Source organism: Lissotriton helveticus, chromosome 1_1, assembly GCF_964261635.1.
Source record: "Lissotriton helveticus chromosome 1_1, aLisHel1.1, whole genome shotgun sequence".
NCBI lineage: Eukaryota > Metazoa > Chordata > Amphibia > Caudata > Salamandridae > Lissotriton > Lissotriton helveticus.
Genome location: NC_136057.1, coordinates 952,439,422 through 952,511,510, shown reverse-complemented (window position 1 = coordinate 952,511,510; position 72,089 = coordinate 952,439,422).

Here is a 72,089-nt window from a genome sequence, read left to right as displayed (position 1 = left end):
ACTTTGGGTGGCTCCCACTTTGATGTTCTTCCTGACTTGTACCCTGTCACCAACCTCCCACTTGGGATCCTTCACCCCATGCTTAGAGTCATACCACAGCTTGTACCTGTCTTGGTGGAGTTGGACCTTCTCTGCCCTTGCTTCCTGGTCCACTACTCTGGGCTCACCCCCACTCAGCCAACTGGGATTAAACTTGGTGCAGGGTTCACGACCACGCAGTGCCACAAAGGGTGAGATGCCTGTGACATTATTAGGAGAGGTGTGGTAAGGCCACAGGCAGTTTCTAAAGGGACTCTTCTACATCATGCCCATTGGTTGCTGCTAATTGGATGTGTTCCTTGATGATTCTGTTTGCTCGCTCAACCAGCCCGTTGGCTTTTGGGCAGTATAAAGCGGTGGTTTCATGTTTAATGTCTAAACCTTTGAGGAATGTACGCATTTCTTCGGAGCAAAACTGCACCCCATTATCTGTGACTTAAGTCACTGGAATGCCTTCCTCAACAAATACTCCATTCAAGAACTCTACCACTGTCCTCGTGGTGACAGAATGGACAAACTTTTGTTTGATCCAATGGGCCGTGTAATCAACTAAAAAAAGCATGAATCTCCTCCTTTCTCCTAATTCTTGCATTGGCCCGATAATGTCCAGGGCCAGCTTGCTCCATGGTTTAATTGGCACTTTTACTGGAGACAACGGTGCTTTCTGTACTGTCTTTGACTTGTCGCTTTTTGCGCACGCTCCACAATCCTTGACAGCTAGTTCGGCCATAGCATCCATCCTGGGGAACCAGTAACTGGATCTGACTCTAGCTTTGGTAAGGCTGCGCCCTAGGTGGCCTTCATGTGCCAAGTCTATGACCTTCTTCCTGAGGCCCTTGGGTGGAACCACTCTCTGATTACGATAGATTCTTCCGTTAATGAGGCTTAGTTCGTTCCTCACTTCCCAATACTCCTCTACGTTAGCTTCAAGATCGCTCTTCTTGGTCGGCCATCCTTTCTCCATGTATTCCTTCAGGACTTTTATTTCCTTGTCTTCCTTAGTCTCCACTTCCCACTCCTCTTCTGTGATAGCAGGCGTCTCCGTCATTAGTGCTGGACTGTCGAGTGCTTCTTCCTTTTCCCCCACTTCCGGTAACGGTGACCTTGAAAGGAAATCTGCGATTTTATTCTCCTTCCCTGGCACATATTCCACATTGAAATTATAGTGCTCCAGGCCCAAAATCCATCTGCTAATGCGAGGTGTACAATTTTCTAGTCACAGAAAAAATGAAGGTGAGGGGTTTGTGATCGGTCCGGATGGAGAACCTTAAACCCCATAAGAAAAACTTGAAATGTCTAACAGCCCAGAAACAGGCCAGGGCCTCCCTTTCAATTACGGAGTAGTTCTTTTCTGGGTTAGTGAGACTCCGGGAAGCAAACGCGATGATTTTCTCCTCTTTACCATCCTTTTGTATAAGGGTAGCACCCAGGCCCTTGTTGGAAGCATCTGTGGCTAGGATGATTTTCTTTGAGGCATCAAACGTTCCTAATGCTGGGGAGGTCAATATTTCCTCTTTCAATGACTTTACCACAGCATCATGATCTTTGTTCCATAGGAAATCCTTGTTCTTCTTCATTAACTCCCTCATGGGCTCACATTTGGCAGAAAAATTGTCCACGTACTTTGACATGTACTCTAAGAACCCTAAGATGGATTTTAGTTCTTCCTTGTTCTTGGGGCTGGGAGCTTCCTTCACCGCTTGGATTAAACTGCCGTTCGGCCTGAATCCACCTTCTGTAATTTTGTGGCCTAAATACTCAACTTCCTTCACTTTTATTTTACATTTTTCCTTCTTCACGGTCAGGCCTGCCTCCATGAGTCTGCTGAACACCTGTCTCACGACTCCGTCATGTTCTTCCTCGGTTTGGCCATATACTAGGATGTCGTCTTGGAAACACATGGTGTTCCTCACCCCTTCCAATATCTTCTGCATCGCCTTCTGGAAAATAGCTGCTGCCGACGCCAGGCCAAACGGCATCCGTTTGAACATGTATGCCCCTACTGGGGTGATGAACCTGATATCTTGGCCGCCCTCCCCCTGACTATCACATCCTTCATGCCGACCGCCTCGGTGATCGGCCCGGGGGTGGGGTGGCAGCCATCATATCCAAACGTCTGAACTCCGTCTCTTCCTATTCCCTCCCCATCCCTAAGGTGGACAATCTACTTATCAGTGTGCAAACTGATACCGGCACCCTTACCCTTCTACTCTTGTACCGGCCTCCCCATTCCATGCCATCTTTCTCCACCACCCTGAGTGAACAGCTGTCTAACCTTTTAACATTGCACTCCAGTTTCGCCCTCCTCAGCGACCTAAACTATTGGTTCAACGACGCCAATGCCGGCTCCCATGCCACAGAGCTCTTCGAGACTCTCAATAGCCTGAATCTCACCCAACAGGTTACCCAACCCACCCACAACAAGGGCCATATCCTGGACCAGATCTGGACCTGTAATCTGGCCTTATCCACACCAGAAGTCTCCCCATGCGTCTGGTCCGATCATAACCTAGTCGACACCACCATCACTGTCGCCGATCAGATTCCCGCTCCCTTGATGGCTGGCGGTTCTTCACGGAAATGGAACACATACGATTCTCAGGGCTTTCTCACTGCCCTAACCGACACCCGTCCAGCCTTCCTCCCGTCTAATGACATCGACGGCATGGAACATGATCTTGGTTCCTGGCTTGAATCGGCCAGCGACCTCTTTGCTCCCCTGGTCAAATTCCCTAGCACTAGGCACGGCAACTCCCATAGGTGGTTTTCTGGTGATCTTAAGCTTCTGAAATTAAAAACTCGGCAGTCAGAACGCACCTGGAGACGCGACTACTCCGACCTAGCCCGACAGTCCTACCTGGCTCTGCGTAAAGAATACAAAGCTGCCATCAGTCTAGCCAAAATGGAACACTTCTCTAACAGGATCTCGTTGGCAGCCGACAATTCCAAGGAGGTGTTCAGAGTCATGGACGAACTCACTACAGATGACAGGACTCTCCCAGCCCAGACCCCCACTCAAGAGGCTTGTGACACCCTCAACTCGTTCTTCTTAGACAAAATTACAAAAATTAAAAACTCTATCGCCCCCTCTCCCCAGTCACCCCCACCGGTCTCTTGCTCTAACAATTCCTCAACTTTCTCTTCCTTCCCGCTCCTACTTCTTTAGCAGAACTAGCAATCCGGGTAAAATCTGGTTCCCCGAACGATTGCTGCCCGCCATCTGTCCTGCGGAGTATATGTCTGTTCTTACCAGACTGTATCCTACCTTTACTCAACCGGGCACTCAGCAGCGGCATCGTTCCAACTTCCTTCAAGGAGGCTATTTTAGTGCCCCTCCTCAAAAAACCTGGCGCCGACCCCGCGGAGCCTTCAAATTACCGTCCCATTTCCCTCCTCCCGTACTTCTCAAAATTGATGGAGGTCCACGTCACTCAGTGCCTGTCAAATTTCATTGAATCATCCCATCATCTCGAGCCTAATCAAGCCGGCTTCAGACCTGCCCACTCTACTGAGCATGTCATCCTGGCAGTTCTGGACACACTCAGGAGCAACGCGGACGCGGGATCCCCCCAAGCCCTCGTCCTCCTGGATCTATCAGCCGCGTTCGACACGGTGGACCATAACATCCTTTTCCACCGTGTCGAGCAGGCTGGCATCCAGGGCACCGCTCTTGACTGGGTCAAGTCCTTCCTTACTGGAAGAGCACAGGCGGTCCGCCTGGGGTCCTACACTGCCACTAAAACACCCACGCACTGTGGAGTCCCCCAGGGCTCCTCTCTTTCGCCGCTCTTATTCAACCTATACCTCCGGCCCCTGATCCAATCTCTTCAAAAATGGGACATTGTCGTCTACAATTACGCTGACGACTTACAGATCATCCTCCCGCTCGACTCACCTCACGCCATCAATACCTTCCACGCAGTTATGACCCACATCCAATGTTGGATGAACCAGAACCAATTGAAACTTAACCCCGGGAAAACTGAGCTCCTCCTCCCGGGACTCAGTCTCGCTCACTGGGGCCCGCAGTTCTGGCCTTCGGAGCTAGGCCCCCCCCCCCAATCCCGGTGAAAACTGTAAAGAGTCTGGGAGTGATCATCGATGCTGAACTTTCTCTCAGAACACAGGTGGGAGCGGTAATATCCTCCAGGTGGGAGCGGTAATATCCTCCGGAAGATCCACAAAGTCCGCCACCTACTTCCCCCCACTGCACTTACCCAAGTTGTAATCTCACTCGTGCTCTCCCGCCTGGATTTTTCTAACTCGATCTACCATGGCCTTCCATCATCCCTGACTCACCGCCTCCAAGTTGTCCAGAACCAAGCGGCCCGCCTAATCCATAACACCCCCAGATGGCAATCCGCCAAACCCCTGCTCCACAGCCTTCATTGGCTCCCAATAGCCCAAAGGGCAGCCTTCAAGGTGGCATGTCTCACCTTCAAAACCCTTCACTGCTCTGGCCCTGCGTTTGTAACATCTCTTATCCACCCCTACTGTCCTCAGCGTGACCTCCGCTCGGCCCACCGTCACCTGCTTGCCACCCCCAAAATCAAAACTAAGAAACTCGGCGGTCGCCGCTTCTCCTATCTAGCTTCTGCACTCTGAAACCCCCTCCCTGTCTCCATCTAATCCTCATCCTCTCTTTTGAACTTCAGAAAATTACTTAAAACTCACCTCTTCCCTCCCCTCTGCTAGATCCCCGCTACTTTGTTTCCCCCTCACTCACTCTGTCTCCCAGCGCCAGGAAGCCTCGGCGTCATTGCGCTTTACAAATGGCACCTAAGATAAGATAAGATGAACGCCGTGAGGGGCCTAGATTCCGGATGGAGTTCGATTTGGTGATATGCCATGGACAGGTCGATTACACTGAAATACTTAGCTGGACCCATGGTACACAGCATTTCGTTAATTATGGGCAAAGGATATCTTTCCACCCATATATTGTCATTCAGGCTGCGCAAATCCACACAGAGACGAATACCCTCTCCATTGGCCTTGGCCGCGATAACAATCGGAGCCAACCACTCTGTGCAGGTTACAGGTTGTATTATATCTAACTCACAAAGTTTGCGCAATTCTTCTTCTAGGGGTGCCTTCAACTTGAGGGGTACAGGGCGTAGTTTGTGTACAACTGGTTTTGCGTTATACTTCAGCTTAATTCTGTGTTGGAACATGTGCAGGCAACCTAGCTCATCTCTGAATAGTTGCCCAAACTCCTCACAAATGTTTCCACATCTCTGGTACTTATCAGTGAGCAAAACCTGTTCCGTACTGTTTGGATCTAGGATGATACCAACTCTTTTTGGTGAACCCAACCCAGCAAATTGGATCCTGATTCCACTACATACACTGGACCAAAAGTTTCTCTATCCTTAAAGCGTAGTTGAACATTTTTCATGCCTACCAAAGGTATTCTCCCCTTGTTATACCCTGTGGGAGAAATGTCAGGCATTTTTAATTGTTTCACATTGCAATTTTCCATGGACACAAAATCATCTCTGTTAAGTAACGTGTAAGGAGAACAAGAATCAGCATACATTTCTACACATTGGCCATTGAGGAAAACATCACATTTGGGATAAATAGCATTTACAGTTCCTTCTATGTCTTTTACCTGCAAAATTATTTTCTCATATCTTTGTCCTATGCACTTAACTTCCCTGGCTGTACTATTCTCTGTACTCTTACTCTCACTTCTAGTATGTTGTTCACCATCCCTGCATACTCTCGCGAAATGCCCTCTCCTATTACATCTTTTGCACGTGACAAACCTGGCAGGGCACTGGTAAAAGGTTGCAAAATGATTATTGCTCCCACACCTGTAGCACTTAGGTCCCTTCTCTTTTGTTTCTCCTCTGACGCTGTAATTATCTTTTGACCTTATCTAACATACTTCAATGCCCTCCTCTTCATCTTTTACAGAAGCCACTTCCTCCCCATTGGTTTTCATCTCCTTAATGCATCTAGCTGTGTGTTCTCCAGACTTGGCTATTTCGATGGCTTCTTTTAAGCCTGGGTTTTTGGCTAGCAACTTTTCCTGGATGCGTGGGTTATTTGTACATCTTACAAGTTGATCCCTTATAAGGGAATCTGTTAGACTACCGAACTCACATAGCTGTGTTAAACCCCACAATGCAGTAATGAAATTCTGTAAAGACTCCTGTTTCCCCTGACTTCTTTTGAAAAACGTATGGCGTTCCAACACCACGTTTACCTTGTCCCCAAAATGTTTCTCTAATTTTTCCGTGGTCTGCTCATACTCGTCCACCCCTGTTTCATCTTGTCCTTCCTGATCTAACATTGGTAGAGACTCATATACCTTGCGCCCTTGCCTGCCCAAATTGTGCAATAAAATGTGTTTTTTCCTTTCAGGCTTATATTTTTCTCCACCAACAGCTATTAAATAAGACTCAAAAAGTTTCACCCACTCCTTCCAACTGATTTCAGGTTCACCTATCTCATTCAGGAAGGGTGGGGGTTGGCTCATGCTTGCTGCTGCCATAGCTGAACCTTACACAGTTAACATCTAAAGTATAGAGTTATAAGATCTTCAGGGGAGAGAAAGAGAAAAAACCACTATACAAACTTACACTTTACATGCAATATTTCTATCTTCCAAAATTACTCCCAAAATATAGTCACCGTCTGGAAGTATATTATAAATGTAAACTGCCTAGTTTCCACATATTCTGTGTGTGGTGTCCTACCTACCACACGAACTAGGGGCAGTCAAATGAATCAGCAAGATAATAGGAAGGAAAACCCCACAAAACTACGAATTGGGAAGCAGACAGAAATAGTTGGTGGCAAAGAGTTAACTTTTCCTAAGTAATACCGGCTCTTAGCTACCGGTGCGCCGGGGAACGTCCCAGCTATCCAGTTACCAGGAAGTCCTGATGAGCTGACAGGACTTCCAGACTACGCAGTTCTCTTGCTCCCAATGTCTCTGGAAAACAGTCGCACTCGGCGCAGAGCACCTACAAAACGGCAGGCTGCTGGAGGCTGAAACGTCCTCTGTCAGGTTCCGATGATGAATGCCTCAACGCTGCACCTCACACGCACTTTGGACATCCAGCACTCGTTGGAAAACAGTCGCACTAGGCACAGAGCACCTTCAAAGCGGCAGGCTGCTGGAGGCTGAAACGACCTATGTCAGGTTCCAAAGATGGATGCCTCAACGCTGCTCCTCACACGCACTTTGGACATCCAGCACTCGGGACTACAGAAACAGCGCGGCGACTTCAGAGGAAACCCAAGCCTAGGCGACTCTACAGGCGAACACCACGCTTCCGGGCAGTCACAAAGCTCAACACGGAGACAGGTAGGATTTATTATTCCTGTTTTCTTTTACTTAATATTCCGTTCCTTTCCTCATGTAATACGGATTTATAACACGTTCGCCCAATTCCTTCCACGCTGCAAGCCTGAATTGGACAGTCACAAGGCTAATTTTCTCGGCTACCCGAACCTCAATCTTCCTTAGAATAGGCACGTTAAAGCAGGGACAGAAGGTAGCTGAAAAATACCCAACAGTCACTCGGAATGCAGGTTCTCACCTCCTCATCTTGTACTCTAGACAGCAACAGCGATAGCCGAGTTCCTTTAATAAGCACAATGGTTGCTACTTCTTAATTTCCATAAATTGCTGACCTCTTCCTTTTCATTTCTTATCTTCCATTTCCTTCCTCACACAAGTTTTCCTCTTCCTCTTGTGTGATTGTGTGGAGAGAGCACACAAAGGGGAGATGATTAACTCCTGCCCCCTGCGCAGTCCTGTCGCCAGTGTTAAAAGATTGTAAATCTCCTGAGACCAGATAAGGTGTAAACAGGTCTGTTTATTAATCATCCACTCTCCTCACTGGAGAGTGTCCCAACATTCCATGGCAAGCTCCAGGGCCGGTCACACCAACAGGGTCAAAGGGGAAGGGGTGGATGGAACATACATTAGAGGAATAAATTACAACAGATATGTTATGTACTTTGATGATATGCATATATCGAATAAAGTAATTCAACAACAAAAGTTATGTAATATGTGACATCAAAAGCAGTGGATTGCGGGTGCACAAAATATAGTTAGTACAACTAACTATATAGGAGCAATTTCAATGGTTTTGTATGAGTGAAATGTCCAGCTAACTATAACACCCCTAAAACTTATAGTTTTTTGAGTGAACTTTAAAGGTTTTTTAAATGCTAATTCCTAACTATATAAGGCCTGAAACCTGTGGTTTTTTCAGTGAATTTCAAAGGTTTTTTAAATGCTAATTCCTAACTATATAAGGCATGAAACCTATGGTTTTTTTCAGTGAATTTGCAAGGTTTTTTAAATGCTAATTCCTAACTATATAAGGCCTGAAACCTATGTTTTTTCAATGAATTTCAAATGTTTTTTTAATGCTAATTCATAATTATATAAGACCTGAAAGCCCACCAGGAATCTCCAGTATGCGCCAGGGGACTGCATTGCAGAGAGGTGTAATGAAGCCACGCCCCTTTTTACACCTCTCTGCAACGCAGCCCCCGTGCATGTTTGAAGAGGGGGAACTAATTCCCCTTGCATACTGGGGGCCCCTGGGGGCCAACTAGCCCATCCTTGAACCTCCAGTATGCGCCAGGGGGCTGCATTGCAGAGGTGTAATGAGGCTATGCCCCTTGTTACACCTCTCTGCAACGCAGCCCTCTGGCACGTTTGCAGAGGGGGAACTAATTCCCCTTGCATACTGGGGGTCCCTTGGGGCCAACTAGCCCACCAGGAGCCTCCAGTATGCGCCAGGGGGCTGCATTGCAGAGACATGTAATGAGGCCACACCCTTTTTTACACCTCTCTGCAACGCAGCCCCCGTGCATGTTTGAAGAGGGGGAACTAATTCCCCTTGCATACTGGGGGTCCCTGGGGGCCAACTAGCCCACCTGGTACCTCCAGTATGCGCCGGGGGCTGCATTGCACAGAGGTGTAATGAGGCTATGTCTCTTTTTACACCTCTCTGCAACGCAGGCCATTGGCGCATTTGCAGAGGGGGGACTAATTCCCCTTGCATACTGGGGGTCCCTGGGTCATATCTGCCCAAACGCCGAAATTCCGAACGATTGAAAATGACTTTTCTTGAGAAACATTTGGATTTGGATTATCATGTCCTATACTTTGGAATTTTTGAAAGACTGACTTTGAGGATGCTATAAATTACTCAAGTCTGCCCGAATTGTGTGGGTAAAATTGATACCTAGTCACTTTGAATAAGAATGTACTTACGTCTCGTCTAACATTTGGAAGAAATATCTAGTTATATGACAACAGGATACCGACATAACTTGAAGGAAATAAGAACGCCCTGAAGAAGTTCTGTTGGACAGAACAAAACGCGTCAGCTGGCTGTGGTACATAAACTTAAGGAAAATAAAAGCATTTGAATATACACCAAGATTCAGCGCTTCAATAAGGACTCTAAGTGATATGATTTGATTGGACTTATTGTGCAAGTGGTGCTGTGCCAAACTTTGGAATATTCTCCACTACTCTCTACTACTTACTCTCTACTACTCCACTACTCTCTAATACTCACTCTCTACTACTCATTCTCTACTACTCTACTACTCTCTACTACTCTCTCTCTACTACTGACTCCCTACTACTCACTATCTACTACTCTCTACTACTCACTCTCTACTACTCTCTACTCTCTACTACTCACTCTCTACTACTCTCTCTCTACTACTCACTCTTTACTACTCACTATCTACTACTCTCTACTACTCACTCTCTACTGCTCTCTCTCTACTACTCTCTACTACTCACCCTCTACTACTCACTCTCTACTACTCTCTACTACTCACTCTCTACTACTCTCTACTACTCACTCTTTACTACTCTCTACTACTCACTCGCTACTACTCTCTACTACTCAGTCTACTACTTACTCTCTACTACTCTCTACTACTCACTCTCTACTACTCTCTCTACTACTCCACTACTCTCTAATACGCACTCTCTACTACTCATTCTCTACTACTCTACTACTCTCTACTACTCTCTCTCTACTACTAACTCCCTACTACTCACTATCTACTACTCTCTACTACTCACTCTCTACTACTCTCTACTCTCTACTACTCACTCTCTACTACTCTCTCTCTACTACTCACTCTTTACTACTCACTATCTACTACTCTCTACTACTCACACTCTACTGCTCTCTCTCTCTACTACTCTCTACTACTCACTCTCTACTACTCCCTACTACTCACTCTCTACTACTCTCTCTCTACTACTCTCTACTACTCTCTACTATTCTCTCTCTCTGCTACTCACTCTCTACTACTCTCTACTACTCACTCTTTACTACTCTCTACTACTCACTCTCTACTGCTCTCTACTACTCAGTCTACTACTTACTCTCTACTACTCTCTACTACTCACTCTCTACTACTCACTTTCTACTACTCTCTACTACTCACTCTACTATTCACTCTACTACTCTCTACTACTCACTCTCTGCTACTCTCTCTACTGCTCTCAACTACTCTCTACTACTCACTCTCTACTCTATTACTCACTCTCTTCTCTCTACCTCTCTCTACTTCTTTCTCTACTAGTCTCTACCTCTCTACCTCTACCTCTCTACCTCTACACCTCTACCTCTCTCTACACGCACACATATACACATATATATATATGCATATATATGCATATGCATTTGTGTATGTGTATATATACATATACATACATATATAAACATATATAATCTGCATATCTATATAAATACAAATATAAATGTATGCATACATATGCATGTTATTTACATGAAAGTTTTAAAAACACTAATAAAAGCAAAGCTAAAAAGCCACCTCATTACAAACAGAATGGCTTTAACTTAAACGAGATCTATTGCATTTTCAATGCTTGTTTACTTTGGTTCCATCAAGAAGGCATTCAGATGTGTCACACATTTGCCATAACTTCTGAATGTTAGCACTCTAGTTGCTCATTAGATCACTGTAGTAAAGCTACTGCTCACCAGGGAAGTCTGCTGCTAATCATACTTTCTATGGCAAAATGAACCCCCTAATTTTGTTCCTTTTTAAGTTTAAAATTTTTAAATTATATGTTTGCAGACTTACCACTTCATTCCAATCAAGATGGCTTCTCGTGTGCCATACTTTTGTCATAAGTAAGACTGTTAGCGCTCTAGTTGTTCTTTAGAACACTCTGGGACATTCTGTCATTGGGCTATACTTGGGCTACATCTGGGCGATATTTGGGCCACATTTGGGCTCTTTTGTCTCTGGTGGCCATCTTGGGCGACTGCATGTCAGAATTTTTTAATGAAATAGAAGAGGATTTGGGAAGTCACTCAAAATGTGCCCTAATTTTTCTTTCTGCAGCACTAATCATACTTTCTATGGCAAAATATACCCCCTCATTTTGTTCCTTTTTAAATTAAATGTTTTAAGAGTTACCACTTTATTCCAATCAAGATGACTTCAGGTGTGCCATACCTTTGTAATAAGTAGGACTGTTAGCGCTCTAGTTGTACTTTAGAACACTCTAGGAGGCTGCAGTAGAACACAAAGGAATCAACTGACAGTCTCTGTCCTTCTTGGACGTACATGTTTTACTGAGATTGTCAGACTTCATTCTCACATGACTGAGAAAGATAATGTGAATTTACAGAAAATATGCTTTCAGTTTAGCTTATAGATCCCCTTCCAAACCACTGTGGGAAAAGCCTGAGATAATATTTTTCTTTCAAACACGATTCATGATATCCCAGCAGAAGGCTTGTCACATGGTAAAATCACCTTAGAACACACCACAATTCCTAAAATGAGTATGGTACCATCAACAAATGATTTATAATGTAACTAAAGTCCTAAAACCCTCTATTAACTACAATGCTTTTTAATGAGGTGCTATCATGTATATTGGTCCCAAGATGGCTGCCAACACTTCTTGGATGAAGTGCTGACAGCCAATCAGATCTCACGATGAGATGTGTGGTTAGGCTCCGCCCAGATATATGTGTTTTTGAAGTTAATTTTCATAAAAACCACTGGAGCAATTTTCACCAAATACGGCAAAGGCACTTCTGCGTACCAGTCCCTACAATTTTGCCAAGTTTGGTGTAATTCCGTTCAGCGGTTCGGGCTGTAGCCTTGTCAGAACGTCCTATGGAAATTAACATGGGGAAAACACGTTTTGGGACCCCCCTTTTTTCTCAGCCCCCACTTCACGAATCTCCCCGAAACTTTCAGGGAAGGAGCGCAGCGGAGCTGGCCAAAATTATGGAAAATTACACGCAACCTCAACCGACGCCAAAGTTATTCACAATAGAATGTTGCAGATTTCCTATGGTAGCTAGGTCCTAACTATATATACCTACTGGCTATCACCAGTAGGTAATATATATACATATATATATATATATCAACAGAACTTCGCTTCTTCCTCCAACATGCAGGATAAACGAAAACGGACCCAAGTAGGTAGTTTGCAGTCTTTTATTCCTTGTGCATACCAATGACCGCCATGACGTGTTTCGGGCCCGATGAGCCCTTGATTACATAACATTGTGCAGGCAAGCCACACCTTTTAAAGTGCTAAAGTGCATATCACATGACCACAAGGCCTAAGGACATAGAAAACAGATTAGCGCCCAAACATTTCACAGTTCGTTGAAAAATGATATAAAATCATTGTGATGTTGGTTCTACAATAAATTCATTGTTAAAATCAAGAAGTAGCAGCAGAAAACGGTAAAGTGCAAAGTATTTCAGGTATGTGCAAAATACGCTACAATTTATACAGAGCAATGTAAAATATGATTGTAAATGTACAAACTGCTTCTAAATGTGCAAAATACGCTGAATTTGTGCAAAATACTGCAATGAAGGTACACCTTAGATCTAATTTAGTGAAACAGATTCCCAGTGCATAGCCAAATCACAACTCGTCAACTCCTGGTGTAATGTCGATATTTGTCATCAATGCTTAATGCATTACACTTTAAGATACATTATTTGTAGTTCTGTCAGGTAACCATCACATGTCATTGCCTACACTGAAGTTGTTGCTGAAAATTATTACATGAGAGTTGATTAACGTGTGCATCCCTGAAACGAATGCAACTACAGAACCGTCCCAGAGTACAATATTTACAGGTAAATCTGCCTAGGGATCGATGCAAACAAAGATGTCCCCCTAATAGGGTTACATGCCTTAATGTTAATCTGACCACCAAAGTAATATGCCTATCAACCATTGATGGCTGACACACAGTACTTCAGCAGGTAACCTTGTTGTCCTGCTGCCACCCAAAGGTTGGATGTTTAAACCTATTGATGTGAAACCAAACTAAAACAATAGAGCCCCTGTGGGCAACAAGTGATGCGTTAGCTGCCTTGCGTCCAAACTGCCTTAGGAATGTGGTCTGAGACAATGTGTATAGATATCTAAAAGAGGAAACGAAAAACTCTTCTGTGCATATGGGTCATAAGGACCATCCCTCATGTGAATAAGTGAAATGTGTCTAAACATACATTTTTAAACTTTTCTCGTGCACAGCCGTACAGAGATTGATTCACAATTGAAATTACGCATGCAACTTAGACCTTGATGTACATAGACCTGTTGTACCGATACTGGCCACAAAGCTTGAACGTTAAACTAATCATAAGCAGGTGTACAAATCCTCACTAGAGTTTAAACCATTAGGTGTCTTGGAATCTAGCTCCAGGATGTACCTTGTTTCAAGTGTTCTAAGCTGGGCCACTCGGTCACCTCCCCGGCACAATTGTGGAACCATGTCTACTACAAAATAACTTAGAAATTCCAGACTACTCCCATGGGTCATTTTGAAATGCCTGGCAACCGGGTGTGCCTCGTCCTGGTTGCTGATTGCCCGCATGTGCTTGAGTATACGTTTGTGAACATATTGCAGGCCTCACGTACACTCCAGCACATACACCGCATAGTCAGATTTGCATGTCAATTTTTTGGTTATGGGTACTGGTACATCACTAAAAGGAGTGATGTAAGAAGTTTTATTCCTGCCCAATTTACATGCTTTGCAGGAAGCACATTTGATGAATCCACTGCCGGTTTGCAACGAACTACTGGTACAAACCTCCGGGCTGCTTTTCACGAGCATGTCGCTCATGGAGCGTGCCCTGCGGAATGTGATAGCTGGAGTTTTGGATAACGTGCCACCAATAACTGGATCACCTTGTACAATTGGCCAGTTCTTCGGAATGAGTCTGCGCAATTGTTTATGTTGTCTACTATAAGTTGTAATAAGCCTCGGTTGATCCAGAATTGGGCTGTCAATAACAGATGGCATGGCAGTGCAATCGCCCTGTGCTGACAGGTAAGGTGTCAAATTAGCTTTGGAAATGGCTCTGTCTAGCACAGTGGCGGAATAGCCTCTGGCCAGAAATCTGACCTTGCTCCTCTGTTGGGCCTGCCTACACTCATGGTCCGTACTGCAGATGCGTCTAATGCGCAGCATCTCCCCATAAGGGATGCTGCGAACTAGATGATCCGGGTGGTGGCTGGTGGCATGCAGGACTGTATTCCCTGCTGTATTTTTGCGGTGTAATCTAGTCTCCAGTTTATTTTCCTCAATGTAGACTTCCACATCTGAGACCCTGCTCATCGGCCCTTTGAATCTGAGATTCAAATTGTTCACATTGATCTCTTCAATAAAACTCCCAGCTGATAACTCAGAGCCTTTCCAGATGATAAATAAATCATCTATGTAGCGATACCATGCTACAATGTGATTCGACATGGTGTAGTCAAACTTGGTTCTGAGGACTTGCTCCTCCCACAGCCCCATATGCAAACAAGCATAGCTGGGGGAGAAGCAAGCCCCCATTGCCACGTCCCTCATCTGTTGGAAAACTTGACTCTGGAAGAGGAAAAAGTTGTTATTAAGACTGGTCTGAATCATGTCAATTACCATTCTGCTGTGCTTCAACATGTGGGCAGGTTTAGCCCGCAAATAGTGTTCGACTGCACGTACCCCATCCAGATGGTTAATACTTGTGTACAATGCAGCTACATCAAGAGTGATTAGCAGGAAATCTTCCTGCCAGCTTATCGTTTGAATTTTCCTCAAAAAATCACCAGTGTCCTGCAGGTAAGAAGGTAAACTCTTGAAGTGCTCTTGAAGAAAAAAAACAATATACCAAGAGGTATTTTCAAGAATGCTTCTTTTGGCGGAAATGATTGGTCTCCCAGGTGGTCTGTCAGGATCCTTGTGCACTTTAGGGATTAAACAAAAGACAGGAATAACAGGGTGGTTGTTTTTCAAAAACTTTAACTCATCACTACTGATTAAACCCGCACTTTTCCAGGATAACAGTTTGGAGTTAAAATTGTTCCAAGCTAATTTGACCGTTGGCCAGTCACTGCGTCTACAGCATTGGCGGTCGCTAAGATGTTGCATAGCCTCTTCCATGTACATAGACCTTGGCCAGAGGATAATATTACCCCCGTTTGTCAGATTGTCTTATCACCACATTGTTGTTACCTTGTAATTTATGCATCAAACATCCATAGATATTGTTTTGCTTGTGTTTCTTGTTTTCAGTTGACAAGGTGACAGTATGTAACTTCTTAATTTGTGTTGTCAACAATTCGTTAAACACATCAATGTTATCATGCATTAAAATAGGATTAAATGTGGATTGGGTCTAAACTTGGTTAATCCTGGTGCATTCAATCTGGGCTGCATGATAGTATCTGAAGTTGTCCCATCAGTGCTGCCTTCTCTGTGCAGATCCTACAAATCACAGAGAAACTCATATTCACCAGCTGAAATAATTGATGGACTGGAGCTTGGTGTAGTGGTGAGTTCTGATGACAGTCGGATCTTGTTTTTATTGAGTAGGTGAAATTTCCTCAGTTTCAGTTTGCGGGTATACTTGAACAAATCCATTCGCGTGTGAGCATAATTGAAATTGCTGGGAGGGCAATATGATAGGCCTAGAGATAATGAGGCAGATTTACGTTGCCTGATGCCTCTCTGCAAATCGGCAGAGATGCGCCAGGAAAGATACGGCACGCAAGTTCATCCTTGCGCCACCCATGATGCGCCGCATTTACAATACGGCGCATCATGGCACAGGAATGAACAGATGCGTGTCGCATCTTGGGCGTAAAGTTGGCGCAGTGCTGAAGTTGTGTTGCGTGCGGCACGCAACTCCAGCACTTTTCCAACTTGCCCTATCTTTAACATGGTGCGTCAAGCCTTACGCCTGCTTCAAGCAGGCGCATGGTTTTGATGCATCAGTGTTGGGAAAGTGACTCAGTGAAATCTTGTAGATTTCACTGAGTCACTTTTCAGGGGCGTTCCTGCGACGGAACGCCCCCCCTGCACCGGAACGCCTACATGAAACCTGACGCAGGTTTCATGTGGCGCAGGGCCTTACACCGTGATGCATATCCATAGATGCGTCACTTTGTAAATGCCTCGTAGGGATGCGCCACGTTTACGCCGCCTTGCGTGACGCAACAGCGGCGTAAACGTGGCGCAAGGGCTTGTAAATCTGCCCCAATGTTTTTATTTCCTTCGGGCTCAAATGCATTTCAGTGAGATTGATTTTTGACAAAGAATCACTGGTGGGAGCTTTTATCTGCGCTTCCAATTCCTCTGAGATTTCTTTTTGAGAATTGGGTTGTCTGCACTCTCTGATCTTGTAACAGTTCCTGCATTCCCCACATTTGATGTTGGCTCTCTGTCTTGTTTTTGATTGGGGATGCGTGGTCTTAATGTTTGCCTGCGATCCTGTCTCAAGCAGTCCACTTCTTGAGCCAGTGATAACTTTATAAACCCCAATCGAGAACTCGAGGTAGCTTGTTCACTGTCTGATTCGCTCCCAGGCACTGAACTTACATCAGACATGGAGTATGATGACTGAGCTGCATCACTAATAGCAGATGTTGAAGGCTGTACTTGAATTGTTGTTTTATCCTGTTTGAAAGAATCATATTTCTTAGCAAAAGTAAAAATGCGCCCACTCTGGTAATCCAGCTTATCTCTTTGAAATGTAAAGGTTTTACGCTTTTTGATGATATCCTCCTCCTTAGCTAACCTCAGAATCATTTCTTCCCGGGACTTTTTCTCAAGGTCTGCTTCTCCCAACCCAGCAATCTGCTCATTTAGTTCAGTTATTTTGATTTGTAAGGCTGCTCTATCGCTCTCCGCATATTTCACAAGTATCTGCAAAAACCGACAAGAGGAATCTAAATTGCATTCGGCCCATTCAGATAACATATTGGGGACCGGGTTTTCATAGCTGGTGGCCAGCATAATGCGCAGTCCATGTGGGATACGACCCACTTCCAAGTAGAGGGAGAGTGATTTATGCTCCCACCACTTGGCCTGTTCTGTCCGCATTGCTTTCTCTAGTTGTTTAAAACTGTCTTTCATTTTGCAGCCCCCTGCTTTTGCCAAGTTCGGAATGGTCATCAGTTGCGCTTCGGTGACTGGCAAATCATCGAATATTTTGGCTGCCGCTTCCTCGCGGCTTCTAACAACATCCATATATATATATATTCACTGAAAAAACCATAGGTTATAGACTATATATAGTTAGGAATTAGCATTTACAAAACCTTGAAAATTCACTGAAAAAACCATAGGTTATAGACCATATATCGTTAGGAATTAGCATTTACAAAACCTTATTTTACTCACACAAAACCATTGAAATTCCATATATAGTTAGTTGCACTAACTATATATAGCGCACCCGCAATCCACTGCTGATGATGTCACATATTACATCATTCATGACATGGTCAGTGACATCACTGATGACATCACTGATGACATCTCAAATGACAACACTGATGACATCACTGATGACATCATCCAGTGACTGTGTGTTTCTGTAAAGTTTAAATATGTTTTACATATTGAAGAATGAGTAGATGTATAAGTGTCTGGATGAAGCATTTAGTAGGTGGGTGACTGACTGTATGAGTGAGTGATTAAATGTGTCTCACTGAGTGCATGGGTTAGTGACTAAACTGTCTTAATTTGTGCATTATTATGTCTGTTGTTCTGTAAACTGCTGCATGTGTTGATCAGTAGCTATATGAGTAACTATATGGGTTATTAATTGATTGTCCAAGTATTTGTATGGGAGACTGAGTGTATGTGTGGCTGGCTGGGAGATGTGTGACTCTGTGCAGATCAATGTGTACTTGTATCAATGATTGTATAAGAGAGTAAGTATGTGTTAGTATATGTTTGAAAATGTAAGGTACTCTATGTTTAACTGTATAGATTAGAAAATGGAAGTGTGATTGATTCTTTACAGGACTGACTAGGTGTGTGAGTAACTCCATGGATGAGTGGCAGAGTGTGAGTGTCTGTATAGGTGTATGAGTGCATATGATAGTGTTGTAAAGATGAGTGATTGTATGTATGAATGATTGTATGGGTGAATGAGTGAATGTGTGTGTAGACGTAGGAATCAGTGAGTGCGTATGTAGTAACTAGTATTGGTGTGTCAATGGTTTCAAAAATTATACTCTGTATTTAACACTGGGTGTAACAGAGGTTATATTAAAGTGTGAGGAGATGCATTGTATTGTCACATTAATGATATCATCATTGATGTGACCATTGATGTCAAATGAGATATCATCAGTGATGTCATCAGTGATGTCATTTGAGATGTCATCAGTGATGTCATCAGTGATGTCACTGACCATGTCATGAATGATGTAATATGTGACATCATCAGCAGTGGATTGCGGGTGCGCGATATATAGTTAGTGCAACTAACTATATATGGAATTTCAATGGTTTTGTGTGAGTAAAATAAGGTTTTGTAAATGCTAATTCCTAACGATATATGGTCTATAACCTATGGTTTTTTCAGTGAATTTTCAAGGTTTTGTAAATGCTAATTCCTAACTATATATAGTCTATAACCTATGGTTTTTTCAGTGAATTTCAATGGTTTTTTAATAGCAAATATCATAAGCTGTCGAATGTCAAGTACGTGGTAAGTAAAAACATTTTCGTGTTTATGCACACTGATCTGCTTTGAATGCTGCCCCCCACCCCTCATTTCTATTAGGAGTACTCTCTCTTTGCAGATAGTGAAGGGTAGTTAACGCAGGCCTTTGCCCCCGTTGTAATCCGTCGTGCCTGCTTCTCTCTCCATTTGATTGATTGTTCTCTTTGGTTCATTCTCTATTTACAAACAAGCACAGAGTCGCAATACTCTGTTTAGTCTTTGCAGATAGCGAAAAATCGTGTAAAAAAACAAAAGGAATCGAGCAAAATCAGTAGGCCACTAATGGGATCTCTTTTTGACCTCGCTAAAATAGAAACATTAAGAACAACCTGTTGAAAATAGCAATGTGTATGTACATAAGCGGCGTCCATTTGTGTTCACAGTACCCCTTGTTGATTGTTTGAATCGAGCATTGAATTGTTCGAAGTTGGTTCTCTTAAGGATCTTCTCTGCCTGCAAACGAGGAAGAATAGGAATATTCTCTCTCCCTTTGCAGATAGTGAAGGGTAGGTAACGCAAACCTTTAACACGTCGTGCCTATTTCGTTCCTCATTGATTGATTGTTTGCCCAAACATTGACTGTTTGGGAATTGGTTCTTTTTGGAGGTATTCCCTGTTTGCAAATATACGTAGGAAAATCTTTGCAAGTAGTGAAAGGGTAGGTAATGCGGACCTTTCTCCCCCGTTGTAATCTGTCATGCCTATCTACTCCCCACTGATTGAAGCACCTGTTTCACCCGGACCATTTACTAGAGATACGTCATCTGGCCCGACCAGAGAGCACCCCTAGTGAAAAGGACATATGCAATAATAACGAAGTGATCACTGTATCCTGTTAACAGAAACTTTAGCATGAAACAACCTGGAAAGAAAAGAATAGGAAAACGAAAATCAGTAGGACACTGATGAACTTTTTATTAAATAACAAACAAAGAAACGATAACAATACGTAATGATAAAACCTATTATTGTCCTAGAAACAAGAAACGTTAGAAGTAAGCCTGTAATAAGAAACCTGAAAACATCGCCCCTCACTGCCCCAAAACCTGTCTGTCCCACTGCCTGCCACGGCCAAATAACGGCAAACTGGGAAAGATAGAAGTCAGCAGACATCCGCCCCATTCTAGAAACTTCCAAAGGGCAACAGGTTTTCGGCTACGCCCAGCCGGAAGCAACACATATAAGGCGGGTCCTGCTGCCACGCCTCGGCCAGGAGATCATCACGTAGGGTGTAGCCGGAGGAGAGGCCGAGGCCAGCGGGACCCGGCCAGGGGGATTGACAACGCTGGAGAGTTGCAGGGGGGGGAATGTCCGTGTCCTCGACCCTCCCCTCTCTCTCCCAGTCCGGCCGCGGTGGCCATTGACAGTTGCAGGTAGTCCCGCCACATTCTCTACCGGTCCGGCCACCAACGGCCGGGGCCGATGGGATCTGGCTGCAGCCGATAAACCAAGGAACCCGTTCATGGGGCCAGAGCAAGGGGCGTCCGGCCGACATCCACCGGAAGCCCGGCCCGAAGACGGACGGGACATTTCTTCTTTCTTCAATAATGGCTTTGACAACACTGGGGGGGATGTCTTGCACATGCCTCCAACCCCCCCCCCCTCGTCCTCATCGCCTGGTCCGGCCATAACAAATCTCAAGCGAGACGCCGTGGGGTGCACTGGGAGGGAGAGACGGTGCGAACAGGCCTCTTCCGCCTCCCCAGTGGAGGCTTCCCACCTGCACCCTCAGCGCTCCAGGCGCCCGGAAAAGGGTTCTTCCACTGGGGCGATGCTGCAACGTCTCGCCCGGCAGGGTGGAGCCCGTCCGCTCATTTGACCCCGCGATCGCCAGTAGCTACCGAACTCTCAAAATGGCGGTCGACCTGGCAAGAGCGGGCCCAGCATAAAGAAATGGCCCGGTCACTGGTTGACTCCACCACCGTAGTCCTCCACGACCTTGAAGATTCTAGAGGAGCCGCGGGAGTCTCCGACCCCCGCAGACACCCCCGATGGGGAATGACTGCCATGATCGCCCGTGGAGTGACGAAACTGTATCCACGGGACGTCGGCGCTCCCATGCTGGCGCCAGCCTCACTTTGAATGACTAGAATCCTGCAGACCTCAGTTCCGGTGAAAGCACACTGTGACCCGGTAGGAAAAATTGTTGCACCCCCTCCCCTTTTTGACTGATAGTTCATACCACCGATCCTTTCCTTTGCCCTTTTACCAGAACTTTGGACTGCCTCCCCCTCTTTTACATTTTCTAGAGAAAACAAAACATTAACCACTACATTAGCATAGCAGTTGACACCAGAACTGTTTTCAAATTGAAAACCAACAACATCTTCAACAGAATCCTTTTTGTTTCTGCTGTGACCCTGCTACAGCACAGGCATTGTCCCCAGCAGTAATTCTGCAATGCCGGTAAGAATAGCTGTGGTGCCTACTGGACTCACTCACCCCCGCGGCGCCCCACGCCGTTATTTGCTGGGCGGCAACTTACTAGACATCACCATCGTGACATCCAGATTTCAGCGCTTTCTGCTGCCTTGGAACTATTCGCACAACAGACCGCTACTGACAATCCACCCCCCGGGACGCCCCACGCCGGATACCCAAATCAGTGCGGCACCCAGGCAACATCTTCTGAATTTTCATAATTTGAAAGAACTAGTAACATGTCCTCATCAGGAATTTCCTCATGAAAAGTCTGCAATGATGATTCTTGTAACTCTATGGTCTCCAAACATTCGATAAATTCGCCATCAAGAGATTGATCAAAAAAATCATTCAAGTCATCTCCTCCTTGTGAGAATATTTCGTTATTGGTGCTGTCAATTTCAATAAATGTATTGGATAATTCAAAAGAAATTGCCACGGTCTCTTCGTTGTTTAAATGTTTTTACTGTTTTTGTTTTGTTGTATATATTTATAAGTTATTAAAGTTTTATAATCCTACTACTTTGTTGGAGTGCTATATATTTTTAATGTGACACATAAATGTAAAAACTTTGATGTACAAAGAGTCATCCCTGGAATCTTCCGCTTCAGGCTCGGTCCCCTCCCCAATCACAATACAGGATGGTTTTCAGATAGTAGGAACACGTGTGGTGTGACGGATCTCATCGGGTGTGGGCCTTGATCTACTATAACTCCTTTAAAGAGGGGTGATTCTTTACAGCTGGGGCCATAAACTACATCTGCAGGGCTAGCTGATAGCCTGGACAATCGGACACAGAGGAAGAGGAGTGTCAGAGGGTGCGGTAGTGAATAGGGCGAAAGGGAGGTGTCGGGCGGGCACAGAGTGCGATTCTCAGGGAAGAGCAGCGCAGATGGGGGGAGGTTTATTGCCCATGCATAAGACAGAGAACGAGGGTGACCAGTGCCTGGGGGAGATGCTTGCGAGGGTGGGGAGCCATGCTAAGGATCGACAGCGTGCAGAGAGTGGGTCTGGTCAAGGCATCTAAAATGGCTGCCGTGCACGACAAAAGTGTGGCATTTCAAAAAAGGCAAGATGGCGCAAACAATGTTTTTCAACACTTCCTCATTTCCTTCGAATCGAACGTTAACAGACGTTGGTGCATATTACCAAAGTTAAGCGATATTTATCGCTAACGATGCTTACCAACAAATTTTTTACCGCTAAGCATCGTCAGAAATTATCGAAGATAAACCTTGCTATTATCAAGGTTTATCGCAAATGCGATAAAAAACGGCCGCAATGCATGAATATCGCTAAAAAGTCAGCGATATTCATGCATTACCGAGCTAATGCTCTTAGCCATGTTATCCACCTCCCATTGGATAACATGGCTAAGAACTGCTCAGGGCAGGTGTTAGTTTTTGGAGATATTCGCGCTTAGCGCGAATATCTCCAAAAGTTGGTAATAGGAGATATATATCTTGCATGTTGTAATGCAAGTTATTGTGGTATATGGAACTCATACCATAATCTCTCAGGAAAGCAGAAACTGATCCTTTTGGGACCGCCTGAGAAGGCCTAGGGGGTGAGGGGTACTCTACTTTGCCCCCTTTTCACGTTCCGAACTATTTTATTTTACTCTCTTCTGTAATTACACAAAATAGCAGCGATAAGATGCATCAGAGACACACAGTGAGAGAAAGGAGGCCGGAGATGAAGAAGAGATGTCAAATACACATTGGAGATAATATAGTGGTAGAAGGGAAGTAAATATGAGTAAACTTACCATGTAACATAAAAATGTTGCACTCTATACTATAAGTCTCATTTTATACTACAATCACTTCGCTACAACCTCATAAATTAAAAATAAAAATGAATAATGTCTCAAACAATTTTTGATTTCTAAATATAAATTTATTCTTCTGAATTTTCTAAATTTGAAAGAACTAGTAACATGTCCTCATCAGGAATTTCCTCATGAAAAGTCTGCAATGATGATTCTTGTAACTCTATGGTCTCCAAACATTCGATAAATTCGCCATCAAGAGATTGATCAAAAAAATCATTCAAGTCATCTCCTCCTTGTGAGAATATTTCGTTATTGGTGCTGTCAATTTCAATAAATGTATTGGATAATTCAAAAGAAATTGCCACGGTCTCTTCGTTGTTTAAATGTTTTTACTGTTTTTGTTTTGTTGTATATATTTATAAGTTATTAAAGTTTTATAATCCTACTACTTTGTTGGAGTGCTATATATTTTTAATGTGACACATAAATGTAAAAACTTTGATGTACAAAGAGTCATCCCTGGAATCTTCCGCTTCAGGCTCGGTCCCCTCCCCAATCACAATACAGGATGGTTTTCAGATAGTAGGAACACGTGTGGTGTGACGGATCTCATCGGGTGTGGGCCTTGATCTACTATAACTCCTTTAAAGAGGGGTGATTCTTTACAGCTGGGGCCATAAACTACATCTGCAGGGCTAGCTGATAGCCTGGACAATCGGACACAGAGGAAGAGGAGTGTCAGAGGGTGCGGTAGTGAATAGGGCGAAAGGGAGGTGTCGGGCGGGCACAGAGTGCGATTCTCAGGGAAGAGCAGCGCAGATGGGGGGAGGTTTATTGCCCATGCATAAGACAGAGAACGAGGGTGACCAGTGCCTGGGGGAGATGCTTGCGAGGGTGGGGAGCCATGCTAAGGATCGACAGCGTGCAGAGAGTGGGTCTGGTCAAGGCATCTAAAATGGCTGCCGTGCACGACAAAAGTGTGGCATTTCAAAAAAGGCAAGATGGCGCAAACAATGTTTTTCAACACTTCCTCATTTCCTTCGAATCGAACGTTAACAGACGTTGGTGCATATTACCAAAGTTAAGCGATATTTATCGCTAACGATGCTTACCAACAAATTTTTTACCGCTAAGCATCGTCAGAAATTATCGAAGATAAACCTTGCTATTATCAAGGTTTATCGCAAATGCGATAAAAAACGGCCGCAATGCATGAATATCGCTAAAAAGTCAGCGATATTCATGCATTACCGAGCTAATGCTCTTAGCCATGTTATCCACCTCCCATTGGATAACATGGCTAAGAACTGCTCAGGGCAGGTGTTAGTTTTTGGAGATATTCGCGCTTAGCGCGAATATCTCCAAAAGTTGGTAATAGGAGATATATATCTTGCATGTTGTAATGCAAGTTATTGTGGTATATGGAACTCATACCATAATCTCTCAGGAAAGCAGAAACTGATCCTTTTGGGACCGCCTGAGAAGGCCTAGGGGGTGAGGGGTACTCTACTTTGCCCCCTTTTCACGTTCCGAACTATTTTATTTTACTCTCTTCTGTAATTACACAAAATAGCAGCGATAAGATGCATCAGAGACACACAGTGAGAGAAAGGAGGCCGGAGATGAAGAAGAGATGTCAAATACACATTGGAGATAATATAGTGGTAGAAGGGAAGTAAATATGAGTAAACTTACCATGTAACATAAAAATGTTGCACTCTATACTATAAGTCTCATTTTATACTACAATCACTTCGCTACAACCTCATAAATTAAAAATAAAAATGAATAATGTCTCAAACAATTTTTGATTTCTAAATATAAATTTATTCTTCTGAATTTTCTAAATTTGAAAGAACTAGTAACATGTCCTCATCAGGAATTTCCTCTTCAATCATCTCATCTGGAATCTCCTCATTAAAAGTCTGCAATGATGATTCTTGTAACTCTATGGTCTCCAAACATTCGATAAATTCGCCATCAACAGATTGATCAAAAAAATCATTCATGTCATCTCCTCCTTGTGACAATATTTCATTATTGGTGCTGTCAATTTCAATCAATGTAGTGGATAATTCAAAAGAAATTGCCACGGTCTCTTCATTGTGAGCCATTTTATTTTGAAATTGCTTGCTGTAAATTGCAGAAAAAAATAATCACTTTCATTTATCGTTTTTAGTAATACATAATATAAAACTAACTTTATCAAGTATTTAGTATAACAGAAGGACTGCAAATAAATAACAGAAAACATTTTTCAAATTATCTTCAAGTGTACAACATAGTTCCCCTTACAAATTAACAACTCACCTTTTTAAAAGTAGGAGAAGTGTTAGTACTGTGTAAATCAAACACCAAAAATTGACCACCAAAAATTCCTCACAAATGTACCTCAGACAGTAGTATCACAAAATGGCTGTGGTTTCCTCTCATTTGAGATATATACATAACCAATTAACTTTCATCACACACAAATACAAAACCAAAGTAACATTTTAATTGGTTCTAAATTTCAACACTTTCAAATGTGTTTTCCCCATGCAATTTTCCATAGGACATTTACATACGTCTACAGCCTGAATGGCTGAACGGAATTACACCAAACTTGGCAAAATGGTACATCAAACCTAAGAGGTCAGGGAGGATCTACTATGCCCCCTTATGGTCATTTGCCCCTTCGCTTTGGCCTCCTCTTGTCTCTCGATCCTACCGAGAGACAAGATGGCGGCCGCTACGGACTGTTTGGAATGTTTACAGACGCCGGAGAACCAATCAGCTTCGCAAAGCTCCGTAACGCGAAAAGTACGCGAAGCGGAGCGCTGTTACAGATACATATCTTTTTTTGAACGTTAATTTCTCAAAATCCACTGGAGCACATATATTGAGACCTAGCAAAGGCACATCGGGCTACCAATCCCTAATATTTTGCCAAGTTTCGTGCAAATTTATTCAGCCGTTCGATTATTATTTTTTTTTTTTTTTTTTTTGCCCCGCGGGGCCCTTTTAAAACCTCCACATCAAACCTAGGGGGTCAGCGAGGATCTACTATGCCCCCTTATGGTCATTTGCCCCTTCGCTTTGGCCTCCTCTTGTCTCTCGATCCTACCGAGAGACAAGATGGCGGCCGCTACGGACTGTTTGGAATGTTCACAGACGCCGGAGAACCAATCAGCTTCGCTTCACAAAGCTCCGTACCGCGAAAAGTCCGCGAACCGGAGCGCTGCCCGGTCCGCTGTTACAGATATATATCTTTTTTTGAACGTTAATTTCTCAAAATCCACTGAAGCACATATATTGAGACCTAGCAAAGGCACATCGGGCTACCAGTCCCTACAATTTTGCCAAGTTTCGTGCAAATCCATTCAGCCGTTCGGGCTAAAAGTGAGGCCAACCGCCCTATGGAAAACTCAATGTTAAAAACACGTTTTGGGACCCCCCTTTTTTCTCGGCCCCCCCTTGACGAAACCCCCCCAAATTTTCAGGGGCTGCTCAGAAACAAAATGTTCCATTTTCCTGAAAATTCCAGCCAATTCCGTCCACAAACGCCAAAGTTATTAGACATAGAATTTTCAAAAATCCCATAGAGAAAAAATCCTAACTATATATACCTACTGGCGACCGACAGTAGGTAATATATACATACATATACATATATATATTTATATTTATACACACACACATATATATGCACATATATATCCATATATATATATATATATACCACAAACACAGTTGCTGCAACTCTTCTTCCACTGGAACAAACGGAAGCGAACCACAAGATAAGTGCTCAATTTTTTAGTTTATTGCCATATTGCCACCATGACCGCCATGACGCATTTCGGCCTGCCTCGGCCTTGTTCACATGACACACATTAGGAATCGCCAAAGTCTATTTAAAGTGACCAGTACCTCTCACGAGAATAATATGGACATAGACAAAATACTGTTGTTCTAATTGTGTTGAATAACACATAAAGACATGTGCAAATCATGGTGTACAACTAAATATATTAATATATAGATATGTAAACATGTATTGATGTAAATTCATACAAATTTGATGTCATTGTGCAAATCAGCAGTCATAAATATATATAAATATAAATATATAAATACACATATGTATGGCATCACAAAACAAGAATACATGGTTAAAATCCAAATTCCTTAAAAGATGTGTAAAACCTCAATTGATGCATATATTACATAAAATTGTAATTAATACAATCAAAGGTGCTAGTTATGATTTTTTGGATGGAAATTCTTGTGATTATATACGCAGAATGAGAATAATTTCACTATATTCACTTACATGTGTTTATCCAATTTTTTTAACTCCTATACAAAATGCTGATAACAATAGTATGCACATTAGTAGACACGGTCCGCATCATATTGTGTTATGTCCTGTCCTTTTCTAATAAAAAAGTGCTAAGTGCTATAGTATAAAGACCCAGTGTTACCATGGATCAAACCATGATCCTATAGTGATAATGATAAAGGGAGGGGGAGCGTGACCTAGAATTGTGTGAATTAAATATTCATATAAAAATGTTTTAAATGATATATATATTAGTATACATACTAATTAAATGCTTATTGCAGTGTACTGATCACATGTAAAAAAAGGGAATCAATATCATAAAATTTCAGATATTTAAATTGATAGTAGTTGGAGATTATGCTGGTACCTCACATGAAAGGGTTATGATGCTCTGATAATCCATCACATTCATTATAACCATGTGTGGAAATCTTCACTTGAATTGTGTTTATTGCGGGTCTTGGTATTTAATTCCAAGATGTATTGTATTTCAAGTCTTCTTAATTTACCTTCTATGTTCCCCCCGCGTCTGGAAATAGGTATTGCATCAATCAAGAAGTAGGAAGTATGTTTAATGTCATTAGAGTGTACCTTTTTAAAATATCTTGCCACGGGGTACGTTTGATCTCGGTTGGTGAGTGCTCTCATGTGCTGCAGTATGCGTTTATGGGCTTGCAGTTTAGTGCTCCCCACATACCACAGACTACATAAGCATCCCAATATATATACCACATACTCTGTGCGGCAAGTAAGGAATTTAGAGATTTTCTTAGGTGTCTCTGAAAAAGGGTCTATAAACGTAGTTCTGCTGTTCCCATTTTGGCAAGCTTTGCAAGTGTTGCATATAACAAATCCCTTGCGGGCAGATAACCAGTTAGTAGACAACCTAGTTTCGGGTGACCAATGATCCCTCATAGATTTTGCTTTCCTAAAAGTAATACTGGGATGTTTGGGCATTAGCTTGACAATTACTGGATAATTTTTAACGACTCCCCAATTTTTGTCGATTATCCGATGTATGGCTTTTTTGCTCTTTACTGTAAGTAAGGATACGTCTAGTTGTGGTGTCTATTGATGTTGCACCTGGGGGTTTCTTTGTTAAGAGATAATTTCTCTTTTTGTCATTAGCTTTGTTGATAGCTGTTTCTAAGGTTTTTTCAGTGTAACCTCGCTCCAATAATCTTGCTTTACTCTGTTTTTGAGCCTCAGCCAAATCTGTCTCATTACTGCACATGCGTCGAATCCTCAGCATCTCCCCATAGGGGATGCTTTGAATGAGATGCTGAGGATGATGACTCGTTGCGTGCAGTAGGCTGTTGCCTGCCGTAGGTTTTCAATAAAGTTTTGTTTCCAATCTCTGATTCCTAATGTATGCTTCTACATCTAGGAAACAAACGCTAACATTGCTGATGGTGAATGTAAAATGGAGATTGACATTGTTGTTATTGATCTTTTTGACAAAATCAAGTGCTTCCGTTTCTGTACCATTCCATACCAGAAACAAATCATCAATGTAGTGTAGCCATATTTTTACATGCCTATCTACCTGTTGTTTAAACTCTTTGTTCAATATCATTTCCTCCCACCATCCCCTATGTAGACAGGACTAGCTAGGGGAAAAATGTGCCCCCATAGCTACTCCTCTGGTTTGTTGATAAATATTGTTAGCAAACAAAAAGTAGTTGTTTTCCAAACAGTATTGGATCATGGTCATTAACATTTTACTATGGTGAACCAAATTGTGTGGTCTTCTATCCAAGTAATGCTGTATTGCCCTCATTCCATCTTTATGGTTGATACTTATATATAACAATGTTACATCATTTCAAACAAGCAAATAATTTGGGTCCCATTCAAATGTCCGCAAATGTCTCAAGAAATTGCGAGAGTCTTGAATAAAGAAGGGCAGATTTTTTACCAGATCTTGCTGGAAAAAGTCTATGTATTTAGATGTATTCTCTAGCAATCCTTTAATAGCCAAATGTATTTGCCTGCCTGGTGGTGTTGTAGCATTTGTATGTAGTTTAGGAATGAAATAAATTGTCGACATTACAGGAAACGAATTTTTTTTAAATTTCAATTCATCCATGCTAATCAAACCAGCACCCCGCCATACATTCAATTTTGAATAATACATGTTCCATGAAGCACGTACTGTTGGCATTTTACTTTTTGTGTAGCACTTTGAATCATCCAATTGTCCCAGTGCTTCTTTCATGTATTGATCACGAGGCCAGATAACAATATTACCTTCTTTGTCAGAGTTTTTGATTTTCACTTGATCAATTTTTTGGAGTTTTTGCATCAATTTAATATATTCTTGCTGCTGGTAAGTATATCTTTTTTCGATCTCTCTGTACATGATTTCAGGTTTTTTAATCCTATAGTAACCAATTCATTGAATGTATCCCACGAGTCCCTAATAACTATGGGCTGAAATGTTGATCTTGGTTTGAAATTAGTCTGGGCTGTATTGAAGCCCCCAACATTAGGGCTTGCACCATTGTCGATGTTTGTGGTGTTTTCCAATACCAATTCCTGTAGGTCAGCCAATAATTCATCATCCTCTATATTGGCTATAGCTTGACTTTCAAATTCAAATGTATTGGCAGCAACTTTGTTGGTATTATTGCGATTGGTTGAATGAAATTTTCTTAATTTTAACTTCCGAACAAATTTGAAGACGTCTACTCGAATACGTGCATAGTTGAAAGTGTTCATGGGACAGTAGGACAAACCCAATTCTAAAAGTTTTAATTCTGCAATATTTAGATTCATGGGAGATAAATTCACCACTGTGTTGTTTTTACTATTTACTTCCGCTGCCATCGTTTTTTGTATTGGGTCTTTTTGCTGATTGCGCCTCCGATTGCACTGCCGTCTTTCTCTTCATTTTCTATTGAGCCTTTGGTTGCTTGTAAGGGCTGTTTTCGTGGTCTCAATGTGTGTCTTCGGTCTTGTCTCAAAACATCTACCTCTTCCGCAAGAGAGAACTTTTGAAACCCCAATTGTGTCGACATTCCCGCTCGGTCGGTTTCATTTTCACTTTCAACAGCAGAGCTCAAGTCAGTTGCAGATGATGAAGAGGCAACTGTTTCCCTTGTATTCTGAGAGGTGTCTGTTCATTGATTAGCTTGCTTAGAGGTTTTGATGGCATCGTATCTTTTAGCGAAAGTAAAAACTTATCCCTGCTTGTAGTCGAGCTTATCCTGCTAAAATTTAAATGCTTTGCCTTTTTATTAGTACATCTTCTTCCTTTTCCAATTTAGCCAGTGTGTCTTCCCTGTATTGTTTGATTAGCGGCACAGAAAGAACCAACAGAGGTGCCGAAAGAGGCACGATGGGTGCAGAAAGAGGCAAGAGAAGTGCTGAAAAAGGCAAGAAAGGTACAGAAGGAGGCAAGAGAGGTACAAAAACACGCAGCAGAGGTGCAGAAAGAGGGAACAGAAGCGCAGAAAAATGCAAGAGGGTGTAGAAAGAAGCAAGTGAGGTACAGAAACAGGCAAGAGGAGTGCAGAAAGAGGCAATAGAGTTGCTGAAAGAAGCTGCAGAGGTATAGAAAGAAGCAAGAGAAGTACAGGAACAGGCAAGTCAGGTACAGAAAGAGGCGGGAAGAAGACAGAGATGCACAGAATGAAGAAACAGAAGGGCAGAAAGAGGCAAGAGGGGTGCAGAAGAGGCAATAGAAGTACAGATAGAAGCAAAAGTGGTACAGAAATTGGCAAGAAAGGTTTGGAAATAGGAAGCAGAGGTGCAGAAAGAGGAAAGAGGGTTGCAGAAAGAGGCAAAAGAGGTACAAAAAGAGGGAAGAGGGGTACAGAAAGATGCAAGAGGGGTGCAGAAAGAAGCAAGTGAGGGGCAGACAGAGGCCACAGAGGTGCATACAGAAGCAAAAGAAATGCAGAAAGAGGCAAGAGAATGCAGCAAGAGGCAAGACAGGTACAGAAAGAGACAAGAGCGTTGCAGAAAGAGGGAAGACGAGTGCAGAAACAGGGAACATGGTTGCAGGTAGAGTCAGAGAGGTACAGAAAGAGGAAAGAGGGATGCAGAAAGAGGCAAGAAGGGTGTATACATTTGTAAGAGAGATGCAGAAAGAAGCAAGAGTGGGTCAAAAAGAACCAACAGAGGTGAAGAAAGAGGCAAGAGAGGTACAGAAACAGGCTGCAGAGGTGCAGAAACAGGGAGCAGGGGTACAGAACGATGGAAGAAAAGTGCAAACAGAAGCAAGTGAGGTGCAGAAAGAGGCAAGAGAGGTGCAAAACAGGCACGAGAAGTACAGAAAGAGGCAAGAGAATGGCTGAAAGAAGAAACAGAGGTGTAGAAAGAAGCAAGAGAAGTATAGAAAGAGGCAAGTGAGGTGCAGACAGAGGCAAGAGAGGTACAGAGAGAGGGAAGAAGAATGCAGGAAGAAGCAAGAGAAGTGCAGAAAAAGCAATAGAGATACATAAACAGGCAAGAGGGGTACATAAAGCGGCAAAAGTGGTGACGAAACTAGGAAGACAAGTGCAGAACGAGGCAACAGGAGTGCATAAAGAAGCAAGAGAGTTGCAGAACGATGTAAGAGAAGTGCAATAAGAAGCAACAGAGATACAGAAAGAGGCAAGAGTAGTGCAGAAAGAGGCACAGAAAAGCATACTAGATGCAAAAACAAGTAACGGGGTGTAGAAAGAGGCTAGATGGGTGCAGAAAGAGGCACAAGAAGTGCAGAAAGAAGCAACAGAGGTGCAGAAGTAGGCAAGATAACTAAAGAAAGAGGCAAAAGAGATGCAGAAATAGGTAAAAGAGGTACAGATAGAGGGAACAGGGGTGCAGAAAGAGGCAAGAGGGGTGCAGAAGAGGCAAGAGAAGTACAGATAGAAGCAACAGTGATACAGAAATTGGCAAGAAAGGTTTGGAAACAGGAAGCAGAGGTGCAGAAAGAGGAAAGAGGGCTGCAGAAAGAGGCAAAAGAGGTACAAAAAGAGGGAAGAGGGTTGTAGAAAGATGCAAGAGGGGTGCAGAAAGAAGCAAGTGAGGTGCAGAAAGAGGCCACAGAGGTGCATAAAGAAGCAAATGAAATGCAGAAAGAGGCAAGAGAATGCAGAAAGAGGCAAGACAAGTACAGAAAGAGACAAGAGAGTTGCAGAAAGAGGGAAGACGAGTGCAGAAACAGGCAACATGGTTGCAGGTAGAGTCAGAGAGGTACAGAAAGAGGGAAGAGGGATGCAGAAAGAGGCAAGAAGGGTGTATACATTTGCAAGAGAGATGCAGAAAGAAGCAAGAGTGGGTCAAAAAGAAGCAACAGAGGTGTAGAAAGAGGCACGATAAGTGCAGAAAGAGGCAAGAGAGGTATAGAAAGAAGCAACAGAGGTGAAGAAAGAGGCAAGAGAGGTACAGAAACAGGCTGCAGAGGTGCAGAAACAGGGAGCAGGGGTACAGAACGATGGAAGAAAAGTGCAAACAGAAGCAAGTGAGGTGCAGAAAGAGGCAAGAGAGGTGCAAAACAGGCACGAGAAGTACAGAAAGAGGCAAGAGAATGGCTGAAAGAAGAAACAGAGGTGTAGAAAGAAGCAAGAGAAGTATAAAAAGAGGCAAGTGAGGTGCAGACAGAGCCAAGAGAGGTACAGAGAGAGGGAAGAAGAATGCAGGAAGAAGCAAGAGAAGTGCAGAAAAAGCAATAGAGATACATAAACAGGCAAGAGGGGTACATAAAGCGGCAAGAGTGGTGACGAAACTAGGAAGACAAGTGCAGAACGAGGCAACAGGAGTTCATAAAGAAGCAAGAGAGATGCAGAACGATGTAAGAGAAGTGCAATAAGAAGCAACAGAGATACAGAAAGAGGCAAGAGTAGTGCAGAAAGAGGCACAGAAAAGCATACTAGATGCAAAAACAAGTAACGGGGGTGTAGAAAGAGGCTAGATGGGTGCAGAAAGAGGCACAAGAAGTGCAGAAAGAAGCAACAGAGGTGCAGAAGGAGGCAGATAACTAAAGAAAGAGGCAAAAGAGATGCAGAAATAGGTAAAAGAGGTACAGATAGAGGGAACAGGGGTGCAGAAAGAGGCAAGATGGGTGCAGAAAGAGGCAAGAGAAGTGTGGAAAGAAGCAAGAGAGGTGCAGAAAGAGGCAAGAGAATTGCACAAAGAGGGAAGAAAGGTGCAGGAAGAGGCAAAAGGGGTGCAGAAAGAATCAAGAGATGTGCATAAAGAAGAAATAAAAGTGCAGAAAAGAAGAAACAGAGGTGCAGAAAGAGGCAGGCGGGGTACAGAAAGAGCCAAGAGAAGTATGGAAAGAAGTAACAGAGGTGCAGAAAGAGGCAAGAGAGGTACAGAAACAGGCAGCATAGGTGCAGAAAGAGGGAACAGGGGTGCAGAAAAATGCAAGAGGGTAAAGAAAAAGGCAAGAGAGGTGCAGCAACAGGCAAGAGAAGTGCAGAAGGAAGCAAGAGAATTATTGCTGAAAGAAGCAACGGAGGTATAGAAAGAATCAAGAGAAGTACAGAAAGAGGCAAGTGAGATGCAGAAAGAGGCAAGAGAGGTGCAGAAAGAAGAAAGAGATGCACAGAAAGAAGTAACAAAAGGGCAGAAAGAGGCAAGAGAGGTGTAAAAGAGGCAAGAGAAGTATAGATAGACACATCAGGGCTGCAGGAATTGGCAAGAGAGGTGCAGAAAGAGGAAGCAGAGGTGCAGAAAGAGGGATGATGGGTGCAGGAAAAGGCAAGAAAGGTACAGAAATAGGAAGAGGGGTGCAGAAATATGCAAGAGGAGTACAGAAATAAGCAAGTGAGGTGCAGAAAGAAGCAAAAGGGGTGCAGAAAGAAGCAAAAGAAATCCAGAAAGAGGCAAGAGAAGACCAGAAAGAAGCACCAGAGGTTCCAAAAGAGGCAACAGAAGTGTAGAAATAGACAAGGTGTAGAAAGAGGGAAGACAAGTGCAGAAAAGGGGCAACAGGGGTGCAGACAGAGGCAAGAGAGGAGTAGAAAGAGGGAAGAGGGATGCAACAAGAGGCTTGTGTGGAACAGAAAGAGGGAAGACAAGTGTAGAAAATGGAATTGAGAAGAGTTGCCTTAAGCTACACCATCTTTCAACTGTTGTGGGAAATCTGGGGGCACAATAAAAGAGACCCCGTTGGAGACCTTCGAAACATTAGGACAAGCTTTGTTGAATATCCTTTGTCGCAGTAAACATTTACAGATGAAGACCAACATTGCTCTTGGTTTCTCTCCAGCTTCCCTGTGTTTGTTTTCTCCCGAATAAGGGAAAGCAATCGTCCCTCTGTATTTCCATGTCCCAGTCCCATTTTGTTTGGTCAGGAAATGAGTCCTTTAGAAGTTTCACCATATAGTGTCTGGGATCGTTTCCTTCCAGGCCTTCCGGAATTCCTAAGAAGCGCAGGTTGTTCCTCCTCTGGCATTTTTCTTAATCTTGCTCCGTGCCCTGTGTCTTTATTGACTCTACATCTTCTTCTAGGGCCTCAGTCCGCATCTCGACCGAGGTCAAGCAATCCGCAATTTCCCCACAGGTTTTGTTTAGTTTGCGAATTCCCACTTGGACCTTTTGTGAAGAAATCCTAGCTCTGCGCACTTCGTTTCTGTTTTCTTCCTTCATTTGTTTTGATTGATGTTAGGATGGCCAACCGAGAAGGTTCTTTGGTTCCAGCTGGCTCATCCCCTTTCTCACTTTGGGGCCATATCTGTGTATCGATGTAATCCCATTTAAGCTGTGTCCTCGTGCTTTTTTTAAGGCTCCCTTACCTGTTTTCCTTTTTTTTGTTCCTTGATCCTTTTTTCCTTTGTGTTGATTTGGTTGAGGAGCTGGAGCTGTCTACTGTGAGGGATTCCCCACTTGGTGACTTATCCTCTTGTTCTGATCCTCAGACTCTTTGGTCAGTGAACAGAATTTTTCTCCACCATGACTTTCTGGAGAGCAGGTACCGGCTTGTGTACGTAGGCTTGTTGATGTTCCTGCGCCAAGCGGTATTGCCTGGGCTTCTTCCCTCATGGACTCCTTTCTGTGGCCAGCCTCCTTAGTGAAGACCCCATCTGCTTTTAATGTTGGCCTGGTTACCTCTTTTTTGACCAGTTTGTAGATTTGGTTGGCGGGGGGAGGGAGTTCCCTGCTTGAATCCCAGTGGAGCCTGTCAAAGAGCTCCTGGTCTCGTCTCCCCCCTACATCCTCTTTCTCCTGCTGAGTCTCCTCTGTTAGTGTCTTATCCCCCCTTCATCTAAATATTCATCCTTTTCCAGGTTGGTCCCAGTCACTGACAGGCTGGCAAACATTGAGGCAACAGTTGGCTGGGCAGGCCCCCCTTATACATACCCTCCTGATGTGGCCACTGTTTGGTTCTTTATACAGGAGTCAGGCTCTGCCATAACAGTTCCTCTGCGCGGCTTTGCCTTCACAGATACCACAAATACCCCATTGATGTCCTGAGGCTGGCCGCTTCCTGCGTGTGCTCCGTTGTTACCAGGGGCAGCCGATACTCGCCCCTTTGTTGTTCTGCCACCCCGCATAGCCATCCAGGGGGTCAAGGTTTTCCTGGCCTGCCCCCTGGAGTTGTGATTATGGCAGTAAATCAACACTGCAAGTGCGGCCACAGTCAGCCGTACAGTGATCTCCAGGGACTCTCGCCAGCAGCTACATGCTGCGATGCTCGCTGGCTCAACCACATTGTGCAGTTGCTCCCGGGGACATCGATCCATCGAGGGAGATGGAGGCATGACGCTGCAACTAGTCTCTCATCAACATTGCTGACAGTTATAGTCACTTACTGAAATTTATAGCACTTCATAGCGATATCTAGGGCCTTTTTTGGAGCTGTTTGTCGCAGAAAGGGAAGAAGTTGAATCTTCAAATTGCATTGGGTCATACAAAACAATGAAAATTGCTATAATCTTAGGCATTTATGTGCTTCAGCCCTTCATGCCACTGGACATTCTTTGAAAGGAACTTGTTGCATTCACTACAGCTCTCTGTGCAATTACTTAATTTGAAAGTCATTTGCGTGTACTTTACCAAATTGTCTAAAACAAATTTCTGGTAGTGCATCATTAAGACATTGGGCAGAAGGCGTTGTAATTTTTCAGAGATATAGGTATTACTCACTATTAGACCTGGCATCCTTGGCCTTGTTTATCCTTTCTTTTTGCATATACCTCCTGTATTTTATTACTGTATGCTGGATTTTGTTTTTGCTGTTTTTTGAAGTCTTGGCACTTTACCACTGCTGATTAGTGCTAATGTGCAAGTGTTCCCTGTGTAAATTGTGATTATGATTGGTTAGTAATGATTGGCATTTTTGATTTACTGGTAAGTCCCCAGTAACGTGCACTGTGTTTGCCCAGGGCCTCTAAATCAAATGCTACTAGTGGTCCTGCAACACTGATTGTGCCACCCTCACGAGTAGCCCTGCAAACATGTCTCAGGCCGGCCACTGAAGTGTCTGCAAGTGCAGTTTTAAACCTCCATGTCGACCTGGCGAGTGCAGCCACTTGCCAGGCCCAAACCGTCCCTTTCTCTACATTTAAGGCACCCCTAAGGTAGGCCCAAGGTAGCATCATGGGCATTACAAAACAAAAAAAAGGAGCACAGCACACACAAGTATATAACTGATTATCAATTTATCAACAAGGAGGGATGAGGAATTAGAGGTCCGTTTCTTTCCCCAGGGCGAGTATAAGTTAATCAGAATGAAAACGGACACTTGTAACACTTCCCGACCATTGGCTAAGAAGTATATTAGGATACCCTCAAAAACTCAATGTTTGTTGGTATGCGGTTTATATGTTTCTTCCGCCCCACATTGTAGTTTTGGCAGTTATCATCGGGTATTCTAATGAGTGGTTTGCCAGCCTCATCCAGAGGCACCTCTGGTCTTAAAGTGCAGTATCCAGAGATGAAGAAGACAAAGTGTGAAATCAAAATTTACAAAAAAGGAAAAAATGTTAAAAGGTGGAAGAGCACCCAAAGTATTTTAATGTAGGGTGAAATCCCACTGTATTAAAAAATGTTCATACTGCGTTCAGATCAAGTTACTGGATCTTGGAGTATTGGTAGTTAATTGTCGACATGTTTCAGCTCTTGCGGCCCGAGGGGTCTATCGAGCTTTCGTCAGGACTAACATAAACAGATAGATACAAAAATGTTACTCACACAATTTGTGTAGTACCTTTGTTATAGTCAATTTTTCGGATACTATTTTAGGGCAAAACTGTTCCTCCAAATTCTGTAATGAGAGGAAAAAATGCACACATACATATACACACTTTTTGTATTGTAATCAAATAAGGCTGGAAAAAGTAAGTATACTTGGTCACAGAAATAACAATTTGTTATTAAAAAGCAATTACTGGAAGGCGACTGTGTCTTGGATTGAGAAGAGGACGCTAAATAATGGGCCCCTTGCCGGTGGTCATAGTTCGTTATTTAACATTCATTCGGGCAAAGTACGAAGAAACACGGGCTGGCGTTTCTGTCTTAAGGCATGACCTTGTTGGGTACCCATTCAATGTATTCTGTATTCAGGGTGGTAGCTCCTCTTAGGGAAAAGGAGAGCAGACTCCAGTAGCTCTAGTAGTGGTTATGACTATTCTGCATTAAGTCATTGTCGAGAGCTTAAGTCTATGTACTGTCGCGCTAGTAAGCCGGTTAGAAATATAAATCCTACTTGGGTCAGTAGAGCCAGTATCTTCAACGGGGTTTCCGCTAGTTATTAGCCAGAGCTGTTTAGGAGAAGGTGAGTTTATTAAGGTATTGTTTAGCTCGTCTTACCGGTATTCGTTTAGGGAGAAAATTCGCCGCCATTACCCGCATGTCGGACTACTTCCCGACTTGTGCTGACTCTGCCCCCGGATGCAGGGTCAGAGGGCCGGGCTCGTTATTTAAAGGGCTCTTGCTATTACGCGTAGAAGCGAGCTTTTTTTTCTATTTGTTATTGAGGAAACTTTATATTTCTTAAAAGCTATGGGCTCAGGGAGAGAGGCTCTAGTCTAATACCAAATCAGCGTGGTAATGATATTAATAGATGGACCCAATGAGGTGCAATTTAACCCAGTCATACAAAGTCTTAGACTGGTGAAGGAAACAAAATTTTCACAAAATTTTTTGACACATTATATCGCTAGGTGTAGTATTACGTTATGTTCAATATCAAAGACTGGCGAAAATTACTGATTTATTTAACAAATTGGTGCCAGGCAATGGAATCGTTCAAACCCTGTTCATATGTTTTAAGTCGATTCACCCACCTCTGTTCTTTTTCGTAGAGTATTTTTTCACAGTTGTTGGTTTTGTCTGTAAGCATTTCTATGACGGTCCAATGCATTTCGTCACAGGAATGGTTCAGTTCAATAAAATGGGAACATAGTTTAGTTGTATTCTTTTTAAGTCTGATGTTACTTTTATGTTCTCCTATTCTTGTTTTGATTTTGCGGCAAGTCATCCCGATATATTTCTTTCTGCAGGGGCAACTCACCATGTAAATAACGTGAGAGGAATTGCAGTTAGTATGTTGTTTCTGTGTCCATACCAAGGTCTCTGACAGTTGCAGTGTTTTTGACATTGTTGTTGTCTTGCAAGCTACACATGAACCACAAGGGTAGTGCCCTGTTATCGGAGTCATCCTGACGTCTCTTGTTATGGCCAAGTCTTGTGTTTTGCGAGGTCGTGTATGCACTAAGGCATCTTTTAGGTTTTTTGTTCTTCGATTTGCAAATCTTGGTTTGGGCCAACTGAAAATCCCAGTGTTCAGGATATGCCAGTTCTTGTTAACCATTTTTTGTACATCGTAGGAAGCAGGGCAGAATGTAGTGACACAGGTAGTTAGATCTTGTATCTGTGCCTTTGGATAATTTTGCAGAAGGCATTCCCTCGGTTGATTGTTTGCTCTTTTTTTGCAGTACTTTATTGTTTTTTCTGTGTAGTCTCTCTTCCTCAGTTTTTCACTCAATTCGCTGGCTTGAATTTGATAGTCTTCATTTTTACTGCAGTTTCTTTTAAGCCGCAGTAATTGGCTGTAAGGAAGGTTATCTCTGAGTGGCTTGGGGTGGTAACTTTTATACGAAAGCAGGCTGTTCTTGGCCGTTGGCTTAGTATATGTTCTGGTATGTAGGACGTTGTTTTCTACAAAAATAGTAAGATCTAAAAAATCCAGTCTGTTGGTATTGGCTGTGTGGGTGAATTTCAGCCAAGGATCTAGCCCATTGAGCCAAGTCATAAACTCTTCCAGATTATTTGTGGTGTTCCAAATAAGTATGATGTCATCTATATATCTCTTCCAGTATATAATACTGGAAGAGAAAGGGTTTGTTTCGTTTTGGACATATTTGGTCTCAAAATGGCTTACATACAGTCCTGCCACCGAAGGCGCAAAGGCACTGCCCATAGAGGTGCCATGGGTTTGGAGGTATAGTGTTTCATCAAAGGCAAAAAAGTTTTCTTTTAGTGCCAGTTTGCAACACTCAAGGATAAAGTGCCTGGGTGTGTTATGATGCCATTCTTCCATGTAAAGGACATCCTCCAAAACCTGGATAGTCTCATCTTGTGGTAGGCTTGTAAACAATGATTCAACATCAAGACCAACTAGAAGCATTTGTTCAGGGTCGAAAGGTTTGTCTTTTATTTGTATGAGGAGATCTCGAGTGTCTTTTAGGTATGTTTGTGTTTTCTGGACCAGATGTTTAAGGTACTCATCCGCAAATTTGGAAAGCGGCTCAAGGATCAACCCTATTCTAGAAACTATAGGTCGGCCAGGTGGTGGAGACCTATTTTTATGCGTTTTTGGAAGTGAATAGAAATACGGAATTCTCGGTTCTTTTGTAACCAGATATTCAGCCTCTTTTCTCGATACCACAAGATGAGACTATCCAGGTTTTGGAGGATGTCCTTCACATGGAAGAATGGCATCATAACACACCCAGGCACTTTATCCTTGAGTGTTGCAAACTGGTACTAAAAGAACACTTTTTTGCCTTTGATGAAACACTATACCTCCAAACCCATGGCACCTCTATGGGCAGTGCCTTTGCGCCTTCGGTGGCAGGACTGTATGTAAGCCATTTTGAGACCAAATATGTCCAAAACGAAACAAACCCTTTCTCTTCCAGTATTATATACTGGAAGAGATATATAGATGACATCATACTTATTTGGAACACCACAAATAATCTGGAAGAGTTTATGACTTGGCTCAATGGGCTAGATCCTTGGCTGAAATTTACCCACACAGCCAATAACAACAGACTGGATTTTTTAGATCTTACTATTTTTGTAGAAAACAACGTCCTACATACCAGAACATATACTAAGCCAACGGCCAAGAACAGCCTGCTTTCGTATAAAAGTTACCACCCCAAGCCACTCAGAGATAACCTTCCTTACAGCCAATTTCTGCGGCTTAAAAGAAACTGCAGTAAAAATGAAGACTATCAAATTCAAGCCAGCGAATTGAGTGAAAAACTGAGGAAGAGAGACTACACAGAAAAAACAATAAAGTACTGCAAAAAAAGAGCAAACAATCAACCGAGGGAATACCTTCTGCAAAATTATCCAAAGGCACAGATACAAGATCTAACTACCTGTGTCACTACATTCTGCCCTGCTTCCTACGATGTACAAAAAATGGTCAACAAGAACTGGCATATCCTGAACACTGGGATTTTCAGTTGGCCCAAACCAAGATTTGCAAATCGAAGAACAAAAAACCTAAAAGATGCCTTAGTGCATACACGACCTCGCAAAACACAAGACTTGGCCATAACAAGAGACGTCAGGATGACTCCGATAACAGGGCACTACCCTTGTGGTTCATGTGTAGCTTGCAAGACAACAACAATGTCAAAAACACTGCAACTGTCAGAGACCTTGGTATGGACACAGAAACAACATACTAACTGCAATTCCTCTCACGTTATTTACATGGTGAGTTGCCCCTGCAGAAAGAAATATATCGGGATGACTTGCCGCAAAATCAAAACAAGAATAGGAGAACATAAAAGTAACATCAGACTTAAAAAGAAAACAACTAAACTATGTTCCCATTTTATTGAACTGAACCATTCCTGTGACGAAATGCATTGGACCGTCATAGAAATGCTTACAGACAAAACCAACAACTGTGAAAAAATACTCTACGAAAAAGAACAGAGGTGGGTGAATCGACTTAAAACATATGAACAGGGTTTGAACGATTCCATTGCCTGGCACCAATTTGTTAAATAAATCAGTAATTTTCGCCAGTCTTTGATATTGAACATAACGTAATACTACACCTAGCGATATAATGTGTCAAAAAATTTTGTGAAAATTTTGTTTCCTTCACCAGTCTAAGACTTTGTATGACTGGGTTAAATTGCACCTCATTGGGTCCATCTATTAATATCATTACCACGCTGATTTGGTATTAGACTAGAGCCTCTCTCCCTGAGCCCATAGCCTTTAAGAAATATAAAGTTTCCTCAATAACAAATAGAAAAAAAAGCTTGCTTCTACGCGTAATAGCAAGAGCCCTTTAAATAACGAGCCCGGCCCTCTGACCCTGCATCCGGGGGCAGAGTCAGCACAAGTCGGGAAGCAGTCCCACATGCGGGTAATGGCGGCGAATTTTCTCCCTAAACGAATACCGGTAAAACGAGCTAAACAATACCTTAATAAACTCACCTTCTCCTAAACAGCTCTGGCTAATAACTAGCGGAAACCCCGTTGAAGATACTGGCTCTACTGACCCAGGTAGGATTTATATTTCTAACCGGCGTACTAGCGCGACAGTACATAGACTTAAGCTCTCGACAATGACTTAATGCAGAATAGTCATAACCACTACTAGAGCTACTAGAGTCTGCTCTCCTTTTCCCTAAGAGGAGCTACCACCCTGAATACAGAATACATTGAATAGGTACCCAACAAGGTCATGCCTTAAGACAGAAACGCCAGCCCGTGTTTCTCCGTACTTTGCCCGAATGAATGTTAAATAACGAACTATGACCACCGGCAAGGGGCCCATTATTTAGCGTCCTCTTCTCAATCCAAGACACAGTCGCCTTCCAGTAATTGCTTTTTAATAGCAAATTGTTATTTCTGTGACCAAGTATACTTACTTTTTCCAGCCTTATTTGATTACAATACAAAAAGTGTGTATATGTATGTGTGCATTTTTTCCTCTCATTACAGAATTTGGAGGAACAGTTTTGCCCTAAAATAGTATCCCAAAAATTGACTATAACAAAGGTACTACACAAATTGTGTGAGTAACATTTTTGTATCTATCTGTTTATGTTAGTCCTGACGAAAGCTCGATAGACCCCTCGGGCCGCAAGAGCTGAAACATGTCGACAATTAACTACCAATACTCCAAGATCCAGTAACTTGATCTGAACGCAGTATGAACAGTTTTTTAATACAGTGGGATTTCACCCTACATTAAAATACTTTGGGTGCTCTTCCACCTTTTAAAATTTTTTCCTTTTTTGTAAATTTTGATTTCACACTTTGTCTTCTTCATCTCTGGATACTGCACTTTAAGACCAGAGGTGCCTCTGGATGAGGCTGGCAAACCACTCATTAGAATACCCGATGATAACTGCCAAAACTACAATGTGGGGCGGAAGAAACATATAAACCGCATACCAACAAACATTGAGTTTTTAGGGTATCCTAATATACTTCTTAGCCAATGGTCGGGAAATGTTACAAGTGTCCGTTTTCATTCTGATTAACTTATAACTGATTATCCCCAGTCAGAGAAAGTTATTTAATACATAGAGCATAGGAAAACTGTATCCAGCAAATGATCTTCACCGCTGTGGTCAGATTTCTTTATTTTTTTTACATTAATGGTAAGCCGACACGTGTTTCGTCGCCATTTGCGACTTTTTCAAAGCTTCTACGTAAAGGGGGGTCTCTTGTTAAGAACCACGATAAATCACCATGTGTATCACCTGATACTTGCTGAGGGCTAATGTTCTTTTGGAGGAGCCATCGTACTCTGCCAATACGTGGACAACCAGCGTGCTAACGGCGGCTGATCCCTGCCTCATTTACTCACTTTGAAGATCTGCCCAAACACCTACTGCGTGTAGCAGATTGCATTTTCGCTGCATTTACTGATTCTGGCAATACGAAGATGTCACAAAGTAGGCTCCGCACTACTTGCCAACTTTATCTATATCCACTTGTGTTTTCAGGCTGGCATAAACTTTGATGCCGGTCTACTATAGGACGTCACAATAGGGATTTGGACAATTGTTATCTTTATAACACATGGTGATTTATCGTGGTTTAACAAGAGACCCCCCTTTATGTAGAAGCCTTGAAAAAGTCGCAAATGATGACGAAACACGTGTCGGCTGTTCCATAGCTGTAAAAAAATATATATATATATATGACCACAGCGGTGAAGATCATTTGCTGGATACAGTGTTCCTATGCTATGTATTAAATAACTTTCTCTGACTGGGGATAGTCAGTTATATACTTGTTTGTGCTGTGTCTTTGTTTTGCATTGTTCATATATATGGATGCTTCTGTATATAGGTATTAGCACTGTGGGTGGCACGGGGCATATACATAGGGCACGCCGTGAAAAAAATAGCAGTTAAGTTAACTTATGTGCGAACACAACAGAGGTCCTGGCCATTGCTGTAAATCCACTGCCATCATTTGCTTGTAGATAGCATCATGGGCATGGTGCAGTGTATGTGAAATGTAGAACATGTGCTGGAATGTTTTACATGTCCTGATAGTGAAATACTGCCAATTTCGTTTTTCACTACTGTAAGGACAATATCTCCCATAAGTTATCATTGGAAGTTTCTTGTAACACCTTACAAGTGTAACTTTCAATTAGGAAAAAACAGAGATTTGGAGTTTGGGTTCCCTGAAGTCAGGATTAAAAAACACATCTTTCTGTGAAGCTGTTTTTTTAATTGTGTTTGAAAATGCCACTTTTAGAAAGTGGGGAATTTCTTGCTTTACCATCCTGTGCCTCTGCCTGCCTGTGGAATACACATCTAGCTTAGACTGACTGTGGGCAGTTTGTGCATTCACTCTAGACAGTCACACAAAGTGAGCTGAGGTGTGCCCTGCATACCCCAATTGCCCATCTCCAGGCCTACAGGCCTTCCTGAGCTAATGTAGTGGGAGGAGTTGTCACCTAAACCTGAAAAGGGATCTGCCTGTCCTATCACAATGCTGTCCACACCCCCCTGAGGTGTGTCTGGAGCCAGGTCAGGGCAATGCTGTATCTTTGCACTTCAAAGACTACCCTTTGAAGTAGGCATACCTCGAAGGTGCAGAGGGGTATAAGTATTGAACCTGTAACCCCACATTTTAAGAACGCTTTTGGACTGAGGACTCTGCCAATAAGAAGAGCTGTCAGGATGAGCTGAAAATCTACGCATCACCCTTCATAACTGTTTTTCCTGCCGCAAGCTTGCCATGCAGTTGAAAAACCAATGCGTTGGTTCAGTGTGGTCGAAAAATCAATGCCGCACCGGTTCGCAGTTAAAAGAACCACCCAGCATGAGTCCAGAGCACCATGTTTTGACATTCGAGACCCCTGTTCCGCATTCAACACAGGCCATGCTGTGCAGCTAAAGGAATTTGACACATCACCTGCCCTCAGCTGGAAGAATCAACAGAGCACTAGTTTCGCTGCTGCATCAACCCAGGGGGCCTGGGTTTTCCACGTATCGTACTTCTACGCCAAGTTTCCATCACATCGCCCTGCAATAAGGAGCGAGTTTAGGAATTTGATGAATCACTTCTCATCGCAATAAGGAATCGTGCAGCACTACTCCTGCATGCAGCAGAACTGACGTCTCCATTCCCCTGAGACTCAAGCATCAAAGCATCGCTGTGTTTTCTGAAGCTTTCTGATGCTTGCCTCTTTTGAAGCTGATTTTCATCTTGGAGTTTGATGCATCAAAAATTCAGCACATAACACTCTATGGACACCTTGATAAACTGGTGTGGTGTCCATTTGTAGTGTTTTCTGTAACTGTTTGTTTAATACACAAATACTTTACACATTGCCTATGAGCTAAGCCTGACCACTCATGCCAAGCTACCAAAGGGGTGAGCAGGGATCATCTTGGGAATGTAACTGCCTTACCCAGACTAGAAGGCAGGGTCCCTATTTAGACAGGGTGCCTACCCCTGCCAACTAGAGACCCTGATTTCTTACACTCACCCTCAGCTTCAGGTACTAAAATGAAGGCATCCATAGACTTCTATGGGCTGAATTGCTTAAGCCTTTAAAACGTGATATATTGAGTTGTGTATGTTGAATTTCTGACATTTTGTCTTGTTTTGTTTAGACAAAAAATGGTTATTTATCTAAACTGGTGTGGTGTCCATTTGTAGTGTTTTCACTGTGTTACTGTTTTTTTAATGTATACATACTTGACACATTGCCTCTGAGATAAGCCTGACTGCTCATGCCAAGCTACCAAAGGAGTGAGCAGGGTTTTTTTGGGCATATAAACCACTTACCCTGAGCCCCATTTCTAACACTCACTCTCATCTGCATGGTTTTGCATTGTAGGCATAAATTTTTAAAGTATGTTAGACCCAGGCGTTTTAGAAGGAGCATCTGTCAACAGCTGTAGTTGTCATAATTTTAAACAATGAGAAATGATTAACCATTTTCACCTATCCCCTTTGCCTAGGGCAACTCAAGATGAGGCTTTCGGACCCCTAATGTCTCCAGACCATTGACAACAGTGGGGGAGGTTAACCGCTTCCGCGCTACAGCGTTTTCCCGCTGTGCGCTGGAATTTAAAAAATGCGCTGTTTATGACAAAGCCAGCTCGTCATCCGCGTAGCGCAGGTAACGCCCATGACGAGCTGGCTTTGTCATTAGCGTGGAAGGGGTTAAACACCACCTCCAAGTCCTTATAGTGGTCACTTACAGACAGCTTTAAGCTGCCTATTTGTCAAATACCTCTTGTGGACCATACCAAAAACTAATAGTTGGTTTAGAGCCACGATTCCCTAAGCCTTGGTTGGCCTTATTTCCACTCTTATTTGCGGGCTTCTTATTTGATGCCTTGCCTTCTTCTTGCATCTGTCCCTCTTCTGGATTTACCATCCATTTAATTATTTTGATTGGCTGACTTGTATCCTTCCACTGCTCGTCTTTAGGAAATAAATTATTTCTTTTTTATTAAGTATTGCAAGAAAGTGTAATTTGTGTGTGCTGTTTTCCTCCCCAAATACCTACGCCTCCTCATTGTGATACATTTTTGCATAATAATTTTGTTGACTGGTACAATAACTGATATTTACTACCAGGCTCTCTACTTTGCTCCCAAACCCCATGCTTCAAACCTCACCTGCTCCTGACTTTTCTCTACTCGCTCCTCCATTGCACCCCCTTTGCAGTTATGTCAATAATTTTATTTATTTACAATTTTTTGGCGATGCCAGCAGTAACCATTCTCAGATAGGTGGCTCCGTAATTCAGAAAGAACTGTCACTAAAATAAAATGTAATTTTCCTTTGTTGAAACAATCTAAATGTTGTCTGCCATCTTGGATTAATAAATATAAATAAATTGCCTGCATTATTCCAAAAGTGAATGCACGTCTGGTGACACATACATGTGCCACAAAATTACGCATCAAAGTGTACAAAAACGTGTAGGATGTAATGCTTGAATTCATCTCAGCCACTTGGGCCGCATCCCAGTTCAGAATTATTTTGCACACAATGCCAACTCAGTTTGGACCCCGCCATATGCAAATCTGCCTTGACTTTTCTCCAATTGTAACAGTCCAGCCCTAACTGCCAAGTTAGTTAGGTCTTCCCGAACACAAGCAACCCAGTACCATGTGTTGCCATAATTGGGAAGGTATGCTCTGACATGGGTCCCGTGCATCTTGGGCCACTTGAACCAATATATACATGCCTGATGAACCCTAACTAGGGTGAAACCGGTCCTGCGTTGCTTGTGTTCCGGTTAAGGGATGACCTGGCCAGGCAGTTTGAGGCTGGAGGCCTGAGTAACATTTTGATTATGCCAGCGTAATTCATAGTTTGGGGAATTTAGCATTTCACTTGTTACGTGAAAGTCCCATAAGTTTGCCATTATGCCAGTTTACTTAATAACGTGCAATTCGCAGTCAAAATTTGCATTCAAAATTGACTGCAAATCCACAGGGACAACAGAACATGAACGGTTGCTGTTTCACATGCTTTTGTTTTAATGCATCCTTGTGTGCAAGATTGATGTGATGTTGTATTTTGCTCTAAAATATCGAGCAAAGTTATAGATTTGCATTTCATGTAATTATGCATAATTTCATGTAGCTTTGTTGTATTAACGTGAAAACAAATTGTGTTAATTTCGTACACACCTAAATCCCCACACAGCCACCATCATATGCCCTCACACAAACACCCATCAAACCCATACATACATTTTATTAGATGCTTACACGCCACCATCAGACACCTACACATCCATCACATGGTCATTCATACATCATCAAACATGTTGTGTTATGTTATGTTATGTTATGATATGTTATGTTATGTTATGTTATGTTATAATGGATGCCCCTTTTGGAGTGATTAGCGCACACTTTGCAAATGGCCCTACAAGAGGGAGGGTATATTGTGTAGAGGACAGCTAACAATGAGACCATCAGCCTGTGTTGAAAGTGAACAGTGCACAGGAGCACCTGTCAGCAATCCCATTTCTCCTTACCCTCAAACGAGATTGTAGATAGTCGACAGCTACCCAGGTACCCGGTTTGCAAATGCAACAAGGACAATAGGCCAGTAGGTCATTTCCCAACTTCCATTACTCTAGAAAATTAACCTGAGATAGAAGGAATTCAGCGACAACAGCTGGTCCACAACATTCTTCTCAATATCAAATACACTGATGTTGAGAATGTCATTGACTCGCACTGTTTTGCCGAGAAGCCTTTATTTTCTCCACATTCTCTTCACTGCTGGCATTGAAAGCAATATAATTCAAGCTATTACTTGTAATATTATTTATCCTTTAGCAACTGGCATCATCAACTACATCACTGAGTTACAACATGTATTTGAAGACAGTGGAAATGAAGGCCTCTCTAGAGGAAACAGAGGTCCGTAGTGCAGGTCATGGATGGAGGTCCCACCCTGCACCAAGAGTCTTAGGGGCATGGCAGAACCACATGCTTAGTGGACTCTTGGAGAAGAAGAACTGGAAGAGGGGCGTCAATCCATTGGGCCATATCCTAGGTCCTAAGCCCCCTGGGCTGACAAATCCCATACTTATAGGGCCACCCATTGCCCAGAGTTTTGCTGTTCAGCGTTGAAGGACATGTTCAATCCAATTCACAGGGCAATGGAATTGTGTGTTGTTACTCGCCAATGACCTTGACCTTGATCTCAGGGCCAAGGCCAGCACTCTCCCCAGCAGCTCTGCCACTCCGATGCCAGGTCTGAGCTGATCCCCGTGCAGGGTTCGATCCAGCCACCCGGCACTGCGCACCAGGACCCGCATGGCTGCCTCTGCCTCTGCCTCCCGGTAACCCCCGTGCTCCCCGTTCTGTTGGTGACTGTTTTGCTTTTTTGAGTCTGATTACTGTTTTTTTTCATGTATTGCTGCGTTCTTTTCTGATTCTGATTACTGTATTTTTTTACTGCGTTCGTTTTGTTCCCCTCATTTCTGCTGCCTTGTACCCTCATTGTGTGTATTTTCCGCCCATTTTCACATCGTTGCTGCCCCTGCGGCCCACCCCTGACCCAGATGCCTCCAACTACCTGCCTCCGCTCCTGCCCCCTCCCCTTCATATGTCGACCGCTGCGGGGGAGCGCACGTGAGACCTGGACCTCAGAGCCAAGGCCAGCACTCTCCCCAGCAGCTCCGCCACTCCGCTGTCAGGTCTGAGCCCATCCCCGTGCAAGGTTTGATTCAGCTACCCGGCACTGCGCGCCAGTGCCCGCCCGGCTGCCTCTGCTTTGCCTTTCTGAGTCTGCTTACTGTATTTTTTTGTGTATTGCTGCTTTCCTTTCTGATTCTGATTACTGTATTTTTTGCTGCGTTCATTTTGTTCCCTCATTGTGTGTATTTCACGCCCGTTTTCCCGCCGCTGCTGCCCTGCGGCCACGCCCCTGATCCTAGATGCTCCCGCCTCCCTCCCCTTCATGTGGCAACAGCTGCACGGTAGTGCCAAAGGCACGCCTAAGGCAAGCCCTTCTGCGCCAGTCTGTGCCTGGACCGCTCCCAGTGCCAGACCCCCTGGCTCCCGTTAGCACCACGGCTCTATACGCTGCTACGACGCCAACACCCTCCACACACTCAATGCCGGCTGGTCCTCCCCCTGCTTCCAGGCCACCCCGAAACTTGCCCACAGAACCTTCACCCGCCACAACTGCAGCTACACCAGCCAGCGCACACCTGCACGACCTGCCCTTCCCACCAAAGCAGGCCACACCCAACTCAGTTGCATACTTCTCAACACCCGCTCAGTCCAAAAGCACGCAGTCGAAATTCAGGACTTCCTCGATTCACCCTTCCCAGACGTCGTCTTCCTGACAGAGACCTGCATGAACGCTGCATCAGCACCCGACATAACCATAGTCACCCCGGACCACTACAAGATCGCCCACAGGGACTGCACCAACAATCCAGGAGGGGGAATCGCCATCGTCCACATTTCAACCTACACCGGAGACTCCCTCAGCATGGCCGAACACCTACAGTTCCAGATCCAGGGCGATCACAACACCACCCTCAGAGGAACCCTTGTCTAAAGACCCCCGGGACCCCGTCCACAGTTCACAGACTCTATAGCCAACCTCATCAGCATGCAAGCCCTCGCCTCCACAGACTACATCTTTCTTGGTGATCTGAGCTTCCACCTCAAGAATGCCAAAGACAGCAACTCCACAACCCTAATCGACAACCTTGCCAACCTCGGACTCAAACAGCTCGTCTCAACACCCACCCACTCCGCAGGACACACACTGGACCCCATCTTTCTCTGTCAGCAACCACGTAAAATTCAGCCACACCACCGAACTCTACTGGACCGACCACCACTGCATCCATTTCTCCTTCGAGAAACACACCACGCACAAACAACCAACCGCAATAAATCCCACACCGCAGCTGGAACAAAGTCATCAAAGACCAGGTCCTCACCACCCTTTCCCGAGACCCTCCATCCAAACTCCCGGACACCAAAGCAGCAGCCCACAACTACAGACAGTGGTACAAAGACCGCGCCAACACCCTCACCTGATCAAGAAACCCTCAAACAGGCGCACTGACACAAGAGCCATTTGGTTCATTGCCGACCTCCAGACCTTCAAGCAGACCTGCCGAAAGCTCAAAAAGCAGTGGCGCCAAGGCCAAACACCAGACAACCACCCAGCCCTCGTGAACGCCAGACGTAAGCACCACCAACTCATCCGATACGCCAAAAAACCTTCTTCAAGGAACACAACAACAACAATGCACACAACAGCAAAGAGCTCTTCAATATTGTGAAAGAACTGGCCACCCCCAGATCCAGCTCCTACGAAGTCTCGCCGTCACAAGAACTCTGCGACTCCCTTTCCACCTTCTTCCACCGCAAGATTGCAGACATCCACAACAGCTTCGATGCCCAGACACCCGCGACAGACACCAATACTGCCGACTCACCGCCTACCAAACTCGCCAACCTTCTTTTCTCCTGGAACAACGTTAACAACGAAGACACCATCAAAATCATGAACTCCGTCCACTCCGGCTCACCTTCAACAAAGCCAGCCCCATCATTGCACCCCAACTCCGAAAGATCATCAACAGCTCCTTCGAGACCGCCACCTTTCCGGAGAGCTAGAAACACGCCGATATCAATGCCCTACTTAAGAAGCCAAAGGCGGACCAACAGGACCTCAAGAACTTTCGACCCATATCCCTGCTCCTGTTCCTGGCGAAAGTAATTGAGAAGACTGCCAGCAGACAACTGACCCACTTCCTGGAGGAGAACAACATCCTGGACTCCTCCCAATCTGGATTCTGCAGCAATCACAGCACCAAAACCACCCTCATCGCTGTCACCGGCAACATCAGGACCCTGCTGGACAACGGCAAAACTGCGGCCCTCATCCTCCTGGACCTCACGGACGCCTTCGACACCATCTGCCATCACACCCTGCGCACAGGCCTCCATGTCGCAGGGATCCATGACAAAACCCTGAACTGGATCTACTCCTTCCTCACCAGCAGAACCCAGATAGTCCGACTCCCCCCATTCCGATTCAAAGCCACCACGATCACCTGCGGCGTACCCCAAGGATCATCCCTCAGCCGGACCCTTTCAACATCTACATGGCACCTCTTTCCAACATTGTCCATGCACACCACCTCAGCATCATCTCGTACAAACCCCAGCTAATCCTCTTCCTCACCAAGGACCCAGCCATCGCCAAATCCAACCTCCAAGAGGGAATGAAGGCCGTCACAGACTGGATGAAGTCCAGCCGTCTGGAACTGAATTCCAAAAAGACGGAGGTCCTCATCCTCAACCCCACCCCCTCCAAATGGGACGACTCCTGGTGGCTGGCCATGTTGGGAGCCACCCCGACACCAACCAACCACGCACACAACCTGGGGTTCATCTTGGACTCAACACTCTCCACGACCCAACAAATCAACTCTGTCTCCTCCTCCTGCTTCAACACCTTCCGCATGCTCCGCAAGATCTTCAGATGGATCCCCACCAAAACCAGAAGAACAGTCACCCAAGCCCTAGTCAGCAGCAGGCTGGACTATGGCAACGCCCTCTACGCTACTCTGGAACCACGGCCAAACTCCAGAAAAGACTCCAATGCATACAAAACACCTCTGCATGCCTCATCCTTGAAATCCATCGCCACAGCCACATCACCACCCACCTAAGAGACCTGCGCTGGCTACCGGTACACAAAAGGATCACCTTCAGGCTCCTCACCCACGCTCACAAAGTACTCCACGATGCCGGACCAGCATACCTCAACAAACAGCTCACCTTCTACAACCCGAACCGCCAGCTGCGATCTTCTGACCTCGCCCTTGCCACCGTCCTACCCATTCACCGTATGAACACCGGCAGCAGATCATTCTCCCACCTCGCCGCCAGGACATGGAACACCCTCCCCATCCACCTGCATCAGACCCAGGACCTACTGACCTTCAGGAGACTCCTCAAGACCTGGCTGTTTGATCAGTACTGCAACATCCCCGACCCCCCCCCAGCGCATTTAGACCCTCACGGATGAGTAGCACATTATACAAATGGTTGATTGAGTGAATTACTAATCCATTTGCCCCAAGGCCCAGGCAAGTGAATTATAGTGGTAGCTGCACTTGCGTGCAGGTTGTGGCTGGAAGTAACATCCTATGCCCATCACTCACAGGCCCAGACTAAAGGCTGTGCCCAGGGACTCTGTGGAAATAGGAACTGGGCACATGGCATGTTCAAAGAGCATAGATAGTGGTCTCTAAGTGTGAGAGAGGAGTGTCAAGGTCATGACTGAATGGCTTGCCATGTTCGAGAGTTTTTTGTGTAAGTTCAAAGACTGTCCTTCAGATTCTGAGGTTGCATGGCTGTTCCATGGAATGTCTGAAGGAATGTCATTTACATAATGTCTTCTCAGCATGGGTGAAACCTGTGCCAATAGGCACTTGACAAAAAATAAAGGTAAGTATAAGTTGCTTGTTAACATACATTATTTAAAACTCTAAACAATCAGCTAAAAAATTAAATGGAAGGTATGGTAGTCTATTCATATCAGATAAAATCAACATATAAATAATCTCAAACATTTCCTGAATTTAATTGAAATGACAATACGGGTATGATCCAAAATGTAAAAACATTGATATTTGCTATTAATGTGAATAGTGTAATCAAAATGTACCCAAAACCTTTGCTCATGATCTAACAGTATGTAAAAGATGATACAACAATTTATGGCATTACTGGTAACTTCAAAGATCAAAATAACACAGACGTCATTGATGACATGCATTACTGTCATATGATTATAATTCTGTGGTCAGAAATAAGACATCCTTCTGAAGATCCCTTAGGGAACAAAGGACAGGCTTGCACTAAGCTATTCTTGAATGACCGTAAGTCATCCCCCTTGTGACCTGGGTGCAGTGTGTGGTCTTTAGCTATGTTCTGCAAAAGCATCCTCCAGCCAAAAGGGCAAGCTTGGCATGGAAGCAAGTCATCACCAAAGGGCTCTGTGTGGCGGAAACGGCCTTTAACCATGCCCTGTACTTGGTTCTACATCCTCTAACCCACTGGTCATGCCTACAGGCAGCGACTTATGGGATCTTTACTCTTGGCATGGTCTTTGACCACACACCATGGCCATTGTCCTGCCATGAGAACATGCAGAACACAAACTTATCTTTCAACCAGTGGGCTCTTGGCACTTATTGTAGCCTTCAGGCACAGCCTGCCTCCAATCCATCATCAAAAGAGCCCAGTGCGCAATGGGACTGTTCCTGGAATATTAAAGAACAATAATGAATGTGATTTCAGTTGAAGATTATTCCATGCTGAGGCTACAGCGACTGACTTATTTCATTTATTTGAAAAGTTTGATATAGCGAGAACATGACCCTCACGGGTATCAAAGCACTTTACATGTGAGCAAAGGCAAAAACATATAAAACCATAATCATAGTCCATATATACACACAGGATAAGAGAACAGCATGCTCGTAGAAAGGAATTATGATGATCAATTCAAGAAATGTGTTCATAAATTAAAGTTTGACTTCTTTCTTGAAAGATGAAGTTGTAGGCCAGAGAAAGCTCTACTGTAGGTTTTCTTTCTGAAGAATCTCTGTGGTTTTAGCACTAAGGTGATGGAGCTACTAGAGGAGCTTAAGCCTCCAGAAAGTTCAAGCTTCATAGCAAGATAGTTGGGGTATTAAAGTGTAGAGCTTTGTGAGTCATGCATGCAATTTCCAATTGAATTATTGCTTCATTGGGGAGGCAGTTGATGGAATTCAACTGGGGGTGATGTGATTGTTTCCTTTTGATCCCGTAATGAGCCTTACAGCAGAGTTAAGGGAGGCCCTCAGTGGGGCTGATGGGGATCTGGGCAGTCCTGAGAGGGTTGCAGTTCCATAGTCCAATCTGGGAACTATGATGGGTTGGATGGCAGACTTGAAGTCATTTTCAGGGAAGAAGGGTTTTAATTTTCTTAATATGTTCAATTGGAGGTTTGCTCCTTTAGTTGTAGCACTAATATACTTCTTCATATTAAGGTTTTGTTGAGAGCTATTCCCAGTGATCTTGCTGAATCAATAATTTGTGGAGTGCAATTGAATGCTGTTTGCTGCTTTATCCATTTATTGATAGTGTGTATATAATTGAGTGGGGCGATTAGGAGGAATTCACTTTTTTGAGTGTTGAGTTTGAGGTGGTTGCATGACAGCCGATTTTGAGTATTATGAAGAATATGATTGAAGGCTCAGGTGTCTCCAAGGGAGGAGAATTTCATGTACAGTTGGATATCATTAAGCCTGGGCATAGCAGACATAGTGCCTCTACGGGTATTTCCACGGAGCTTGACAAAAACTCTGTGGAAATACGCTCCCTCCCCCTCCCAAATTAATAATTTTTTTAAAAAGAAGGCAAAATGTAGTGTTTTTTCATAGGAGAAGAACGGCGAGGAGCAGGAAGGAGTGCGGCCAGGCAGAGGAGGAGGCAGCCATGCAGGTTAGTGCCCTCTTTTTAAATATTTTACTAATTTGGGAGGGAGGGGAGTTTTTGCCGAAACTCTGTATTTGGAACAGACCGCGTAGTAGGCAGAAATCCGCAAACTCTGTTGCGGAGCGGAGTTTTCCGCCCGGGGTTAGATATCATCAGATTACAAATGAGAGTGGATGCAAGAAGACCTAAGGATTACTGTTAGTGGCTCCATGAATAGGTTAAGGATAGTGGGTGAGAGCCTTGTGAGACTCAGAGAGGGAGTGATTTTACTTGACTTTTTACATTCAATTTTGAAGAAATTAGGTGAACCAGTTTAGGACGGACCCAGAGAGTCCCATCCTGTGTTCAAGTAAGTCAAGTAGGTAGTCATGTTTAACTGTGCCAAATGCTAAGGATAGGTCCAAGAGGATTAATAGACATGATTCATTTTGATCCAACATTTTTAGAGCATTGTCAACTATATGTGTAAGGGCTGATTCAGTGCTCTGCCCGGAGTGGAGGCCAGACTGGGAATGGTTGACAAGAGGAAATGTGCTCAATGTTATTGAAGAGTTGGACGTGAACACATTTTTCAAGAAAGTTCACCAGAGTAGGAATGTTGGAAATGGCCCTGTCATATTGATACATTTTCAATCTTAGTCCAGAGTGGCAGTATAGACACGTTGATCTCCTTGAAGATGTTGGGGGAAGTGGATTGATAAAATGGTTACAGGGTTTCAAATCTGCAAATATTTTGAGACTTGCACTTTTATCAATTGTTTTGAAAGAGTTCCATGAAGCGTTGTTTTTGAAGATTTGCTCTGGAAGGTATGGGGATGCACCTATCTGTGAGGGGGAGACTCTAGTGTGTAGTGAGTGAGGATAATGCTCCCCTGCTATCTGCAAGTCAGTTTTCATATTGTTTGTCTTTTCAAGGAAGAAGGTGGCAAATTCTTCACAATTAGGTAGTGGACTGTATCCAACTGTGAAGAGGTTTGGTATGCTATCAGATTGATGCTTGACCAGCTCAAATGATTCTTTAGGAATTTTTTTTGCTTGATCCAGTTGGTTTCTGAAGTAATTTGCTTAGGCATTTCTAATGCTTTGCAATACATATTGCTATGAGATCTTAGATGTTCAAGAGATGGAGAGGATCTCCATTTTTGTTCAGCTTGTAGGGGTGTGGTTGAGTCAAGAGTATTCTTCATGGAGCTAATGTAGTGGTTAGTGAGATCTTGAACATCTAGCATGTCTACAGGGGTAGTAGGATGTTACGGTTGAGGGATGTCAGTTTAGTAAGGTTGATATTTCTCATATTTCTTTTCCACATTTTTGGTGTGAGTACTTGTGCAGAAGTTGTTTTCTGGGGAATATTGATATTGAATATGATGCAGTGATTGCCAGACCAGTCACAGAGGGGGTTATATTCAAGTTGGATAGAGTTATCTTTTGCGATGATAAGAGCTAAGATCACATCCTTGTTATGTGTGGGGCGTTCGCAGTTGAGGTCAGTAAGAAATGTTTTGAGCTTATTAACTGTAGGGTCAATCAGATAATTCCAGTGGAGGTTAAAATCGCTACGAAAGATTTGGGTGCCATGTTGACTAGTGTTTGTTGTAATGATATCCATACTTTGTTCTGGAAAGGAAAAGTTATCACCAGGCAGACAATAGAATGTGTGTAGTTTGCAAAGAGGTTTGTTGTTGCAGGCAATGTTAATACATAGATATTCACAAGTTGATATGGCAGGGGACTGTGATTTGCTAAACTTAAAGGTTGTTATGGTGAATATGTGCAATGCCTCCACCTTGTCTGATGAATCTGTCTAGTCTGGTGATGTTGTAACTTGGCGGTACTTGTATGCCAAGGATAGGTGCTGAGGAGTCATTTAGCCAAGTTTCTGTCCGGATACGGGGGTCAAGTTCATATGCTAGGTTGAGATCCGCAAGGTCCACGGCATGTCTTGCAGCTTATCTACATTGAGTAGAATACATTTCAGGAAGGATTTGGGGATACCCGTGGAAGTCTAGGTAAGGGTAACTCCCTTGAGATTGTGTTTGTTTATCACTTTATGGTTGGATTTAGATACTCTGGGTGGGTTTGCAGAATTGCATTGGATTTTGACTCTGGTAGTTGATGTTCTCGTTGTGAAATGAGTAGTATGATTGTAAGAGGGAGTGAATATCTTCCTCTGATAATGAGACTGAGTCAGCAAATCTGAGGGGCCAAGAGGGAGCGTTGGGGCAGGGGGGGGGGGGTCTCCTTCTTTGCTGCAGGCTCTTCTGGAGGTATGAAATCAGATTAGTTGTGGGGTGTGTTGGAGGCAAGGTAGGATAGATGTTAGGTTGTTCATGGTCATGCGTAGACGAGATCAGATTCCTGATTGGCCCGTGATTGGTTGTCGATATAGTAGGCATATGTACAAAGCTTTGTAAGTCTGCCTTAAGGTGATGTAGGGTTTGTGAAATCTCATCCAGCCTGGATGCTAGTAGGATGTGCGAGGATGTAGTAGTGTCTTGGGGTGTGGGGAAAGGGGGAAATGGGGTGTTAATGTCTGTGGTAATGGAGTATTGTTCATCATCCGGGGGAAGCATAGGGAGAGTGGCGCTGACGTGGGGTCTTGGGGTGTGGGGAATGGAGGCAGTGGGGTATTTATTCTAGTGGAAATGTAGGGTTGTTGGCTAGTGGGATGTAACAATAGGGGTGTGGATTTAGAGGGAGCAGAGAGCACCAGATTGGGTGGCAAGCAATTTGAATGCTGTATGGGAGTAGGTGTCAATGACCTGTTACTGAATGGGGTATAATGTTTAAAGGTTTATGAAATGGGGATATTGCTGGTTGTAGGACGGGAAGGGTCATCGGAATGGTCAGGGGTAGTAAGTGATTTTCAAGTCTATGTGGCTCATTAGTAGTTCCTCTAGTTGTGGGGTTTAGTTGTGCACCAATACACGCCTGGTTAGAAAGGACTTGGGAGGGGGAGAAGAAATTCAAGGCTGCCACTTTTTTGATGAGAGGGAATATTTCCTCAAATAATTCTATGTTGCGATCTGAGGATTGGATGAGTATTGTCCCATTGTTGTAGATGGAGGTGGTTGCTTCTGCTCTGTAGACCCAAGGGGGGATACCGAGAGTCTTAAACCACAAGCAGTTTTTTTAGGTGAGGAGATCTGGAGCAATGAGACCATGGCTTTCCTCCAGTGTGCTCTTCTCCTTTTATAAAGAATGAAGTCACTCATAATAAAACCTTTATTTATGCAGAAGTGTGGATCCGAGATAAGGGTTTCTGGATCACTTTTTAGCCTTCTATGTTTTAAATTCTTAGCAGCCTTTTTTGTTAGGTTCAAGGCATACTTGATTTTTAAAGCATGTTTACCAGATTGTTCTAGTTTGGTATCAATAGGTGTCAATGGTTCAATATCAGAATGAGAAGAGTTGACCTGGTGTTTAATAATGAGAGGAATCAGCCTTACGTATGGTGTGTAAGCACAATATTGATTCAATTACATGTCTTCCCAGATGATTGTGGGAGAAAGGATGGATAAAGTTACAAAACAGAGAAATGACATGCTACTCATGGGTTTGTCATCTAGGTCAAGCAAAGATTAATGAGGGACATAGGATTAATGAGGATCCTGTGAGCAAATCAATAATATGTAGGTTTTTAGAGATGGTAAGAGCCAGTTTCCTTAGGCAATCAACGGGGGCAATTACCATTGCAAAATGGTCAACAGATACTATACTGGGTCAGGTATCCCACGGTTCCTAATAGTGACTTTAATAGTTAACATTGTGAGAAGACAATAACTCAAAGGGTCCTATTCAATTATCTGAATATCACACTAGATAGACACCTTTTATAATAGTAATTGCTTAAACATGAATTTAAATCATGAAAATCAAGCTTGGGGGAGATATTCATGATGAACTCTGTATTATGTTTGAGTGATGATATAGTTCTTGTTATTTTTTTGATTTAGTCAAATGGGTAGCAGATTGCAAGAGTCCATTTTCCATTTTAATGTATTCTATTGGATCATATCTTATGTTCATTTTTAGTTGAGTGAGGAACCTACCGCTTTTTTGTAGGTGCATTGGTGAAAAGTACACAAGGGATATGTAAAGACTGCTATCGATCATATGCCCAATAGAGAAAGCAGAGCTTGACCCATCAGGTGGGCATAAACAATGATCAATGCCACCAGGCTGAGACCATTCAGACAACGGCGGCAGCAGTTACCTTGCATGCAAAGATTAGTCAGATGCAATAGTTACCTCCCACATAGACACTCGTATGAGGCCCACGATACAAGTAGATTCAGCCAAACCAAAACCAAGTGCCACCATTAGTGCCGTCAGACACACTGGGATCCAATCAGTATGGTTTGTCCAGAGAGCCAAGAAGGCACGCAGCCAGGAGGGTAGCGTAGAGGAGGGTAGAAAAGAAAAGTCAAAGTCCTCTGTGGCCCGTGAGCACTATCAAAGGTGCTCGACCATCACGGGATACCAGACAACTCCTTGAAGACCTCCATTACAGACCCCTATGACTGCATCTGTGCCAAGGGCTGTTCGCAAAAAAGGGGACATCTGGCATTGGAGTCAGGAAGGGAACAAGTGGCTGCAATGTCGCCACAGACAGCAGTCCCTCGAGGAATGCTGGCCTTATGGAGAAAGGATCAATCCCTTTGATTTAAGGCTGACAAGCCTGGAAGACCGTGACAGACCCCGCTGCGGTTGTTCCAAGGGATTTGCACAACCAAGGGGGCATCCGGCATTAGAACTGGGAGGGGAACAAGCACCTAAAGAAGGGTCACTTTTACATTTTGTCTCCACATATATTCAGAAATATTTTATCATAGTTGTAGCCACTTTTTAGAGATTTCCAAGACTTTTACATTGCAATTACATTTTAAGGACACATATTTAGCATTATGTTTAATTTCTAAAGGCAAGATTGTGATGCAGTGCATGAAAATTATTCAGCATTTACTGAATCTGCTGCAACACATAATCAAGCTTAAATCACTAGATGTGGATGTCTACCTTTAACATCCAATTAGGTTAAAGACAGTGGTTGCAGGCAACCCCATGTTTGCATTCTCAGCTAATGAAGAGAATGAAAACAATATTTATTTGAATAAAATGTGTCAAACTACATACACTGGAAAGGAAGGTATTAAGACAGAATTTTCAAGATACTCTTAAAATATATTCTGATGCTCGAGAAGGAGATGAAACTGTATGGAAAGCCATTGATGATGACTTTACACTGCATCAGTTCTCCAAAGGAGCGAGTCCAAATAAAGGCCAAGGTCACCACCTACAAATGTGTTGAAATCCTTCATGTATAAAAATGGAAGAGCATGCGGCTTAGATGTAGACTCAGGTGAATTTTTTCACTGTGACATCGTAATAGCTAATAAGTCCTAGAATTTTGCATTATGCTTGTAAAGCGGAATTCCTGGAATTACACCATTACACCTCATTGCCTAATTAAAGACTGTTCATACAAAAATCCTAGTGCAGGAGCATGGGAACAGCTCAAATGGCCAGAACGTGATTGGCTGTGGTTTGTGGTGCTTGTGGTATTTTCCGCTATTATATTGAGGACAAAATGCATCCTTGTGTCCAAAAGGGATAAGAGGACACATTTTCCACTAAAATAGATAACTAAATCCAGGATTTCCATGTTGCATAGTTTAATGTAATTTTGTGTACATTTTCCAATTTTTCATTTATTTACGCAGAAGGAAATTACATGAATTTCTGGCAGATGTTAGAATTGAAAATTGCAGGCTCACTTCCTACATTATTTCAAGAACATTTTAATAAGGGTCAGTGTTCAAGCTCCTGGAAATAGGCCCTCATCGGTGTCTTTAGTAAGCCCAGTAAAGTTCCTGTGCTATGCATTTATTAGAGACGATTATCTCTATTGAATACAGATAGTAAATTGTTCAAAACATTGATTCCTACTTGTTTTTAGAAAAGACAAACCACTAGGGATTTCTTGTAAACCAGAAGCTGGGTGACACTATTTCTGGCTTCCTTTTGAGTGTGGATGTTGCCTCAAATTACATCTGTCCACTGATGACCTATTATTTGATACTGAAATGGCATTTGAATTATTCGAGCAGGATTACTTCTGGCATGTTCATTGAAAGTCTGTTTTTTCAGCTAAATCAATCAACACTATTAGGGTGTTTTATTTTAATCCAACAACCTCTGTAATTCTCAAAGGACAATTGAGTCCTCCATTCCAAAGAAAAAGAAGAATATTTCTCAGGGCTTCTTACAATGTCAAATTATAAGTGGATGTCCTTTTCAACTTGACTAACTCTTATACATCGTATTTATACACAGTTCAGACTCTACATTCATTTAATTCATTCTCCGATAATAAAATTAATAACTCAAAAATAAAATTATGATCTGAAATAACCCAATATGAAATGATTGGTTGATATATATGAGGAAGAAGACAAAATAATTAGCGTGGTTACACTGAAATAACTGGAAGATATTTTCTGATTACATTTTCTAAGCAAAGGGACTAAAACAGAAGAAGTTTTGATACCTAAATCAAAACATACATACTTGATAGAAGATTATATTAAACAATATCAAGATGGTTATATTAACCAAACTTTTTTTTTTTTTTTACAATTTCTGTTGTTACATATTCAACCAGAGTTTTTAGTTTTTGGGGAAATTGGAGTCTAGAATAGACTAATTTGTGTGGTCAATTAAGGTTCCTCGCATATCCACAACTAGCCTAGCTTGTAAATTGGTAGAAGCAAGTTAAAGTCAATGTGATTTTAAACAGTACTATTGAGCTGTCAGACTCCATCTGATGCCATTTTTTTTTAACCTTGTGGGCCGTGTACCCTGAAGTCTTTTGGGTCTTTTGTTCATCAGATTATTCTTGGGAATCCAGATTTGACCAAATTTCATAAGCCAACATTTTTCAAAAATAAAATACAGCATATTTATTATACAATCCATATGTGATGGAACATTCAGAAACACTTAAACGTATGCATATATTAGGAAAAACTCCGGTTTTCAGTATCTAAAATCAGGCTAATTCTACAGCACTAAATAATCCTATTTGTTTGATAGATTTGTTTGAGGATCAAGGAGATTTTCTAGATTTAAATCCAATCTCCACTCTTACATATTACTCATACTTATCACACTCAAGTGAAATGAACTAAAGGTTCGTAGAAAAGATTTACAGCAGATCTAGCTAAAAATCTCTCACTGCTCACCAATCCCATATTATTTTCTATGCCATAATTAGTTAATTCATTGAGTTGGATATTGTAGTCGCTCTGCGGATCGTCAATCAATACATATTATCATTCTCAACTTTTACTCAGTATTTGCTTTCACTTTATGTTTCTACATCTGTACACTTAGTTTAACTTCATGTATCTGTATTATTGCACACCAGTGTGAGTTCATTTGAACTATGGTTACATGAAACATGCAAAGTGTTACTGCTGAAGAGCGCAGTGGTAGCTCGACACCTAAATAAATGAAAAGACTGCTACGGGAAAAAAAATCAAATTTAACCATCACATGCCAGGAGACACACTAGATGGAGATGGAGCCATATAGATATTCTAATTCACTCACTCATCTGAATGTATTAATAGCTAGCCTATTTGTAGCTGATATTTATTTCTGCGTGTTGATGGAGGTAAATGTGAGAGGCTACATTTGTAATTAATCAGATTTTAATTCATGTTAGATAATCAAAATGGCATTTCTGGTTTCATAATCATTAACCCCATCCCATACCAGTCAGGACACCCAGTGAGACAGTTTAGTCTTCCACGGAGTCTTAAGATTGCAAAATATTATGGGGAACATTCCCAGTGCAAAAGCCTGAGCAGCAGCTGTGTTAGATTTTAGCTTTGTATGCTGGTATGAGGACTAAAAAACGAAAAATCAGGATTTGCTTTTTTCAAACACACATTTTACTTGCTAATAGGAGGCAAATTCGGAAGGTAGGATTCAGCTCTCTGCATGTTTTCGGCAGTTGGAAATGTGGAGGTGTGTTAAAAAAAACTGGAGGTTTATAGGGGAGATGGGTTGGTGCTCATAGACAAAATATTGGAAACCCACTAAGTTAGACATTTGTTAAAATTCCAATCATATTTATTATAATGTAACTGTGTTGCGAGAAATTTAAAAGTGCTAACAAGTATTGTCAATGCAAATAGGCCTGGAACATGAGCGAAAGTGACTTCTGTGTCATTTGCGTTGATAGGCATTAATAAGTCATCATACATACACGCTATCACTCATCTTTGCACTCATGCATCAATTCATCCATCCACTGACCTATGGAATTCACTCTTTGAAACAACCACAATAAAACACACACAGGCTCAACAACATATGCACAATAAAGTAAAAGAATGGCAGTATAAAGAGTAAAACATGCTGCTGTATAAACACGAGCATGTGATTGTAGTAACGGTGTTCGTCTTGCAGTGGCATTGTACATGGCATTGTACATGGCGGCATTGTACATGGCATGGTCGCCACATATAGAACCAACATGTTGGTTATCTTTGAATGGTAAAATAAATTATACACTATGGACAACAACATTCCAAAATGGTTGTCTGGTTTAGAGAAAGGGGCCGCAAAGAATTTGCTGCACTGCAGATGAAAGGAGTGTCTAACAAGTGGCCCGGGGAGTTGTAAACTCCTTTTAAGAAAAAATGTAATAAAAAGAGGAGACGCAAAGAAATTAAAGGAGCACTATTAAAAGAGACTGGCAAAGCAGCACTGATACTAAAGTGCACTTATTTTCAGGTTCATGTGCACATGACAAGAAAAGGCCATCATTGGTTGGGCAAGATAACAAGAGAGCCAATGACTTATCTGGACTGAACCATTAACACATTCAGTATATTGTCATTGATTGAAGCAAGGTAAAAATTTAACTCAGACAGAGCAGTGGCAGAAGTGGTCTGACCCAAGGTATAAAATCAATTCACTAAAAAAAACAATGGCGAGGTCTCACATTATGGTTACTTTAGAGAGCAGAAATTATAGTTACTTAAGATAACTATAACATGTGGCTCTGTTCCACTAAACAGTATGTTTTAATTGACATTTTCACCTAACTAAAATGTCCCTTTATTTTTTCAGTGATTAACTATGTTTTTTTAATGGAAATAAATATGTTATGCCAACCCCACACCTCGCAGACAACCCCCCCTTTGGTGCCCAATACCCTCACTCACACAAACCATGCGCAATGGGGGTTGAGTGTAGGGTCTGGTGCTCAAATCCTCACAGATGCACACGTCTGAATATGAAGGGTGTTACTTTAAGTAAGGCAGATCTGCTGACTTTGTGAAAGGGGCAGAACACCAAAATATAAAACATGGCCCTATTGACTTTATGAGGGGTCAGGATATCAGCATAAATAAAGCATATCTATTGTCTTTGTTATTTAATCACCAAGAAGTGTAATAAAAAGTACATTTAATTCATTCACAATGCAATGTTTAATAAAAGTGAGTGTCATGAAAAAATATAATAGTTTTATTTATTTTTAAAAGCATGAACATATCTTTGAGTTAAAAAAAATATTATTCAAGCTACAAAGTGCAACCATAGAACCAACCACAAGGGGACTTTGCCCTCCTACTGAAGGCACTGAGCTCCAGCTAGTAGTGATTACAAGAAAATATAATAGGCTCTCCTGTGGTCATGGAGGTAATACCTAGGAGAGTGAAATTTTCTGGCCCAAGAGGTCAGGCCTGCTGATGAGACGAGAAGGGGAGGTCAGGCCTGTGCCTGGGACCCCGGTGGCACCATCAGCCCTTCCTGGACTGTGCAGCCAGCGATCATGCTTCCGAGGTTGCAGCGCTGCCTCCCTGATGTGCATGCTACCGCGACCCATGCCAAGTGAGTTGTTTGCTGCTGCACCCTCGGGCGGGTGGCCCGCTGGGTGCCCACCAGCCATGTGGGATGCCTGTGAGACCATTGCTGACATCTGCTGCCTCTCGCTGTGCCCTCTACAGGCCTGTGCTGCTTGGACTGGTTGCTCTCTTCCCAGCACTGGATGCACTTGGCCATGGTTGTGCAATGGGACTATCTGGGCTACTGTGAGAGATACTGGACCTGTGCCCCTGCTCCTTGCAGGGATTAGGAATCTGAAGGGCCCACCGGAAGCCCTGCAGCACACTTAGACACTGTACTTCATGTTTGTGTCGGGGAATGAGACACTTGGTTATGACCCAGACCTCAATTACATGGAAACTCGCTGGGCTCTGGACATCAAATAAAATTGCCTCGAAGCCTTGTGTCCACTACTTGCACTACAGTGGCCCCCCTGGCTTTTCATTGATACCACCACCAGGCTTTGTGCTGCCTGGGCTGCCTCCCACAGGCACTGGCCTGCTTGTGCCCCGCACTGGCACTAGGGTCTGGCAGGGATTGTGCCAGCAGCTGTCCCCGAGTGAGCCTCAGCAGACCACTGATCATCATCTTATCAGTGGCTAGATAGTTGGCTCCTCTTGCAACCCTCCATGCGATGCTGTTGGCCTGTTGGAGAGGCCCCATGGGGATGTGCCAGCAAGTGCTTCTGCCCTCCTCAGGGGGACGACATAAGAGGAGGTCAATACTCATTGACATCCTGCCCTGCCTGACTGTGAAACACAGGGAAGCCGGAGGCACGCCATCTGAAGCTGGCATTTGAGGGCAAGTGGCAGATGCACCAGACAGAGACAGAAAGAGCTGTGGAGAACTCCCCTACACAGTCACAGGGGGACCCAGACTTAAAAGAGAGATTGATGGATGTTAAAAACAGTCTGAGAGTCATTGATTCCAAGATTGACCTTCCCACCAGCTACCTTGACCGCATGAAAGAGCGGGTGGACAACCATGACAACCGGCTGGAGCTCCCCACATCCGATGTTGAAGGCAGCTAGACCACTGCTGATGAACACCTGATGTGAAGGGACAAAGTATTTGAAGTAATGAAGCTAAAAAACAAAGACTTAGAGTTGTGCTCCCAGCACAGTAACCTCCGCATAATCTGGTCCTGGAATCCACGGCTATCTACAGAGAAGGAAGATTTTGTTGAAACTATGATACTTTCCCTGTTTGCTGATGCACTGTTGACTGCCTTTATTGTGGAGTGAGCAGCAAACTCACTAGATCCGTGCCCTCATTCTAGCACCCCAACCTATAGTGGCCAGAGTTGTCAACTACAGGGATCGGGGTGTGATCCCCTGGTTCACCTGAAAAAGTTGCTCAGTCCAGTATTAAGGCAATAATGTTTCATGTTATTCCAATATCACCCTGCAAGTGCAGGAGGTCCATTGTGAGTTCCTTCCAGACAAGTAACTCCTACAAAAGGTGGACATTATTTATAGTTGTTTAACACAACGGAGCTGCTCCCAGCGGGAAAAGAGGGTTAAGTGCAAAATGTTTCTTAGTTCGTGAGTGTAGGCATCTCACAAAAAGTGTAGGACTGGTCTCACACACCACCTGGTGTCATGCTTCATCATTGACCAGTCCTCGCCCTCCAAAAACTTGGTTTGATGGAGGGCGGGCATACACCTGACGACAGAGATGCACTTCTAAACTAAGTGGGGGCCCAAATAAAGAAAAGGTGAATTAAAAATCCATTACAGGTGTCACATTGTGAAAGGCTTTTAAAGTCATTATTTCGGATGTGTGCATCGCAAACGAGACTAACATACTCCAGGCAAACTGGGCGCAACTAGCTAAACTGGAGTATGATCTCTGTGCGCTAGAAGTAGAGTATTAGGCCTCTAAGAGTGCCTCTACCATGGCAACTATTTGCACAAAAATCTCCGATTATGATAAGGAGGCTATGCTAGAGAAATCTATATGCACAGTGAGGTGACTGTACACCGCTATAGTGAGAGAGACCATCCCTGGAGAACACTGCCCAACATGCTCCACAGGCCATGGGCCTTGGATTATGTAGCAGAACTGCTCGATGACCACCAAGAACTGCAATCCACCCCACCGATCTGCTTAACGTCATGCCTTCTTTCTATTCCAGGCTCTACAATGCCATGATGATACGGAGCGAGGAGAAACTCACGGCTTACTTCAACACTTTACAGCTACTTTGGCTGGACTAAGCTTGTCATATTTTTCTGGACTCTCCCTTTATGGAGTGTGAGGTGCTCCAGGTTATATGGAGTCTCCCCAGTGAGAAAACACCTGGGCTGGATGGGCTTGCAACCTCCTTCAACAAGTAGTATGCTACCCTCCTGATTTCGCATCTACTAGCTACGTAAAAAGGCTGCTCTTGCATCAGAAGAACTGCTGCCATTACTTTGTGAGGCACTAATCCTCACAATATGCAAACCATAGAAGCCTGTGAATCGCTTTGATTCCGAAAGGCTGCTATCAATGATAAACCTCGATAACAAAATATTTGCCAAACTTCGTGTGAGCCATCTTCTCATTCTGCTGCCAGACATAGTTTGCCCAGATCAGTTGGGGTTCTTGCTGGTTTGGTCCATGGTGCATAATCTCCACATGCTGTTCGGCCTTATGCACACCGTTGAACTCCAGCTTACCTCAGTTGCCACCCTAGAAGATGCCACAAAGGCATTTGACTCACTGGAATGGCCTTTCCTTTTTTACCTGCTTTCACACATTGGTATGAGCCCTCTGTTGGTGCGCCTCATTCAGTTATTGTACACTTCCCCAAAGGCCAGACTATGCTTTTTTTTAACTCTTTTTATTGAAAAAACAGGCATGGTACATAGGTAAAGCAATTGCATGCAATCTGTCAAGAAACGCTACATATTGAATTGTTCCATGAAGTATACGCGTCACAAAATGAAGTTGACACTTACAGTCAGGTCCCACTGGTGATATCTTCTCTGGCTCTCAGAGGTTCACAAATCTCTCCCCTGTGAACATTCCATTGCCCCCAAATTCACGTCCATTTGTTCAGTCACTCCCTAGCTTCAGAAATTGATTTTTCTGTCACCATACACCAATCCATATCTTTGGCCCTGTCTATCATCAATCCCAACGTGACCCATGTTTGCTCCCTGGAGTTCAAGTCAGTGGGGTCCCAAATGTTCAAAAGGGCTGGCTTAATATTACAATGGATCTTTTGCCCCAGTGCTTCCTCCATTCGGCGCACCACCCTCTCCCAGTAGCCCTGAACCCTGGTGCATTCCCAGAGTGTATGACTGAAAGTTCCCTCCTGTCCACATTGTCGTACACAACCACCATCCAGGATGTAACCCATGCTAACCATCAGTGGCCCAGACAAGTAGGATCTGTGTAGAAGTCTTAACAGCACCAGGCGGAGCCACGAGAAAATGGCCACCTCTTGAGAGGAGGCCACCGCCACCCGCCACTCTTCATCGTCTAGACTCGTCACATCGTGGTCCCACTTAGTTCTCAAGCGGGTCAGGGGATCTACCATATTGTTGATTCGTTTTTTGTAGATGAGGGATATGGATTTCTCTGGTAGGTCACCATCCAGGACTCTGTCCTCAAGTGGCGAGGACTCGGCGAGTGCACTGCCCCTGGGAAGCACTGCAAGCAGGGCATGCCTAATTTAGAGATATCTAAAATATTCAGACTGGGCTAGCTTGTATTCTTGCTGCAACCGGGGAAATGGGACCACCTCACCCGACTTCCACAGATCACCGACCCTGAAAATACCTATAAGGTCCCAACTATTGTAGCCCTTTGAACGGATCAGCCTGCCCAATTGTTCACAGTGCCAGAGTGGAGTGGCATGTGTAAGTTTGCCCTCCTAGACCAGACTCCTGGTAAGTACCCTCCACACATGCACAGCATGTCCGGTCGGGCCGGTCAAAGCAGGTCTCAAAGATCTTACGTATAAGGCACCCTCAAAGCAGAACCCTGGGAGGAGCCTCCTGTCGAGCTGAAAAGCCGGGTCACCCTGCGGTCTATACATGCATTGGTTAATTGCTGCGAGTTGCGAGGCCCAATAGTACCGCTTAATATCCGGGAGTCTGATGCCTCCATCAAACCATCAGAGCGTGAGTTTATGTGTTGTGATACGAGGAGGTTTACCTTCCCATAGCAGGCTTCGAACGACACAATCAAGTTCCTTGAAATACAAGGTGGGGACAGGGAGTGGGGTGTTCTGCAGTGCATATACAAGTCTGGTAAGGGACATTATCTTGAATAGTGCCGCGCACCCCAAAAGAGTCAACGGAAGCAATATCCAGCATTGGACGTCTGATTTAAGACGCACTAGAGGCGGCAGGGGATTATTATTGTGAGCCAGACTACGCTTGAATAAGATGGCCTCAGTCCCATTCCCGGTAATGCGTGGCACCTGCCCAATATCCCAGTTCTTTTTGTGATTGCAGTGGAGCTATGGCAGCACATTACCACAGAGGGCTTAACTTCACAGACTAAAGGACCTTAGTATCCATGTATGGCGATGATATCATGCTGTATGTTTCGGAACCTCAAATGAACCTAGACCCTGTAATTCGGGATGTCATCAGATTTGGTGGCTTCTCGGGCATCCACATAAACTGGGCCAAATCCATGCTGTTCTACCTCACTGAGGGCACACAGCTCTTCGAATCTGAATACCCACTACAGTGGTCCTCGGAGTTGGTGCACTCCCTTGGCACTTGGCTCCGTCGTGACATAAAGGAACTCTGGCGCACCAATTATGGCAAGGCCATGGTGTGGTTGGAGGACCGGATCCCGACCTGGAACAGGTTACCTCTGTCTATGATGGAGTGGCTTACGATTGCACAAATGGTCATGTTATTACTCAAATTTTTAAATCTTTTCATTAATATCCCGATCATACTCGCCTCGTAATTCTTCCTGCTCCTGCGCTCAAATCTGGTATCATTGGTCTAGGCTGGAAAACAGTCAAGAATCACATAGGAGACGTGTACACTGCCGTTCCAGCAGCGAAATTATACGTATTTTTCGCAGAAGTCTAATACCTCCACTTCTGGCTCTACCTCACATGTTTTCAGCCCCGCACACAGTGGCGTAGCTAGGGGGGGAGGCCCGCCCCAGGCGGCACCATTTTTGAGGCGGCCGCGCAGGCCGGCTCTGTCTGGAGGCCGGTTGCGGCCCCGGCGGCCTAGAAGTTCTTTGACGTGACCAGACCCGGGTGACCTGCTTCAGCTTCGGTAACTGCAGGCTGCTGCTGCATGCACAGTGCACACAAAGCGGGACTTAGTTTTGGCAATTTAATTGAAAGTCCCGTGTTTGCACTGTGCGGCTGGGCCTGCCTGCTGCAGTTAACGCAGGTCAGGAGTGCAGGCTGCAGTGCAACGCGGCCCGTTAGTGACGTCTTGCACCAAGTCCAGACAGTCGCTCCGACCGTTGTTGGTTCCGCCCTCACTCGGAGTTCAGGGAGATTATTTATTGATGATGGCTGACGGCTTCCAAGCTGGGTAGTCAAGAACTCCTCGAGCAGGAATAGGGGGAGAGGAGCACCTCACACTCACAGGAGACAAAAAGACAGTGCGAGAGAGGGCGCGAAAAGCTGAAGTAGAGAAGCACTGCAGTAAAAATGGCACACTCAGAGCAGACTGTCCTCTTGCTGTTCCTGGCCATCGCTACAGCCTGTAAGTTCTTCAGCTGTTGCTTGTACAACATTGGAAAGCACACCGTCTAGCTTCGTATTCATTTAGAATTCAGCCGCCTGCTAGTTTCTTTCCTGCTCTTTTACTGTTGTTTATATCAAAGTGCGACTTTTTAAAATTTGGTTTCTGTTAAGCACAATCCGTTTGAGTGAATCATCTTTTCTGTTTCCAATTGCTGGCCTCAGATTATTACAGATATGCGACAGTGTGATGTTTAAAGCCAGGAATGTTGAACATCAGACGACAGCTATGGGAACGCAAATGTACAATTTGGGAGTGTGGGACACTGGCACAGCAGCGCGTTGGGCAACCATTCAGCCAAAAGCCTATGTAGATATGTGAGATATTGGAGATTCCGGGGCCCACTTTGCAGGGTGGGGGCAGGGGGTAATTTTGCTTTATGCCACTGGTGTGTGGGAGTCTTGAACAGACTTGAAATCGGCAGATCGGTTGACACTAGATGCCACAGTGTCACACACATCCAAGTAAGGGGAAAACAAGGTAAGATTAACAGCCTTATACATTGGGAGGAGATGTAGCTTAATGGCCAGAGCTGCCAATTTAGAATTTTGAGAACCAGGTGCGTGTCTTGGCATTGGTTGAATATCCTGCAATTCTGGGCAAATCACTTAATCTCTCCTAGCCTACAAGAATGGATGCCATGATGCTGCACACAAGGACATCATGACTCCGTAGATTAATACCAAAAGACCACATATAGGCACAGTGACACTGCAGATAGTCACCTTTGGGTCTTTAAGGGTTTCCATAATCTTTGCGAATTCATGCATCATTTGTCCTGGGCTGGCTGTTGTCTTGCTTGCTTTGCTATAAGTATACCTTTCATAGTGCATATTGGTTGTCAGATTAAACTTCTTGGGGAGTGCGTCATTTGCCATCTGGTATGTGGCTACTTCCTCCTTTGGGAACTTCTTGAATGCCCCTTTGACCCCCTTTGTCATTTCTTCCAGTGCGTCGATGAAGTAATCAAATGTTTGTTTCGATGATCGAATCGGATTACCTGGTGCTAATGTTTTGCTTCTTTGTCATGCTTAAGGATGGGGAGGTTGGCCTTCCTGTCCTGTAACGTAATGTTTTCTGGGGCGGGCCTGTTGGTTTGCATATCTTGATCATCTTTACCTGTGTGCTTTTATTCCCCTGGCCTTTTTCAATTTTGCTGCGCGGGGTTTTGTGGTTACTCGCCCTGGCT